Source organism: Medicago truncatula, chromosome 5 (genome assembly GCF_003473485.1).
Source record: "Medicago truncatula cultivar Jemalong A17 chromosome 5, MtrunA17r5.0-ANR, whole genome shotgun sequence".
In the NCBI taxonomy this organism is placed as follows: Eukaryota; Viridiplantae; Streptophyta; class Magnoliopsida; order Fabales; family Fabaceae; genus Medicago; species Medicago truncatula.
Genome location: NC_053046.1, coordinates 36,883,159 through 36,943,968, shown reverse-complemented (window position 1 = coordinate 36,943,968; position 60,810 = coordinate 36,883,159). Strand labels below are relative to the sequence as shown.

The 60,810-nt window shown below is 33.8% G+C and overlaps 3 protein-coding genes across 4 annotated transcripts; 1 reads left to right on the top strand and 2 right to left on the bottom strand.

Moving 5' to 3' along the window:
• Positions 1-1,531: 1,531 nt before the first annotated feature.
• On the bottom strand, positions 1,532-14,954 carry LOC11420719 (clathrin heavy chain 2). The gene is made up of 30 exons (XM_003616613.4): positions 14,707-14,954; positions 13,868-14,072; positions 12,476-12,564; positions 12,292-12,370; positions 12,022-12,149; positions 11,707-11,805; positions 11,472-11,580; positions 10,237-10,316; positions 9,922-10,149; positions 9,768-9,833; positions 8,916-9,032; positions 8,362-8,559; positions 8,088-8,204; positions 7,905-7,964; positions 7,620-7,706; positions 7,412-7,495; positions 7,181-7,315; positions 7,033-7,095; positions 6,838-6,942; positions 6,645-6,757; positions 6,284-6,536; positions 6,063-6,199; positions 5,701-5,979; positions 4,616-5,618; positions 3,874-4,359; positions 3,615-3,785; positions 3,349-3,534; positions 2,843-2,965; positions 2,234-2,344; positions 1,532-2,035 (listed from the first exon to the last, which is right to left on the bottom strand). Exons 1-30 carry the CDS (start codon positions 14,749-14,751, stop codon positions 1,871-1,873), a joined length of 5,121 nt encoding a protein of 1,706 aa, XP_003616661.1. The 5' UTR covers positions 14,752-14,954; the 3' UTR covers positions 1,532-1,870.
• A 7,135-nt stretch (positions 14,955-22,089) lies between these two features.
• On the top strand, positions 22,090-53,182 carry LOC11424985 (anaphase-promoting complex subunit 1). 2 transcript variants are annotated; one of them, XM_003616612.4, is made up of 37 exons: positions 22,090-22,422; positions 23,258-23,321; positions 25,373-25,457; positions 26,078-26,316; positions 26,468-26,573; positions 26,665-26,825; positions 27,727-27,914; positions 27,993-28,062; positions 28,876-29,046; positions 29,174-29,664; positions 30,944-31,403; positions 31,763-32,101; positions 33,127-33,210; positions 34,476-34,568; positions 34,680-34,739; positions 34,849-34,947; positions 35,839-35,979; positions 39,069-39,149; positions 42,090-42,161; positions 43,071-43,142; positions 45,506-45,599; positions 45,680-45,759; positions 45,952-46,005; positions 46,128-46,205; positions 46,608-46,729; positions 46,819-46,979; positions 47,204-47,280; positions 47,357-47,470; positions 47,564-47,665; positions 48,179-48,319; positions 48,421-48,594; positions 48,763-48,826; positions 48,936-49,075; positions 49,159-49,316; positions 51,065-51,143; positions 51,293-51,391; positions 52,522-53,182. In XM_003616612.4, exons 1-37 carry the CDS (start codon positions 22,196-22,198, stop codon positions 52,897-52,899), a joined length of 5,418 nt encoding a protein of 1,805 aa, XP_003616660.2. In that variant the 5' UTR covers positions 22,090-22,195; the 3' UTR covers positions 52,900-53,182. The 2 variants fall into 2 exon arrangements, with proteins under 2 accessions (XP_003616660.2, XP_039690182.1); XM_039834248.1 differs by lacking the exons at positions 22,090-22,422; positions 23,258-23,321; positions 25,373-25,457; positions 26,078-26,316 and having other exon boundaries at positions 26,665-26,820.
• Positions 53,183-54,366: 1,184 nt separating this feature from the next.
• On the bottom strand, positions 54,367-57,952 carry LOC11419934 (protein ESKIMO 1). Its single transcript, XM_003616611.3, has 5 exons — positions 56,994-57,952; positions 56,728-56,899; positions 55,959-56,167; positions 55,704-55,862; positions 54,367-55,036 (listed from the first exon to the last, which is right to left on the bottom strand). Exons 1-5 carry the CDS (start codon positions 57,650-57,652, stop codon positions 54,688-54,690), a joined length of 1,548 nt encoding a protein of 515 aa, XP_003616659.1. The 5' UTR covers positions 57,653-57,952; the 3' UTR covers positions 54,367-54,687.
• Positions 57,953-60,810: the final 2,858 nt, after the last annotated feature.

The following is a 60,810-nucleotide window of genomic DNA, read 5'->3' as shown; positions in this document are numbered from 1 at the left end:
AATCAGACAAATCGAGTAAACATATAATGCTGATCCTCAGATGTTAATTAATATTCAAAACAAAAAATGGACCGGGGAGATCCACCCATCTTACAACTTTGATCATATCACATCATACAAAAAGTTGGTAGCGGGATATAGTTGGAGACGAAAGTTAGAAAAAATTATATACAACTTTATTTTATATGACTGGATCAAGTACTTTTTTTTTCGGTACAAGACCAAATCAATTAGTTTAATGAATGGCTCCTTATATGATTTTGAATATTTTTTATCAACCAAAATGTGTATTTTTTTTATTTTTTTTTGAGGGAATCAACCAAAATGTGTTTATAGATTGGGAAATACGTTCTTTAATGTTCGTTCGAGAGTAAGCCTAAGCAAGTTCAAAGTGCTTATTGTCAACAACCATGGGCCATTCGGGTATTTGATTTTATACGAGTTAGATGTAGAAACAGGTGCAACAAACTCAACTGAACCTAACCAAAACTAAAAGGTAGTTAGTTAATTAGTTGGAATTGTGACAAACGACGTATGACCAAAATGTATTCCTTTGCTAGGATCGGGAGAAGTGAATCAAGATTAAGGGTCATATAGCTGTTGAATAATGATGATGTTAAGAATTGGTGCATGAAACAGAAAAGGAAGGTTGAGGCACGAAGGTTGTTAAAATATAGTGATGACAAATAAAGGAACAAATAGTAATTTCCTGTGCTGCCAACATTTCTATTAGTGGTTACTAACCGCCAACTTAATTAAAGATAGCAAGCTTTACTCCCAAATGAGACAAGACAGGTGAAGAACTTGGTAGCCTAAGCCAATTAAGAATGCAAGGAAACAAAAGGATTTCAACATTGTTAACTAATTTATAGAGTGGTTCACAAAGAATAACTCTTATCAGCTTCACAATTGTCGCAAAGGTAGCCTATGGTTTGTGTATAAGGAGAAGCATTCCCTTATCTTTGTAATTTAGCGAGGAATAAAAATGGGTTTTGTAAATGCATTTTGAATTTCCGGTGGGTTTAACAAAATTATGGTATCACCGCAATTTTGTTAAAACTCTATAGTATTATAATCCACGTTAAAATCACAATGACTTTCCCTATAGTATTATAATCCATGTTATAATCCATTTGAGTGGTTTGGATCGGATGATGTATCTATAAGTATGCTGATAATGAAAAATCTCAACTTATAAAACAATATTCGTTTGATGGACAATTAGAGTTTCAAATTTGATAAACTCATTAATCGCTCTTCAGATTTAGTTAACCACGTATATTAACTACATTAAACATTTAAAATTAGAAACTTTAAGTGTCGCAGATTGATATTGGAATAGCATTTTATGTGTACCAGTGTTTGCATAACTTAAATATCTCAACCTTTATATTTCGCGCAAATCATATTTAATTATCTTTTTAGAATCTTCTTTTTACAATATCACTTACAGAATCTTGATCATAAGTTTGGCATATCTTGATAATACTACCTTAATAACTGATAAATTTTGTTAAAAGTCACTAATAAATTTGTTAAGTTAAAGTCAGTAAACTTCGTATTATAATGGGACTATAATTTTAATACAAGAAAATGTTGGAATACAGAAATTTATCGACTAGCGCAAACCAGCAGCCCAAAAAATACCTCGGCTTAGCTACAAACCGAGAAAGGAAAAGGACTTGCTAGTTGCTGTACCATTATTACAACCTTCACAAGAACATGAAATTAACTAGAATCTCCACCTCTAACAGAAGCAAACAAAAGAATGCTGCATCCGATTCGCACAGAAAATCTACACAAAATTTTGAAAGCAGCAGCTATATTGCTCTCCATAAAATCTCAGATTCATGCTATACATGCATACTGGTTAGTAACTGCTACCCATGGGTGGCATCCCAAAAGGAGGCATTTGGGGCATCCCCATTCCACTCACTGGAGGGGGAGGCCCGTAGCTTCCTCCATAACCTGGTCCTCCCATTCCAGGCATTGGTGGGGCAGGCAAAGCAAGAGGTAACAATTGAGCATACATGTTCTGCAACAGAAAACACATTCATATCAGTACTACTCTAATGTCCAATCTCTTGAGAATGAAGACTATGATTAAAAAAACAGGGCTTATCAATGGCAAATTAATCTGAACAATGAAACTGCTGGATATTAATCAGATATATTCTGCAAAGTCACAACAAAAACTATTTTAATTTCAACAGGAAATAGGCAAGATAATGACCTGCTGTGCAACTACGTCCTTTTCTTCTTTCTCTTTAGACTTCACTTCATTTTGTGCTTCAATTCTGTCTTTCACTAGCTCATCAACTTTGCCAGTGTATTCACGGATAAACTACAACAGAAAAGAGAAGTGAATGAGAGAACTAGATAGAATGCCAATAAATATATCCATTCCGGTCCAAGGAAGAATAAAGAAATTCAATTGTCAAACTAGAATTCTTTAGACATCCCATGCAATACCACAATTACACAAGACCATCCACAACCTTAATTAGCTAAGCATAGTAGTAACTCATGTTAACCTTATTTTAGTTATCATTTTATCAATATGAATCTGAAACCCCAACATTCATCTAAAAGCAGTTCAAAGCATCTGTTTTAAAACTGCAACCCATAAACTACCAGACTTTGCAAAGACAAACAAATTCACTTTTAAAGAAAATTGGGGTTTAAGCAAGCTAGCATGATTCTCAGCAAAACAGTCGGGGATCGGAGAGGCGATTCCCAGGAATATATGTTTCTTAAGCCTGATAACAACAAAGTTGTTATAATAATAACATATATCAACTGAAATAGAGTGACAAATCAGCAACATAGACGAAACGCAAACCTGCAAGACGTATGGGAAGGCAAAGTCAATCATATTGTGCATCCAAGCTAGTTCAAGAACAACGTCTGCTCGTATTAAATCATAGCAAACAAATAGACATGAGGCAAAGCATTCCTTCTTTCCCTGCAAAATTATGTGGAAGGAAAAATTAGAAAACTATGTGCTAAAAAGGAAACAGCTTAGACCCTCAAGCAAGAACACTAAAAGGCTATCCTTCAATAAAATGTTAACTGTAAAGCCCTGAAGTGCGAGACCAAAGTTACTAGATTTATCCACACGCAAAAATGAATAGGTGTCAAATCATTTATCTACATGATTTAGAATTGCACAAGCCACAGACGGCACCACTGGTACGCATTGCATACTGAACATGTTAGACATGATGATTCATATGCTATTCGTAATTAACAAAACGTTTTAGTCAAGAATGATAGTAAGCCTAAGCAAATGGGATACTGCAAAAAAGATTAATTGTATATGCACTTTCAAACTGAACAATGTAGTACCTGATCAATGAAATAAACAAGCAACTCCTCGGCAAGTTCACGCTCGCCAGATTGTGAAGCTGTCTCCATGGCATCTTTGTAAAGGTTGTCCTTCTTTGATAAAGCAATGGACTGCTTCCACCTTCCTGCCTTCTTGTAAATATAAGCAGCAACACGCCTCATCTCAAGAAGCTCATGCTTTTCAATCTACATCAAACATAAATAATCCATCAGTTTTCCATAATTGAAACAGAAAAAAGTCACCATTAAGAGCAAATGTGTATCACCTTTTGTGCAAGGCCTATTTGATCGAAATTATCATGCAAATCAATTGACTCCCGCAATCTATCATAATCTTCCTCCTCAACATATATCTCATTCAGGGCTTCATTAACAGCAGAAACGTTGCTGCTCTGAACTGCAACCATGTATGGCTTCACAAGACGGAGGTGACCAGCCTATGTACATTACAGGGAAAATATACATAGGTGTTATAGCAGGCAAATCGCAAACTAATATCTAACAAAACTTTTGTTATGAACCTACCTTACGCATGATGTCAACAACACGTGTGTGGTCCACACGAAGTGCAAGGACATTCAGAATATCATTGATGAGGTCTGGATGTTCTTCCAGATAGAAGTGAACAGCCTTGTAATACAACTCAACATTAGCAACTTTGACGGCAACATCCTTGAACTGCATGTGATCCCACGCTTCAGGTGAATGGTTCATGATGGTAGTTGCGGCATTATCAAACTCATCATATTGGATATACAAAAAGGTCAATTCTTTCCAATGTTGTTGTTCATCACATGCTCTAATAAGTTTTGGGATATTGAGGCGGGTTGAGAATAGTTTGATATGCTCCATAAGCTTATCAGGGCGGTATCTAGCATAAAGAACTCCTAGCTCGGTGAAGATGCCCATATGTGCTCGTTCTAACCCTAAACCACTCTCCATGAGAGATATTAACTCATTGAAGTAACCTCTATTTTGGTAATATTCACTGACCTCTTCCAAGTCATCCACCTACATAAATAACAAACAATTTGACACAGTAAGCATTGGAAAGTAATAAGCTCACTACTAGTAATATAGTAGCAGACCAACAAAGGGCCCAGATAACATGTGCAAAAGCCCTCGAATGACTAAGCAATACACATTTACATATTTGCATACTCCAAGGGAGAAGGGTTCACATTACAATATGAAATCATGAAAAAGCTTCCTACTTTTTTCTTAAAAATATCTGTAGTTCCTTAGAAATTCTGAAATTAACAGATACCTGAATAATAATGTTGAGTCCACATATCTGGGCCAAACGAAACTCCTCTGCATCAACACACGCAAAACAAACTTCCTTCCATGTTTTTGAGCTGTTAGCTTTCCTAGCTGCATCAACTGCCCCTTGGAATTGTTGTAATTTGACCAGTGTAATAGCCAACTTGGCCCAGTTAGATATAAAGGCAAATATGATTTTTGCAGCCTCGTATAATGCTTCATCATACAACCGGTCCCCAACAGTTTGCAAATTAGCAACATTTGGCATCAGAATGAACTCTTCAATGTCACTAAGCCTGTCAATTTTTGCATATGCATAAATGAGCTCGCCGTCAACCTTTGGTTCTTTTGCCTTCTGTCTTACCATTAACAAGTATTTAACCAAGTCATGGTAAACATTGGCATCTTCAGCAGCACGGATAACATCCAAAAATTGTGTAGTATCATCTGCTCGTATAAATGACTCTATTGCATCACTTACAAGCCCTTCCCTGAGTTGAGCCTTTGCCGTCTGACTCCAAACAGCGTCTTCTTCAACTCTGAAAGCAAACTCAACAGCTCTATCAATGCTGCGAATATTATCAAGCAACACATTGACTGCTTGAACATTCAAGTTGAACTTCTTGTAAATTGCAAATGCTTCCTCATACAACTGTGCTTCTACAGCCATTTCCCCAACTGAAGGCCCGTCAAAATTATCCAGTCTATTGATATAATCCATAACTCTGGATGAATCAGCCTTTATCGCTGTCAAAATGAGAAGATTCTGCAAATTGTGGTTCCCACTGAATGCAGAATTCTGAAGGACAATCTTCTCGAGAAGTTCAATCAATTCATGAGGCAGATCAGCTGTCATGAAAGCCCTAACAGTTGCAGAAACTTGTTCAGGGCTTGAGCTTTCAGGCAAAGCAGTAGATACAACCTGATCAATAAGTTGCCTTCTATATTCATTATCAGGATTAAGAACTTTATCCCAAAGATCGCCGTCCATTCTCTCAACGACATACCTGTCACCACAAGTATAAGTATGTAAGCAATGGATACAAGCAAATTGACTTGGCCAAAAAGACGTACATATACACTACATACCTTGCTTGCAGTTTGAACAAAGAATTTTTACTGGTGACATTGATAAGTTCTTCATCACATTGTCCTCGCCGGTAAGCTACAACTGCCAAGGTTGGGTCGCGTTTCTCACAATACTTGCCCACAACTCGAGAATCATAGTAAGGGTTGGTTGTGAGAAAATTTTCTGGGTTGTTGTTGCTATCAATGATAATTTTACCCAGGGCGTTGTGAACATGTACATCCTGGCTTCCCTCACTCACGAGATGTTCCAAAAACTGTGTGAGCAAACGAAGGCGATTCCTGCATATTAAATAATCATGGGTTAAAAAATCATAAATGGGAACGCAAATCAACAATACATAAGATTGAAGGACAAACCCCACCTCTTCTCACACTCCTCCACAAGGGGCTCCACTGGCAGCAAGGAACGAACAGAAAGAATCAAACCTTTGATAAAATCTTCAGGGCACTCGTCATCTAGCAGCTGCCCAACAACTAAAGGAGCATTCCCTGGGTTCACCTATAAAGAAAGATATAAGTGCTGACGGGCAGAAAAAGAGGGGGTAGATATCACTCATGTGATAAGCAAAGGCTACTATGATACCTTCTGAACATAACCTTCAATGTAGCGAAGCATGTTGTTTGTGTATAGGTAGTGTGTCAGATCTGGAACAAACCCAAATCGATCACAAACATTGATTAAAGGTCGTGCATCTGGAAGCTTAGCCTCCATTAGGAAGTTCTTTGTTTTTTCGGCATCATAGAAATTGGATTCTCTTGTCACACGCTCAACCTCCTTGATTTGACCAGTCTTCGCTGCTGCCTCAATATACTTGAAATGAATGTCGGGGTCCTCGCTGTCCCATATTATTCAGAGAAGCATGTATGATATGTCAGCATAAAAACATCAGAATATATATCAGGTATAAACAGGGTCAATTACCAATAGGGAAAAAAATATAAACCTGGAGCTCAAATATGAGCCAAGAAAAAAGTACAGCCCTTCATATGACCTAAACTGCTCAAAAATTTTAATGCAACCTTCAACGCTCAATTGTTCAGAATATTCTTTGGCAACCTGAACAAACATAAGCAAGCTTAGTTATCAGTTATTTATTAGTAGGCTCCAAATCATAGAAGACAATGACTCTTATATACCTGCACAATAATCTGTAAATTGCCCCTAAGATTGGCCAGTAACAAGTCTTTCATGCACTCTAATGCCCATTCTCGTGAGAGAGTACCAAAAAATTCTACAAGTGACTGCAATAACAAAAGAATGAGCAAGTATTAGGCTTGTGTTATATATTGTAAACCCTTAAATTGATGAGAGCAAAACAAATCAAAAATAACCTGAGGCTCAATAGCATGTGTATTAACAATAACACGTTTTATATCTGGTAACTCTGTGTAATGCTGCACCAAGAGAGATAAAATCAGCAAAGGAACTTAAGCATTTTTAAGTAGGGAAAGTACAAGAAAACATTTCGTAAGGCATTACTTGCAAAGCTCGCACGTAAAGGCCAGCTTTTTCACAAAGCTGGGCAACACGAGGACGGTCATAATGGCTGAACATGCCATTAGCCAAAATAGCATCAGCAACATTAGGGAAAGTGACCAGATTTATCTCCAACACCTGAACAACAATCCACAAGAAAATTGCATCACTACAAAGAAAAAAATAGTAAAAGAGCAAAATAAGATGTATCAACTAGAAAACAAAGGCCCCAACCTTTGTTTGAAGGAATCCATGTTCAGGTAAATTTGGCTTTAAAACATCCAGGAGAAAAGCTGTTGCCTCACGGATCAGGTTTCTCTGAGCCGACCAAAGAAAACCATGACGAAAATGTCAATAATGTAGCGTAATAACTCAATGATGATGAAGCTAACATATTAAATTACTACTCGTCAATATTGCTTAATTACAGTAGATAATCAACCTGAAGAAACAGATCAGTTATGGTGTTGTAATCAATTGGGCTACCTCCCTCCATTTGAGACATCATTAATGCAAAATTAACAGCACCCTGGAGAGTGAAATAGAAATTAGAACTTGTAGAGTTTCTCCTTGGACAAAAACTACATGACATTATAAACTTAATGTATAAATACTGTTCAAAAAGCACAGGTACAATGCATCCAAAGAGGTGGGCACACGATGGGAAAATTACAGAAAATGTTCAAAAAAAATAATTAAACATAAATTGCAGAGCTTTCTCTCAAACCTGAGGATCTGTTCGGAGAATTGTTTGCAAGAGGAAAAGGTAGTCAGGTGTGTATCCAACCTATAGCAACAACAAATAAGAAATAAAAGTATTCAGGACCAAATGTTTCCAGTAAATTGGAACTGTAATAGCATTGAAGTAGCTTTGCTAAGTCAATATATTCTTTAATAAGTAAACAAGCACCTGCTTAGAGTAGACCAGAATCTTATCAAACTCCCTCCTCTCAGCAAAAGCAGCAACAACTTTCGGAGTAGCTCTGGCTTTGATGTATATTTTTAAAGCAAGATCATTGTCCACAGTCTACAACAGAGCATACCCATGAAAATTAATAGAAACTCGCCATTTCAAAAACGCAAATAAGATAAGCAGCAGTGCCTCATTGGGCAGCTAATTAGAAAGACGAACATACAAACATAAAAATAATTTGAATCCTTCAAAATGTTTAATCCGACTAAACCTTAACGAGATCTCCTAGCTCCTCACTGCATTCAAGCTTGTCCTCTGCCAACCAATTTTCCAACAGGTTTTTCTTGTTCTGGTTCACTACCAACCGAGACAATTCTAATGATTCGAAGGCATTCAGCTTTCCTCTCGTTAAAAGTGTTCCAAAATACTGCAGCAGCGGCGGCGTTTGACCAGCTTGCACGGGAACACTCTGAAATAGAACAGTTAATCACATTTTAAACACTACTATTACAAGTTGAGCAGAACCAAAAATGCAGGAAATTGATGGAAAAGGAGAGAAAATTTAGAGTAAAAGAGAATACTTTCAAAATCTGAAACTGAATTCATTCACTTGAGAGAAATTACAGTGATTAATCAATTTTTAGAGGTCTAGTTCAAATTAACTGATCTGTACTACCCAAGTGAAGCTGATGTCAGAATTCAGCTATGCAGTTTAACATCATTACACATGTGTCTGAAAGTTAAACGAGCTACTGTCTCTGTAACTAAAGTAACAGATAGAGCATTAAAAAATCCTGAATAGCTGCATCTTATAAAAAAAAAAACCTGAAATTTGGCAACTGTGTCAGGGGTCCGAAGGATTCCTTGTGGAGATTCAGCAGCAAGCTCTGCTGCTTCTTTATACTTTGTTTGGGAAAACAATTCATGAAAACGCTCCACAACCTGTAATTACAACAATTATTGCCATCATGCTATAAATAATAAAAGAACAAAAATACAACAGTCGCCATTTCTTAAGAAGCTAATGCATAACACAGCATAACCAAATTATCAATCTCAAATAATATGTGAAAGAAGAAAAAACAGATAAAGCATTTAGATTGAGTTGATCAAGACAATGACAAAAGAAGCAACAAAATTGCAGCATACATCACTAAGATTACTTGTGGTGCAAAACATGAAATAAAATATCTAGATAAAATGGTTGATGGTGCAAAACAAATTACAACAAATGCTGGTATGGTATGGTAAGGAAACGTATGTTAAACACTCATGAAATAAACTGCACTACAGATAGCTAAACAGAAACAATGGCAATTACTCCCTCTGTCCCTAAGCTTTGGTCCTTTAAGGTTTGGCCACACATATTCAGAAATTATAAATTTAGACAAATTTATAACTTTCTACCTTTAATTCATTTAGTAAAAGTAAAATGCATTTAATGCATGCTACTGGTTTTGTATGGGTATAAAACACAAAAAACATCATTAATTGTATATTGCATTTTTTATTGGAAGCATATAAGCAAACTTCATGCAAGTTAGTATTTAGCATTTATATGAAACCGAATAACATTTAAAAGACAATGCTTAAAAGCTCTTGGGATCTCCCTGACAACTCCCCCGGTGAAGAAACAGTAATATTACTAAAGCTGAGTTCTACACAAAATTGGCATACCAGCTTCTCAGCACCAGGAAGATTCCCTCTTTTCGCAAGACTAACAGCTAGCTCCAAATTGTTTAACTGCAACAGTAACCAGCATGCAATGTGTTAAATGCTGATACATTCCCTGCTTCGCATCATAAAAGTTATAAAAAGGTCAGAAACATACTTGACCGCTGACAAAATTCACAATTGTTTGTTCATTGACAGTGGCCAACAAAACTTGGCCTCTCCTATTAATGGCATAAAAGCCTCCTGCTGATGTGGCTTCTGATGTCAAAAATATAGGATCTGGACTAATCCTGTTCCTATATACAGCGGTAGCTGTCTCCAAATCATATACAAAAAGTAGCCCAAGTTTGGTGATCACATAAATCAAACTATATTTGTGGGATATCTGAAAGAAAAAAAAATTAAAGTAGAAATCAGATATCTACAGCTTTTTATAAAAATGAACAACACTGACTAGTGACAACTTCAGTACCTGCATTGCAACTGGAAAGTCATCAGCAAAATCTGGAGGGAAGAAGAGATCTGCTTGTTTCTTTGTAAATGATGGCTTCCCTGACAACAAATTTTAAAAGGTAAACTCCAGAAGTATGATCAATTTAATCACAGGCGATATAATGATACACACAGTTCAATTTCGCAATACATCTCTTACAATTTGGGCTTCGGGACTAGAGGTGAGGATTGTCCAAGGGGCTTTAGGCCTAGAGGTGAGGATTGTCCAAGCTTTATAAGGACACTTGAGACTGGACATTTGAAGCGTGGTAAAATGTGGGTGGAATAAAATAGATCATGGCTCAATAACAGAATTAGGATATGCTTTGATGCAATCTTAGAATTTAAGAGGGGTCTAACTCAACCCCAAAAGCTCGCAAAAGAAATGGGGACTACCCAAGCTTTTATTTTTACTACTATGGTCATATCACTAGTTAATGTGGGGATCTCAACAATATGAGTCCATCTTCAGATGCCTATTTTTGATACATACAGCTTCTTACATTTACGATAGTTACAAAATGCAACTCATATATAATACATGCAATAAATATTTACGGCTTCATCTACCAGCCACTTTCAGGACTACATATTGAAAACTCGACATGGAACCGTTATAAATGCAAAAGGAAAAAAAAAAACATCTGCCACATTTAAAACTTCCAATTAGTCGAACACAGGGTAACAGGCGGAGAAGCAACCCTTGAAGCATGGACTAACAAAAAAAATATTATGCATTTCATCAGGCAAAACAAATACATTGTAACAATTGGGAAAATAATCCTTGGGGCGTGGTCAAACGGAAAAAATAATATAATCATCTGAAATCATTAGCCATAATGAGTGGCTTCCTACACCCTCTTACATGGATCACTATATTTCATATTTCATCCATCCACATATGAAGTTTATGAAACTCTTATATTGAGTTAAATTATAGCAAGACAGAAGTGTCATTTTAGTATATTGAGATATTAAATAAGCAGGTCATTCTTGTTACTAATATGATCACTCCCTCTCTAGCTATAGATCAAGCATGATAAATACATATTGATGTAAATAACTAATTTAAATGTTAGATTTACCAGAAATATTAAATTTGGAAACTCTGGATAGGACACTAGGTTGGCATTACAATATAGATTTATGTTGAAGCCATATTGCCCATAAAATAAAGCATGAGAGATGGATCTGAATGAGGTAAAAATATCAGACCTGGCTGTGCGCCCAGTTCAATGACATGTAACTTCGATATAACTTGACCAGCATTAAATGTCTTTGAGGCAAAAGAAATCAAAACAGACGGATTTTCATTCCCAGGAACCTGTTCAAAAAACACAATAAAAATTTACCCAACACATAGTAGCATAGTTTAGTACAATTCCAATTATTTAGGTAATATTTATAAATAATTATATGAAGATGAGCACAGAATCATAAGAAAACATACTTTGAATTGGGCAAATGATGCAGCATGAGCTTCAAGAGCCTGACTACGCTGCTGATCCACGGAGAAAAGCTGCATGTTCCCTTTAACCAATTGTGCCCTCTAAAGCAAAAGAATATGAAGAAACAAACCAAATAGATTAGGCTAGCAAAAATCACAGTTGAAAGATCATAATTCTTATACATTATACACAATATATGCTGCAAAAACAGAAGTCAAGATAAACAGTTATGGTCTGAATGAAAAAAGCTAGTTATAGTTGAATTGAAATGTGTTTCACAATGATAGCCACAACTATGACAGGAAGCAGAGATATACCTCGGGGGAACCAGGAGCGATACCAATCAAGACCAACCATTTTTCTGTAGGGTCGCATCGATAATTGATTATCTGGTTGTTCGCCAAATTTGCTGTTCTCTCAAATACCTTAACAGGTTCAGAATCACCTACAGGTTACCAGACCAGGGACCATATATCACTCAAAAATTTGCAAACAAACTAGAAGCACGTGAAAAATGTGTAAACCCGGGAAATATAATAGCAACAAAAATGTTGAGTATAAGCAGATTATAATCATCATTATCTTACCTTCAATGGACCAGTGGTATACTGAGGTTTGTGTCACGAGGCCCAACATTTTGGGGCTAATCCACTTCCAAAAGACTACCTATACATGAAAAAATAAAAATAAGGGCACTCTACATGGATTAAAAATGTCATTCTTATGGACCTATTATGTTACTGCTTATGTATCCTAACACATTATAATTACCTGCTCAGGCATCTGATGCGATTTCATCTTTGTTTTCAATTCAATGTTAAATATTTGTAGGTGATCCTGTGTAGTCCCTTGGAGTTGGGCTTCAAGAGAATGATGTAGCTTGTAAGTAAAGATAATCCAAAAGCAAATAATATTTTAAATACAGCACCAACAAAAGCACATGGCACAGAAACTGGAAACCTGAAGATTGCTAATATTTGGGATTCGAGAGACTTCTGATTTATCTAAATACTGACTATTTTTTCTTTAAATCACTCCAATCCAAACCAGGTCAAACATTGACAACGTGAAAAATATGTCTAAATGCAACATCTAAAATGCCTAATGTGAAATTGGGGATGATTAATACGTTAGAAAATGTAATAAACATGGAGAAAATATATTTATCAGATACATTGAATTAAGAGCAATAACTTTCATATATCTCCAAGAAAACTGACTAATAAAATCATAGGTCAGCCCTAAATAAACTCCTCATCTAACAGACTCCCTTCTTGCATCCCTTACAAAAATAACACACCATTGTTACTACTAAGAACAAAGGTGTGTTATTTTTTTTTCCTAATTTTTTTTTATTATAGCACTTAAGACATGGTCTCTAACTTCTTCAGTATATAGAATATAGAATTTAAAAATAAGGAAGCCAGTTGACTTCAGTTTCTCAAATTAATCAAACATCTCAACATCACAGCTGTGTCCCTAACAATCAGGAATTGTGATTTTAAAAAGCTCGTGATTTGTTATGATGTGCGTACAATGTCTACCTTTGATTTGTTATTTAACGGTCGATATTAGTCACTTTACACTCTAAAGTGAGTTGTTCACTTTAAAGGAGTTGGATCCACTAATCAGGGTGCCTATAATAGTTGACTGAGCTAGACACAGTCAACTATTATACTCTAGCTCAAGGTATCAGAAATATGGGCCATAAAAAAAAAAAATCAGAGTTTATAGTCTAACTCAAGTCTACATATTGGGATGAAGTACATACTACAGACAATTAGATGCATTCATGTGCTTTGTTAATAGCAGATGGCAGAAAATAGCTGTTGTTTGACAACACTTTGTACTAAATAATGTGTCGCAGAAGAAGAACGGTTTGTTCAAATTCCGCTACGCAATGGTGTTGTAGCCGCTATTTGACAACACTTTCATATCAAGTCAAAATAAAGTAGTTTGTTTCTTTTCACCCAACAGTCGCATAAACAAAATGATACAGCTGTAGCAAGGGGGAAAAAACGAGAACTCAAGCATACTACTACAACAGAGCTTCAAATAAATTTTGATTTTTATAATGACTAGCAAACTTCTTATCAATATCAAAGTGCAAGTAGATGAAATAACATATAAAATACTCCACTCTACACAAAACACAAAATCTACCTTTCAAAGCAAGGATTCTAGAATTAGGATTCATAAGAGCGGAATCCGCAGTAATTGGCCTCCTCAAAGGTTGATTTGGCATGCTCATATCAACAATAACAACACTATTCTGTGGAGACGTTTCTCGAACACATATATACTTGTCTGATTCCATCGTCACATGCGTGAATGTGATGAATTGTGCATTGATTCCAACACTCGGTAACTGTAATCGCAAATCACATCACTCAATTCATCAAAACGATAAAGCTTCTCACTCTATAATTCATAATCATAAATTAGATCACGCAAATCACATCGCTCGAAACGATTAACCATCTCACTCAATAATTCATAATAATCATAAAAATATGAAGAAAAAATAATAATAATAATAATAATAATAATAATAATAATAATAATAATAATAATAAACTCAGATCTACGTGAATTTCACACATTAAGTATAAAAATACTAGTGGAGTAAAACTGAAGATTATTCGATTCAACTTGAAAGAAGACAAAATTGAGCAAAATATAAGAACGAATAATCAATAATTCAATTATAATTTTATTTTCCAGTGCGATTAAGCTTCTCACTCGATAGTTCGTAATAATCAAAAAATAGGAAAAAATTATACACTCAGATCTGCATGAATTTCACATTAAACAGTAATCAAGCTTTTTTTGAGCAAAAACAGTAATCAAGCTAGTAAAGTAAAACTGAAGAGTATTCAATTGCGAACTATAAGCATAAATAATCTATTATTCAAAAATATTGAGTGTTCGTGTTCTTCGGTGTTCTTCATTTCGTAGCTAGAAAACTGTGAAACGAAATCGAAAGAAGGAATAAGACTTACGGTTAGGACTTCTTTCATGGCGATCGGAGCGTTCGCGGCCGCCATGATTGCTGAGATCGAAGAACTGGAAATGGAAGAAGATGAGAGAGAATGCGAGATCTATGAGTAGAAGAGGTGAAGACTTGGACCCTCTAGAGAGAGAGAGTCGTTGAAAGTTGAATTGGGTTTTGACACGAAATGAAGGAAAGAAACGGGGTGAAGTGAAATTGCTCTTACGAGAAGAGATTAACCATATATCTCGCTCTACGATCACTCTTTTGGTTTTATACTTAAGTCGTTCTATGACTTTTTGTTTCAACGTTTCTACGTACCACCCCTAAAAAAAACGTTTATAGGGAACGTTTGGCCTTATTTTATTTTATTTTCCTTAAAATCATAAGTTAGGACAAACATTGCTCAAAAAAAAAAAGTTAGGACAAACATTGCTCAAAAAAAAAAAGTTAGGACAAAGATTATTTTTTTAAAAACTCTTATAAAAAAAGATTTTTTTTAAGTTAATAAATGTTTGTGAATTTTTTTATAGAAGTTGTAGAGATTTGAATAATTTATCAGACTCTTTCAGTATTGCGATTCTTTTTTTTTTTTTTCGGTCTTGCCATTCACGTGTCAATATTTTTTATTTTTCATTAAAATGAAAAGTTAAGCCAAACATTATATCTTTTTTTGACAAACACATTATATCTTTTAAAAACTCAAAAAATTTGTTTTAGCTAAAAAAATGCATATGATATAGTTTCTATGCAAGTTGTTGGGAGTTACTTTTGAATAACCTCTCAAGCTTTCTTTCAATCTTCGGTCTTGCGATTCTTGGGGTCAATATTTTTTATTAAACACTTTTCTTGTCTGATGTTCTTCCTATTGCCTTTTGAGACAGTTAGTTTGATAGTGGAAAAAGAGTGAGAATAGACAAAAAAAAGTTGAGAAAAAGAGATAAAGTAGATTTGCCAACACCCCTACTAATAAAGAAAGGATTTTTATAGCGGGTACTCTTAGGACACTCTTTAATAAATCATGAAATTATTCTTAAAAAAAGTTAAATATTTTAATTTTTAATACAATGACTACAAATATTTTCAAAAAAAAAAAGTAGCTCGTAACTTTGATATGTACAAAGCAGAGAAAAAAATAAGACCATTGATCAAAATATATCGATATATTGATTATAATTTAAAAAATGTATATATCATCTTTGATCAAAATATGAATTATAGAGTTTTGTCTAAATAAAATAAAAAATTGACAATCAAATCAAAATTTGTTTTGATCCCTATGCTCGGATAAAGAGTGTCATGAAAGTAACTTAAAACAAATTTGAATGATACACCCTGAGGTCACTATTATGAGTAAAAAAAAAATATTTTAGGTTAATTCTTTAAATGATGTAATAAATATCATATATATTATTAATTGAACGAATCTAAAATGTAAAATTTTGCTTATAATTGTGACCGAGGAATGTATGTGGTAGCCAACAGTTCAAAAACGTGTTAATAAACTACTATCTAATGCTAACGGTTTCATTATCTTCTCCTTTATTGTCGTCGTCCATAAAAGGCATAGTTTCCAAGTATAATTTATCAAGACTCGACTATGCTAATTTAGGAAGTACAACACCGTCATTAAGTGGATTACATACATCTCTATTGATGTCTCAAAATTTTGTTGCACCTTTATTTTGACCCTTCATCATTCCTATACATAATACAGACGTTAAAATGCACGTAAACCAATCCTAAGCTCTTTTTGGACCCATTTTATGTTCTTCAAACAATTTATAAAAGCATATGTACTTCAATTCCTTTCACAACAAGAGGAAGAAGATAGCTGCAAAAAAAATAAAAGAACTTTAAAGTGATTTTTTAGAGTACACGGGTAGAAGATGTTCTTGACAGAGTCATCATTTGATGTTTTAAAGATTGCAAACATATTAAATTTATCCAATCTTGTTTTCTTCTAACTTGTTTTGTGTTGAATGTTTCGGGAGAATGATTTGGCAGTATGAACAAAAGCATTCGGGTTTCACAAAGAAAATAAAGCATTTACATCAAAAGACAGATTAGCAAAAAGACGAAATTTGGCTTTACAATATTATTTAACTTTTGAATCATTAAAATCTAAATCAAGACATTCGTGTTGTCTCACTCACCCAAAGAAGACATTTTATTGTGAACATGAAGGATAACATGGCATGAACGAGACATTGACTCTTTGCAAAAGAAGGAAACTTTTATCTTGGGCCTTAATGACATTTTCAATCCTTTAAGAAAAATACAGCAAGTCCATCAAAGATAAATGTCTCATGAAAGTTTAAAAACACGTAAAAAATTAACACGACGTCATCAAAAGGACAGGAGGACGACATAAGCATGTCATAATTAGACAACAGTAAACAACTCACTACAGTTGGATGGCTTTCACGTGAATGCATAAAGTTGTTGGACATCCATAATGTTATGGGTGTGTAAAAGAACATCATGGACAAAATGCACTTTATTTTTAGAAGAAAGGAGAAATCAAAAGGAGCCTGTGACATCTAGTTTTTGTTGTCTAAACAACCCCACTACAATTGGTCAACGAGCCTCGCTAAATCTATAAATACAAGATGAATTGAAGGATCCACCACGAGTTTGAAAAGCAAATATATTATCACTTTAGTGAAATCTTCACTACGCATAAACTCTTCACATACGACAAACTCCAAGCTTTATCACGGATCACAATCATTCGAGTTTGTTTGTTTGTTAGAATCTCAAACATGAGTTAAGAAACATCTTTTGATCCAAAACCCATCAATCATACAAATTGTATTTTATTCTCAAGTCTATTTGTTACAATAATTTTCAAAAGAATTATATCAACCTTTCTTGTGCGAAAGCAAAGAACTGTAGAAGCATGTTTAGGTTAATAATAAAAAGTGTGACAAACTGATCTAGCGTGATCAATAACATACAATGATATTCATAAGTTTTTATAGCTGAATATTATAGTGGACAATCTCGCACAATGTGTTAGACTGGAAGTAGCCAGTTTTGGCTAACCAAGATAAATCTCTTGCGTTTTCTTTTTAATATTTGCTTTAACACTACTCACACATTTTCACAATATTAATCTTTATTGATAATCTATTCATGACATTTTGGTACTAGCTAAATATAATTACTTAAAATCTATATTCATCCAGAGTATCTTGGGTCTAAATCAATTATTAATATCGTCCCACATCTAAATTAATCATACAACTGCTATCCAGAACATTCTGATCTTGGATTTCCACACTTAACTTTTTTAATTATTCTATGCAAAGTGAAACTGCAAAAACCGTAAACCAAATCAATCCAAAGTGAAACTGCAAAAAACTGCATTTGGCGGGAGTATTTAGACCGTTTTCTTACTCAACCACATGATTTGGTTCAGTTTGCGGTTTTTGTTTTATCAACCAAATCAAACCGCAACATACGAAAAACACAAATTAAACATGTCACATATACCAATATTCATAGAAACTCAATGGTAACTTTTATAAAATGACATGTTTTTTTATTGTTAAGTTTTTTCTTAACTTTTTATTTCAAAAATATGTTTATATGTTACTTGAACTTTTAGAGAATGATAAAATTTTATTATTTACATTTCTTACATAAAAAGATTAATTTTGCACACGTTTTTAATTTAATTTATGTTGTTGAGAATATTGTTAATTAGACGAAAATGAAATTTTAATATTGGATGAAATTTAAAACACAGTTGGAAATATTGCTGAACATTTGTTGTGTGTTTAACTATTTAATTTGATTTTAATGTTGAAAACAAAAATTTGTATTGACTCGATAAAAACCGCACAAATCGGAAACCACATTGGTTTGGTTCAGATTGTATTTTAGAGGTCAACCAAACAAAACCAAACCGCGAACACCCCTACACTCTCGTGTCCGCATTTTTACTTTTTTTATTACGTTAACGCGTGTAAATATGATCGGTATTTTATATAAAATTATGATTTTGATTAAAATTACAAGTACAAATATCTATGACTTTCAAATTGTAACAAACCTAAAATATCATGTTTATTTTTTTTCAACAACAACAATAATTTAACAAATATAATATAAATCTCTGTCTTTTTTAATACCACCAACAATATAATATATACTAACAATATATAAAAATTGAAGTCCGTTTCGCAAAGTAGGGGAAGAGGAAACCAATTATGGATATAAATACTTAAAGTTGGTATTACAATGGCAAACCACCTATTGTTACTTAGAAGCTTGCAGAGACCGTGTGGTTGAGAATAAATTCTCAATCCAGGGCCTCTGGCTGGATATAAAACCTCCTCTACAACACTGCTAAATCAACGACTTAAGGGAAAGAATGATCAGAGGTATAAGAAAAGAGCTTGAAGAGAAATTGTCATCCTTAGAAAAGGATACCACAGATTTGCCTTTTTGCCAACACGAGTGGAACGCTCATGGAAAATATAGGGATTTTTCTCAACGCGAATAGTTTGAAATTGTTCGATGAAGTTAAATTATTTGAACATCTAGAGAAAGTACAATTGGGAAAACTCTTAAACTTCCTGAGATACAATGTATTGGTAGGAAGCAAAAACACTTGTTGGAGGTAGTGTTATGTGTGGAACTTCAAAAATTAACATTGATTATCTGTCAAAACGTACACCCTCGTCTCACATATTGTGTTAACGATGGTGAATATAAATTTCCCAAATGAGCATTCAACAACATCCTTCTCACTGATAGAGCGACACATAAACCCTTAGGCCTCTTAAAATTATACTAATCATCTTTAAAAACTCTCTTATTTTTTCACTCTCACTCAAAGACAATGCTATAAACACAAATAATCACGAACTCTACTACATATTTTTCTTAAATTGTTAGGAAGAATGAAACTTTACAATCGGCAAAGAGATCATGGGAGACAAATAGTACATATAATATGTATGTGATTTTTGGAAAGTTGTTGGCATCACTAAAATAGAAACAAAGGTAATTGAAGACACCATTAAATGATAGGTTGTCGTATAAGGGTGTTAATTTTCGGTTGTTCATACAACAACTCTTCAATTAAAAATAGGCCACCTTACTTAAAACAAACAAAATTACCGATTGGTTTGCTAAATACTAACCAATGACCATTTCATAAGAGCAATGCATCATCATTTCCTAATTCAATTTAATGTTTTTTTTGAATTTAACAACAACTTGCGTAATACTTGCTAGCAATAACATAATACTAACAATTCGTGACATCTCAAAAACAATTATATCATCACAAAGAGCACCATCATCACAGATAAAAAAATCCGTAACGCACATAAACCCATCACACAATATCCTTTTTTCTTGTGACTTTTATTGCTACTTCAGAAGATCCATGCATGACCTACCATTTTTTTAATATAATCTCGACCTATTTTCAACGAATCAAACAAAGCAAAATCACCGGCACATGAAGAGAAAGAAATCATATAACTTTGTATAATCTTTATTTCCTTCCTCAATATATGTAAAACATCCTTTCAGACACCTGATGTAGATGAAGAAATATCTATTTTGAGTCTTTGCTAGATCATTGTTCACTGTAATACTTAATACCAATAGATATATATTTTTTTTATTTTTTATATATTTTGCTGTTTAGAGACAAAACGGTCATTGATGTTAAAAATTTACCTTAGATTCAATGAACGAGTTATGTTGTGGAATTGAGTACAACTCTTGTTCCACTTGTAAGTGAGTTTTTGATGAACAACATTGTAGAAATTAAACACATCATCAGATTGTATTTGTTCGTGCCTGTATATGGCAGCATGTAAGTGTTAAATTGACGTTAATCTACACATGTAATTGATGGCACTTATTAACTTATTTTGCAAGAAATCATATGAAAAACCTTGAATTATTGTAATTGGTATAAAGCCAATATCACGTTAGTTTTCTTGTACTTTCACTTTGTTTTCTAACACATGTTGCAGTTAAAGAAACATAAAGATCTTAGCTCGACGAGCAAAACCATTTGCCTAACAAAGCAAGTCGGAGACATAAGCGTAAAATAGAGGAAAATCGCCCTGTAAAGCAAACACCCTGCCTGGCGAGCAACGACAATCTAAGCCCAATTTGCGGAGCTGACCGAAACCCATCGATGAAGAACGTTATGTTTACCCAGCGAACAATAAACTTACACAACAAAGACACTTTTCATTGATTTATAAATACATGATTGAAATCTCATTTACTCGAGGTGGGAACTTTTAAGGTTGTTGTAGATCAAGTCGTCTTATGTAACATCTTATCATCCTCCAGTATACATTGTAAGTTACTCATTACATGTAATTAAATTATCCTTGTGTTTGGATTAAGTATAATTGGTTAGGAATTTAATGTAAACACCTATGACTAATTATATATAAATCATATTTCGTTACATCGATGTCTTTATTTCTGCACTTGATGATCTTTTTGACGTGCAATCCAAAATTGATCTTTTAACTTAGAAGGTATCAAACATATACTTCCCTTGTATTGGATGTGGATATATTTAAAAGTTTGTTCATATTTTTTGTGTCCTTGAAGCTCGTGGACATCTTTTCAAATAGTATTGTAAAGTCATATGTTTTCATATGATTTTTTTTAAAGAAATATTTAAATAGAAAAAACATACAATTAACTCATTGATTATAAAGTTTAACATGGATACAACATTTAATGTTTGCACATTTGTTTTTCTCTTATCGATGGTTTATTGTGATAGGGTTCAAAGTGTGGTTTTTGATGGCACAAAATATGCACATTTCAGTTTTTTTATTGGTTTTTGTTTGTTATTTATTTTGCCAACCAACATATGAGTTTCTTTGTTTTTAGTTTGTGTTTACCTAATTTTCTTTCTTATTTTTTCCTAAATAAATGTTAATTATAAAAAGAGTTTTGCCATACGATGCAAATAACTTTTCAACGAAAGATGAACAATTGAACTGGTTCACCATACATAAAGAAAGGGCATCGCAACTAGCTATCTACGAGGACAAACTGATAATTATTGTTTAAAAATTGCAATGTGTTGTTTTCCGCCTTTCCTCATTCTCATACCATTTAGCCTTTTTCCCTATTAGGAAAAAATCACTTGAAATCAGTTACATAATAAAAATATGAAAACATCTCAGTCAACATGTCACATTATCAAATTTCAATGTCATAAGATCTAAACATTTTTTTAACATGAAATTAAATTGGGTTTAAAGGGAAGTGTACAAGAAAAAATAAGGGTGCAAAAAGCAAGCCAACTCCCACAAAAAAGCAACCTAGGGTTTAAGTACTATCCTAACCACTAAACCCAACCCACCGGTTCGGTGGCAAACTCAAAATTAACAAAAAATAAAGAGCGGGATTTGAACCCTCGTTTCACAACACACTCCATTTCATATCTTCATTTCACTCACTCATCTTCTTTCATTCGAACGAAGCTTTGAAAAATGTCCATAGGAGTGCGTCGCTTAACGCTTCTCGGAGAGTTCAAACCGTTCGGGCTCATTGCAGAATCTCTCGATGGTAAATCCATTGAAAATGTAACGGAAAACTATGAATACTTCCTTTTCGATCCAGAAATTGCTCGTGATAGAGATGCTGAAGATGATTGCAACGAAGTGGCTTCTGCATTGAATAATCGCGGTGATCACGAGCTTTTCGTGAGAGGAAATCGGTAATTTGTTTGTTCATTTCTTGCTGAAAATTGAAAATCACTCGTTTCGGTAGTTAGTTAGTTTTGTAAGAGAAGAAAAAGACGAAAATAAGTTGAATCTGAAGTTGCATTTTCGAATTCGTTTCTGAATTTGTTACTTGAGTTTTACGAACTCACTGATTTCGTGTACTGAAAATTGAAAATCACTTGTTTCACTACTTAGTTAGTTCTGTAAGAGAAGAAAAAGATGGAAAAAAGTTGAATCTGAAGTTGCGTTTTCGAATGCAGTTGTGAATTTGTTGCTTTGCATTTTATGAACTCAATGATTTCGTGTACTGAAAATTGAAAATTACTTGTTTCAATACTTGGTTAGTTCTGTAAGGGAAGAAAAAGACTGAAAAAGTTGAATTTGAAGATGCTTTTTCGTATGCGTTTGCTAATTTGTTACTTTGAGTTTTATGAACTCACTGATTTTGTGTACTGAAAATTTAAAATCACCTGAAATCAGTAAAAAAGATTTGATTCAGAAGTTGCGCGGTTGTGATTTTGTTACTTTGTGTTTTATGAACTCACTGATTTCTGGTATTGAAGACTGGAAATCACTCGAAATCAGTAAAAAAAAAAGTCGAATCTGAAGTTTAATTTTCGAGTGAAGTTGTGAATTTGTATGTAACTTTGCGTTTTATGAACTCACTGATTTCGTGTACTGGAAATTGGAAATCACTTGAAATCTGTAAAAAAAAATTGAAACTGAAGTTTTGAATTTAAATGCTGCTGTGATTTTGTTAATTTGCGTTTTATGAACTCAATGATTTTGATTACTGTTTTGTTTAATAAGTGTATTGATTTGTTACAGGATTATTTGGTCGATTGGTGCAAGGGTATTTAAGAGATTTACTTTGGAATCTCCTATATTTAAGGTGTGTTTTTTCATGTTTAGAAATAATCTTCATTGATCCGTTATATTATAGCTCTCGCGACTCTGAATCGTGTTTAGTGAAAATTAAGTTATTTTTCTTTTTACCGAGTGATAGCTATGAAGCATTGACACAGACATAGACACATGTCGTGACACGTCGACACTGGTAATTATTTATTTAAATATTGATAAAATTGAATGTCATCACACCTTTTAAAAGTTTGGGAAATTTCATTTGCAAATTTGATTTAAGTTAGAAGACAAAGTTTATGGTTTGAGTTCGTTGGGAAATTCTCTCTATTTTCTTTTATCTATAAGAAATTTATTTCCACGCCTTTGGTTTTGTTAGAATTCCGCCATTGTTGAACAATGAGAAAAGCTTGAAAGAAAGAGTGTGAAGAGAGGGAGAGAAGGATGTAACAGAATCTGTAACTAACTTTGTATTTCACATTATGATTTATTACAAAGGGGTTACAAGTATTTACAGACTTTAGACTTAGAGGGACAGCTGGTACACACAGAATTGCCAGCTGTACTTAGCTAAACATTACTTGACAAGCAAGCTACATGCTTGTAACTGACTAAGATATTTAACAGTTTAGACTATACTCTCTAATAGGTTTGATGGATACGGTAAATTTAAGTTAGGTTTAGGTTTAGTGCTGTGATACCGTTTCATTGTATTTACTTTTGTTTACTATTAGTATTTGGGTAAATCATCTCATAGTATGTTTCGTAACGTGGTCATAGCAATCAAGCGTGTGTCTATTGTGAAGCTTCTAGTTGTGGCTTTTGCTTGGACGCGGTTTTTGACTGTGGAATCTCATTCCTAAACATAATTAATTGTTTCCTCACTCAGACAAACTGAGTATGAGGTCATACTATTCACACATATAGTTTGAATGCTTATACAAAATGGATGAGATAGTGAGCATAGAAGAGAGAGAAGTTGGCGTTTTGGAACATGAATGATTGAATAATTTCCAGTTAAAATGATTGAATAGTTTTATGTGCAATTTTCAGTTAAAAAATGAATTTGTTTATGATAGATAAGAGGATGGTTACTTTAGCACTAAGGAAGATGCTTTCTGCTCTGATTCCGCATGAAATGTATCAAAAAGAAATAAACTAGTCTCACAACACTTCAAAGTTTAATCATTCAAAATTTCATTGACTGTATCAAACATGTAACCCTTAACTTTACCAACTCTGCAATGCATTGAGATTTGAATTTTATTAGAAGTGGGAATAGGCTTTGCAGATCTAGGCTCTGCAAGGGTCAAGCTGGACTTGGTAAAAAATTTAAGGCACGAGCTTGGCTTGTTAGATTTATTTTTATGCCTGAGTCTGACCTTTTTAAAAGTCCCTGTTAGCCTACTTAGAGGTCTATTTCATTCTGACAGTATCATTAAATAGACTAATGATATAATATACCAATGAGATTATGCTCAATTTCCTGTCCAGTTGTTTAGTGTAGTTTAGCAAGAGTGAGGAAGAAATAGCTTTGTGGCAGTGCCTGATTTATGTTGTCCTTTGGATCCTATCTTTTAGTCGGCACTTTAAACTTTAAGGAAATATCCGGCCTTAATTTTTTTTTCGTGGATAGAATTTTTTAACTTAGTGGGATAAGACTTGGTTGTTGTTGTTGGATAGGATTTTTTTTTAAATTTTTTTGTGATGTCTTTGATGTTCAGCATAAGGTTTCTTTTTGGGGACCTTATTCGGTAGGTATGTATCTGGATGCTGAGATGTTGTTGGCCTAATTCTATTTCCTTTTGGTTCTGTATTTAATGTGATTATTTATGCTGTTTTTTTCCTTATAAATTTCTCTCCTTCATCAAAAAAGTCTCGCATGACTTGTTTTGGGTATTCAAGGAGGTTGATATTTATCCAGTCAGCCAATGGCTGCTATAGTGTCTGTGCTACCTGTAAGTGCAGCAGCAGAGGACGAAAAGTCTAACATTAAAACATTTTCCCTAGTAGCAATCGATGCTGCTTTTTTGTTTCATTTACTGAACCGTTTTGCTTCAACTGTTTTTTGGGAATTGTTAGGTGTGCTGGTGTCATCTGGGTCATACAGCTGAAGCTCTTCTATGTATATTACAAGTTGATCGTTTGACGATCTACAATACATCTGGTGAGTATACTAAATGGAGTTCAACCATCATATGATGGAAAAAGAAGAAAAAATCTTATCTTAAGATATGGTTATTGTTGAGAAAGAGGGAAATGAAAAGGCATCTAAATGAGTCCATGTTCACACAGTGTAGCCCTACTGTACACATAATTTGTTTTTGACTATTTCATGTGTCACTATTTTAATTTTGACAATGACGCGATGGCAAAATATGTTTTTATCAACAAGGATTACCGTGTTTGAGTCACAGAAGACTCATTTCGTTGTTTATAGCAAAATTTTCTGTGTAAGTTCAAAATGCCATCCATATTGGATTCAAATCCAGAGCCTATCATTTGCAAAACAAATATTTGACTCTGCACCACTTAAAACATTTATATTATTTTGTGCAAAATGTGATATATAAACAAATGTATGGGGGAGCCACGACTCCCACAAGTCATAGTGGACTCCGCCAGGCAACAGACCAATGGGGGTCGTCCGGGGTTTGTTTTGTATCAGATGGTTCTATATTTGATTTACCATATTTGATTTCACGTTATTTTTAAATCTTCATATATCAATCTGAATTTCTTCATATTTCAATGTTTTATCAACTCAAATTTTCTTTGGTTTAATAGGTGAAATAGTTTCAGTTCGGCTTCCTCGTACTATCACATCCATATGGCCTCTTCCATTTGGTTTATTGCTCCAGCAGGAATTTGAAGCAAGCACATCATCGCGTGGTTCGTTTTCATCTACAAGCCCTTTGCCTAGTGTCCGTGATATGTTGCTTAGTGCATCTAATCATATCCAAAAGGGGGATGGAAGTTTAGTATCCTCTCATTTGATCTTGATGGATCCATTGGACGAACAGCAAGTATGTTACACTAGTCTATGGATTGTCTATGAGATTTAATTATTCTTGGTTTTCTCTTGTGAAGTTGTGACATATTCACCGTGATAGATTCTTATTCTGGTATTACCTGGTTTTGTGTTTTAACTCATACTTTTCTTTTTATGTAATGTAGCCAACTTTTATTGAAGAAAGAGGGAAACTAAACATTATGAAGGAGTATGACGAAAAAACAATTTGGACAAGTGATCAGGTCCCGCTTATGGCATCATATAATAAAGGTTTCTTTCATTAAAATTCTCGCACTTAGTTCCTGGTCTTTTAAACGATTTCCTGTCTTGGTAATTTCTGTAATGGTGGTTTGAGTTTCAGGAAAGATGCAGCACTCTTTGTGGGTTGCAGAAATCAGCAATTCTAACTTTGATGAAGCAGCCTCTGGTTTATTAAATGAAGATCCTATGGGTGTATTGCCAAAACACTTGTCCTTTCGTAGAATATGGCAAGGAAAAGGTGCTCAAACAGCTGCTTGTAAGGTTGAATAGGTTTCCAAACAACAACTATCTCACTATCTGGCTATTTTTGGGATTGTGCATTTAATCAGGAAAACTTTTTTTTTTGTTTTAAAAGGAAATGCAAGTCACCAGTTAACTACATACTTGATTCCTTTGTTCTTTTAAGTAATTAATTAACAATCTCAAATGTGGATGCTTACTGCTATATGGTCCAAATAAGTACCGTTTTTCTTGTATTTCCAGCATAGCAGATATGAATTCATAAGTTAAATTGTGCTGTGTAAATTTTTATTACATTTATGCACGCAGTTCATGGAATATTTTGTTTTAAATATATTTTGAATGTATAATTTGATTTTCTATTCCTGCTATAGTAGGTGGCTAAATGCGACCTTGTTGTGGTTCCCTACCTTTTATTGTATCTACACATTATGACAGTACTCCCCCTTTTTATTTTTTCCCACTTGGCCCTGTATCCCACTTTTTTATCTTGAATTTATGTCACTCTGCATTTCCCATTCTTACAACGACACTTTTTATTTTGCATATTTTTATTAAGCTCCTACATCATTCTGTAATTTGCTCAAATTTATTAGGGCATGTGTGGATTTGCCTAATTGTTAATGAGATTTTACCTTTTTTTTACCACCCCATAATTTTATTTTTTAAAAACATTTTGATTACAAGCCATTATGGCACAAAATAAACTAAATCCTAACAGACAAGGTGCTTTGTATAAATACATTGTCTAAAATGACTGGTTGTTTTAATTCAACTGGAATTTTGGATTTTTAGTTCAGTAAAGTGAAAGCCAAAGACCTTTAATTAATAGATGGATTCCATTCTTAACTCCTTATTACATTCTTTATTTGTTTACTATTTCTGCATAATTTATTGTTTTTCCCCTTCAAATGATTACCAGGTCTTTATGGCCACTGATGATGATGCAGCTCCTGCTGTGTGCTTTTTTCACCAAGAACAAAGAAAATTATTGTCTGTTAGTCTTCAAACTGTTGAAATAAATAATGAGATTGTGTTTGATGTTAAACCTGATAAGAGCTGGATCATAGCTGCAGTTGCAGCTTCACCTGTGATGGTGACTCGTCCAAGGTAAATATAAGATTTTTCCAATTTTTCTATATTGCTTATGTGATTTTGGACATAATTTTCTTCAAATGTGTTTTCCAGGGTCAAGATTGGATTACTTCCATATTCAGACATAATGGTTTTGACTCCAGAAAATGCTCTGCTTCTCTATGTAAGCTTTTAGCTTAGTTGGGCATATAGTGTCCTGCCATTTTTCTTTGTTGCACAAATAGAGTAGATTCCGTAGCTCTTATGAAATGATGGCTTGTATAATTTTTTTTTTGGTTGCTGTTAGGACTTATGGGATTTCACAATTTTCTTGCTCTCTTATTCTCTTAATTTAAATCATTTGCCTGTTTTTTAATGCTTTCTTTCAATTGTCTTCTCATCTTCTAAAGAACTGAAATTGATCAATCTTTTTTCTTATCAAAAAGTATTTCTAAATGGTTGAAGGGGAGCCTGGCGTAAGTTGGAGTTCTGCAGATCATGGGTTCTGAGTTGTGGAACCAGTCTCTTGCAAATGCAAGGTAACTCGTCCACAACCGATCCAACCCTTCCCTAGACCTTTCTATGGCAAGAGCTTTATAGCATTAGATTGCCCTTTTTTTATTTCTTAACGGCTTAAAAACTTTTTAACTATTTATCCTTCTAATATACACAATTTTTTTAATTTCTTACTGATTACATTTTTAGCTGCCCCTTTCCGTAGTGATATTTTAGTTTCAGGTTCATTAATCTGTATATGACTAATTTTGTAGAGAGGCTCTCCCCTCCATAAGTACCAAGTGCTACATCTGATAACTTGTTCTAATCTTCTGAAACTTTTCTTATATGTTCCATAAACCCTCTATTGACTGATCTTTACTGCCTAGATATGTTTTCTGAAATTTTCATTCTCCATCTCCTTTTTGTATGATTGTTCATAATTTATTTCAATAATCTCGCTTCATACTAAAGCTTGATATATCTTTTTGTAATATCGCAGTCTGGGAAGCAATGCCTATGTCAATATGTGCTACCTTCTTGCTTAAATAAAGACAAGATTTTGCATGATTTGGAGCTTCCAGAATCATCTTCTCTTTCCAATGCCTTAAAGATTACTGGCCTTGCCGATGCTGTTGAAGGGCGTGTCAATGTGATAGTCAATAATAAGCAGGTATTTAGGGATTATTTCTTTTCAATTTCACTTCGAAATTGACCATACGAGGTTCTTGGCAAACATAAAATGGTCTTTGTTTCATTAGAACTGTAACTTCTGATATTCCTGGATTTTTTTGTAACAGATGTTTAGATGTGCATTACGACAAAGTCCTTCTTCATCATTAGCTAATGATTGCATCACAGCACTTGCCGAGGGGCTTGGTTTTAGTTTCTACAGATATTTTCTTGGTCTTCTCTGGAAAGATGATTATCCCACTGATTTCTCAGTAGCTGAATCCAGTGTCGATTCAGAATGGGATTCTTTTGGTCGTGTAATTATGAAAATCTGCAGAAAATCTAACATTATATCTCAAAAGCATTCTGGTTTGGTGCCACATGGCGCTTGGAAGTTCCTTCTCAGCAGCCAATTTCACACTAACTTCTGCAAAGCAAACTCCTTGTTTGGAAAATCTTGCGCTGTGCCACTTGATCAGCTGCAATCAAATTCCTCTACTTCATCTATAGATGGTAAACACAGTTTTGAAGAGCCATTTTATACTGAACTGTTGGTAGAATGTCTGGAATCTCTTCATGCGCTCTATGAGAGCCTGAAATTGGATAATCTCCGCAAAAGGTATTTCTTTATATTCTCTCTGATATTTATTTTTAATTTCCTTCGGTTGCCTTTTCATTTTAGCCTGTAGCATCCTCGCTAAAGCTTCTTTAGCTCATCTTTTATAACTAACTACTATCCAGTTAGGCATTTTGTCCAGTGGTGCTACCCTGTTTGTTTAGGGAGCCGCAGATTGATTGGGTTTAGTGACCCTAGCCATTAATCTATATTACATTTTACTTTTTAGTTCAGTGTTCTCATGCCAGCTTGAGATGATCAGAATGTGGATAAGCTTAAGCCATGTAGCCACCTATTGCTTTTATTTCATTTCTCGATGATATCCCAACACTTTCCTGTCAGTGATATTTTCAAATGAATATAAATGGTCTAAAACAATATCCATTTTATACTCCCTTTGTTCCTAATTATAAGATCCCTTTGGAACATTTGTCTGTTCCTAAATATAAGCCCTTTTGCAAGTTTCTAGATGCACTTATTATTATTTTTCCAAATATATCCCTCATTAATACCTCAAATTTGTATCGAAATATGAAAAGTAAACATCGAATGTATCTATACACAAAAGGTAATTTAGTTGTAGTCATACACTAATTGTACGCATTAATTACACTATAAAATTTTCTCTATATATGTGATAAGTAGGGTCTTGTAAATAAGGACAGATGTAGTACTTGTTTAGTTTTCAGGTTTCTTTGACACATGAGGGGCTTTAGTCTTCTTTTTGTTACTATTTAAGCTCTATGTTATGGGGAAGCTAAAGGGGTTTAACACCATTAAGTATTTCATGTTTTAAAAAAATAAATTTATCAAGAATATTAAAAATATTTGGGGGGACCATTGCCCCCCTCACAACATAGCTGCTCCCTTCAATGTAATAATCTGGTCCTGGCTGTTGTTATTAAAAGTTTATAACTGCTAAAAGTAAAGATAATTGATCAGTTCATGGTCTGTCTTAGTCCTGTTTTATATTGCAAAATTTATTGCCAAGACTATCTGTCATATTCTACTTCATTGTGTTCTGCAAAATCTTTAGGTTTAGCTGTGAAGTAACGGGGTTAAACTTGCTTTACTATGCTTCCCGGCCGAAAAAATTGTGCGTTGTGCGCAAGTATTGACCACTATTTTGTTTAATATCTTTTGGTTTTTTCCTAAATTTTTCCGCTTTATGCATTTCATTGTGTACTTTAGGCTGTATTTTCCTTTGTAATTCATTTTTCCATTTTTCGTTTTCTGGTAAAATATATTTGCCTAGATTCTACATGATAGTTGTTGGCTGCAGGGACTTGGAGCATCTAGCAGCTCTCTTATGCAACATTGCCAATTTTCTCGGTGAGGACAACTACTTGGACCATTACATCCGTGATTTTCCCATCTTCTGTAAAAAGTTTTTGAAGTCTGGAACAACCATTTCCCCTAAAATTCCTCCAAGTTTATTCAGATGGCTTGAGAACTGCTTGCAGCACGGATTTACTTATGCTAATATTAGTGATCTTCCGTCTCTAGTCCGCAAAGATGGTTACCACGTGGTTAGTTTGGCGCGAAAAATAGTTTGCTTTTACAGTATACTATCTGGTGCTAATTTGGTAGGAAAGAAGCTTTCTTCTGGTGTTTACTGTAACATTACCACGGGATCACATTCTTCAAAGGAAGAGCTTACTGTTTTAGCAATGGTTGGTGAAAGGTTTGGACTTCAACAGCTCGACTCCCTGCCTTCCGGTGTATCTCTTCCACTTCGTCATGTAAGATTGACTCAAGTTGTGTGAAATATTTGTTACTTATCATTACCTTTTTGGCAATTAATGTAAATGATTTTACAATATTTTTCACAGAGTATGTATTGTGGTAGCCTGTCTTTTTGTCCTATGTTTTAAATTGCCTATTGATTTACTTCTGTTCACATGATACTAATGTTCATCATGATGACTCTGACTAATCAGGCATTGCCTAGTGTTTCTTTGATTCTTTTCCATGTCTCGCTCCTATTTTCTGCATGTAATTGCATTGCGACCACAGTACTTCTGCTTTTTAAATATTATCCTTGACAAGATATTACCAGTACTTCCTGTATTTTTAAACCTTATAGCTGTTATGCTTTTAGGCATTAGACAAATGTCGAGATTCTTCTCCAAATGACTGGCCGGCTGCTGCTTATGTCCTTCTTGGTCGGCAAGATTTGGCGATGTCAACTTTGGCACGTGAATGCAAGTATAAGGAAATTGAAACACCGACCAATGTGAATGTAATCTCCATGTCTACACCTTATATGCTTAATCTGCACCCGGTGACAATATCTTCTACTATTTCTGATGCAATTGGATTGGAAGGAACTAAGCTTGAAGACACAGATTCAGTTGATGGGTCTATGTTAGATGGTATGGAGCATATTTTCAACTCTAGCACACAGTTGCGTTATGGTCGTGATCTGAGGTTGAATGAGGTCAGTTTTGATAAGAATTTTGGAAAATGATTTGATTATTTTCACTTGTCATATCTTCACATCCTAGCATGGCTTGTCTATTGACTGCAATGTTGTCAATTGCGGCTAGTGGAAAATAGCTGATTGCTACAATCCTGCTATGCAATAGTGTTACTGCACCACTATAACAACCATTTGACAACATTTTGTACTAAATAGCGTATCACGGGACAATAGCATATTGTGGAACAATAGCGGTTTGTCTGAATTCCGCTACGCTATAGAGGTACAGTGCCACTATAGCTTCTATTTAACAACACTGGTAGATTGTAGAAGTGGGTGCAGATTTTGAACATCAATTTAAGAGCAATTATTTTAGGCAAAGAAGTACTACTGCTTTATTGTCATTCGTACTAATGAGTCCAGAGGATTTTATTTTTTATTTGTCATGTTTATTGAAAATCTAGAGTTAGAAATTTTTTCAGAATTTGTGCATTTTTGATTGAGAAAATCAAAAAGAGGTACATGGTAAACTTGTTGAGAGTATGTTTTGAAAGCGAAAGATGCAGGGCTACTTTTATGTTGGGTGGCACAGTGGAGGGTTCTAGGTAGCAGCAGATGAGCAAAAATGAGAAAAAACCAAGAAAAAAACATTATTGGTCTTAACACCGGGCCCAGTCTGCAAAGGTTTAGCCAGCAGTCTCCTTGCCTAGCATCAGTTAGCTTAGCTTTAGTCAGACGAGTGTTGAGGTATGGGAGCACCCGGCTGTTGTTTCATGAAGGCTGCTGTTATGATCTTTCAAACCATAATCACAATTCAAAGTTTGTATTATTTCTCTTCCTTACTTATCTAAAATCATACAACTTCAACAGTTAATATGATTCAATATATAGTTATGAGAGACCAATGGTTACTTAAAGTTGGTTTGTTATCACGCTCTACTGTCTGTCAGTGGAACTGTTGTCAATTGAAGTGTTGTTCTAGTGCAAACGTAAAAAAAATAGTTGTTTCTTTACTAAGTCATCGCTCTTGCCACCTTTACTAGGTTAGACGCCTTTTGTGTTCTTCAAGACCTGTAGCAATTCAAACATCTGTTAACCACAGTGCCTCTGATCAAGACCTCCAGCAGGTACGCCTTTCTATGATATTTGTCTCATTTGATGTTGTCTACTCCTTTTTTCGTAATGTAATTATACAAACTGATTTACTTGATACTCCCTCCGTATTTTATTATAAGTCGTTTTGACATTTTCACATATATCAAGAAATGTAGTTAATTTTGTATTGGAAATAGAAATTATGAATGATTTGACAAAATTATCCCTTATTAATGACATGGGAAAAAGAGATTAGAAGAATAGAAATAAGAGATAGTAATAAATAATAAAGGGTATGATAGGAAAAAAATTCATTAATGATGTATTGGTATTGTAAAGTGACCTATAATAAAACTAATTTTTTTTTTCTTTCTGAAATGACTTATAATAAAATACGAAGGGAGTAATATTCTTAGCAAGTCAGCCCTTTTCCGTCAAAATTCTTATATTCCCAGTGTAATGATCCCAAACATCAGACTGTGAAATGTAGCATAGAAGTTCAATCTGCAGTTCTATACTGTCACGTTGATATTTTTGCTATCAAACATATGCTTGGATTATTCAATCTTTTTTGTTCCCTTACTTTATTCCTTAATTTTCTTGTCTTAAAGTTGCAAGATTTCTGAGCTCAGATTTAATTTTGTTATTATCATCAAATTGAGTTTAAGTTATGGTTTTTCAAGGGCTTACAAATCACTAGGTTCTGAAATTTGATGCTATTAAGGTAAACGAAATAATGTACTTAAATTGGTATTAAGATTGGAGCATTTTTTTAAAGGGAAGATAGAATTATTTTGATTTAACGATTACGGTGTCATGGGTATGTATATGAAAAGTAAAATATGGTTATTTTTACCTGTACTTCTTCTCCCTTTTGACATTTTTCTATTTAAAAAGCTTAACTTGGTTATTGTTAATAATGATTGTTAATTTTTCTATTAGGTTTTTTTTCTTTCTATTGGGCCTAAATCATTAATCCTGATATGAAAGTAACCTTAGAAATTTATAACTGGCATCCTGTACATTGCTCTTGGTTGTTTTGTTGCTCTTATACAGGAAAACAGCTCAGTTAGTAATTTCTCCCAGCTGCAGTCTAAGTTTTTATTCCACAATCTGTAATTGTTCTGTCAAAATTTTCTGAAAAAAATGAAACTGAGTTTGTAATCAGTTCTTCTGTTACATGCATTACTTTCTGTTGGTGTGAATCTGTGATATGCTCTTTACTCTTGCTGACTGGGTATTTTGTTCTTATAAAAGACTCTGTTCCTTTGACACTTTCTTTTTACTATTTGTGAAGACTCAATTGTGGAACCTTGCCCAAAGAACCACTTCACTCCCTCTTGGACGTGGGGCATTTACCCTCGCAACCATACATACTCTCTTAACTGAGGTGCTTTTGTATTTAATTTTTTTTATCCTATTTTGTTTTCATTGAGAGTTTTTACATTTTTTGTTATCGAAATTAGTGTTTCTGATAATTTTTTTTCTTCAAATCATTTAGACTTTCAGTGTACCAAAGCTTGTACTGGCAGGTCGGTTGCCGGCCCAACAGAATGCAACTGTAAGTTGAGAGCTTGTGATTGACTATACTCATAATACATGTTTTTGCTTGTCAAACTATTTAGCAGTTTTTGCATTGTTTTAACTCGAATGATTTTGTATACTCACAGGTTAACCTCGATCCCAACATTAGGAACATACAAGAACTCAAGTCTTGGCCCGAGTTTCATAATGCTGTTGCTGCTGGGCTTAGACTAGCCCCTCTCCAGGTTTGATATCGATTCTTGAGGTTATGTATTTGATATTTATTTATTTTGCTAGGATATTATTTTGTTCTTTGATGTTCACACACACACACACACACGTGCGCGCGGACACACATTCACACAAAATAGAAGTATAATTTTAAAAGTAAACAAAACCCTATGTTTAGGGGTCAATTTAATTGTCCTCTTAGGAAACTTCAAAAAAGGGCAACCCGGTGCACTAGAGCTCCCGCATATGCATGTTCCGGGAAGGGGTCCCACCATTTGGTGTATTGAACGCAGCCTTACCCTATTTTACACAAGAGGCTGTTTCCAGGACTTGAACCCGTGACCTTTCAGTTACATGACAACAACTTTACCAGTTGCGCCAAGGTTACCCCTCCCTCTTAGGAAACTTCAAAAGCTAATATTAAAGAAAGGACAGTACAGGATTCGAATACAATCAACATACACTACTTGTGCTGACTATAAATTATGCTTCATGTTAATCACTCCCAAATACCCCTGTTTTCATTTTAGTCAACTTCTGATCATTTTAATTAACCATTATTCAATTGAATGAACCACTTTTGATTCGAGTTAACTACCTGTCATTAGTAATATAAAAACAATCTGCGTACCTGCTTAAACTTATATGTAATGTGACTAAGTTAAAGTGGCATTGATATCTCTTGAAGACTGTAATGTTAAAAATTTGTTAAAGACACAACAAAACCTTGAGAAGTCTCTTACTGTTTTCTAACATGTTCCAGCCGGAAGACAATATCAGTGATACAAAGCTCTGGGTCTGAGACTTGATTATTTGTTTCCATTAACTTGGTTACACTACTCTTGGCTGGATTTTTTTTGGTGAATAGCTTATTTAAAAAAAAAATGCATACAACCTCTTTGCAGGGTAAAATGTCGAGAACATGGATAGCATATAATAAACCTGAGGAACCAAGTTCTGTTCATGCCGGGCTACTCCTTGCTCTAGGGCTGCATGGATTTCTGCGTGTATTAAGTGTTACTGACATTTACCAGTACATTTCTCAGGTATATCTGGTGTTCAATGGTCTTTATCAATTTTTAGCACCCTTAATACTTATTCTGATGATGATGATTTATGCGAGCATTGATGAAATAATTAGCTTTAAATTTCTATTGAAACAATTATTTTCATGGCATGAATTTGTCGCTGCTGCTGCTCTAAGTCCATTTGATTCTCTCCTTTTCTTTTTCTGTACATATTGTTGTTAGAGTGTGTAATTATCAGGACACATTTTATTCTTTTTTTCTTCATCATTTATTAGGATTCAAGTTTAATATTTTAGAGAAAATAATTTGTAGTTCATCAATCTATAAATTTCCAATTATTCAAACCTTTTAGGTTGGTATTAGAGCCGCTGATCTGGGAGAATCTGCTTCTGTATCAAAATCCTAGCTGCCTTTACCGCGGCCAATTTGGGCTGCTTTCATTGCTTTCACTACACCTTCATTGTGCCTACTTTTCAGTGCTGCTGCAGTATGAAAGGTTGACTTTCCTGAGACCACCACTACCTGTGCCATCAACATCTAACCTTTGTTGATTTTGCATTCACATCCTGCCTTTCTGGTACTATATGTTGTCACACCAATACCAATGTGCTTGTTGGTCTCCTCTACTTAGATTTCAAGTAAACACCCTTTTTTGGCCATTGTTCTCTAAGGCTTTGTTTGTGAGTTTGGAGGGGAAGGGAGGGGAGGGTTTGGAAAAAAAAGGAAGGAGTAAGTGGAAGAAATTGAGGACATTGGAAGGAGGGGCTTTGGGGGGTTAGTTTTTCTTCAAAGTATAAAATCCTCCTCATTTGAGGGAACTAAAAAATTGTACTGGAGGAGGGTTTTGGGAAGGTTTATATGAATTCTTCAAATTTAATATATGTTGTTATATTATTTTTAAAATGAAAAATATATTAATCATAGCATTAATTTATCACTCTCTAAATTTTTTTCCCCCTATATTTCTCTCTCCCCAAAGCCTTTCCTTCCCCTCCCCTTCAAACTCCCAAACAAAGCCTAAGGCTACTTTGAAATTCTACCTTTTTTTTTTTTTTCCTTCTAAGCTTGCTTTCAGCAAACCTCTATCGTCACCTCCACTCTTCTATACAATTGACATTAGCTGTACAACCTTCATCTACGAATCCAATACCAGCCTTTCTGTTCAGAGTTTTGACCTGTATAAATTGTAATGATCTTCCAGTCATTCATCTAACCTATCACCTTAATGGAAAAAAAGTATTTACATTGGACTATTCACACAACTCTCACGGGTTAGACTATGATTATACTTGCAAGGAAAATCTCATCTTACAAGTTGGTTTTGTTGGGTTGAGTTAGACCCGACCCAAATTCTAATAATTTCCTTGGGATATAGACAAAGTCAGGGTGATCATACACTGTTCTTTGAATATTCACACTAAGGTAGTAAACTAATCATTTTCCCTGTATTTGTTTCAAATATCATAGTAGGAGATTATTTAGTTGAGAAGCAACTTAGAGGAGAAATGGGCCATTGAATTTGAGGTGAAGTATATATGGAAACTAAGGTACCTTCATGACATTGAAGTAGCATACTCTATGCTAGGTATTTTCATCTCTTAATGAAAATATGTACTAGACTGCCTTAAGGAGACCAGCATACTTAGAGATGTTAGCCTACATGTGTTCTCATTGAGTAGAATCGTTGGATGCGTAATAAAGATGAAAATCCCAAGGTTGATAAAGCTTAGTAGTAGAGGAATTGATATGCTTGGCAGTTGGCACATGCCAAACAACAGCACATGCTATTAGCGTTGCAAGCCAGTTCATGGATGAAGATTGTACTAGATGATTTGAAAGTGAAGTATAAGATCCTATTAAATTGTTGTGACAAAAAATAAGGTTACAAACATAGGTTATAATCTTGTTCAACATGATCAGACAAAGATATTTAGATAGATACACACTTCATCGAGGTTAAGTTGGATAGTTGTTTACTAAAAATTGTGAAAAATAGAGACAATTTTTCTGAATGTGCTTGAATTGCATAGCACTCAACAACATGCTTGCTTAATTTCTATACATGGTAACTACAATGAGAGTAAATGAGCACTACTACTTGCATAATGAGTTTTTTGTTTCCAACAAATTGCCTATGTTCCTTTTGAGCTCTAGCTATACTAAGGGTTTGCCAACAGAGTGTTTTTTACAACTTGCAAGTTGATTGATAACACATCCCCAACTTCATGTGGAGTGTTAACACTATTGAAAGATAGAATGATCCATTTGTTCCTATTTTTCTTTTGTACATATCACTATATCAGTGTGTTGTAATAAAGAGAGATTTTATGTCTCCTATTGATTATTATATTTATCAGTATTTATAGTCTCACATTGGATGAGATAATGGTTTGAAAGAGTTTTTATAAGCGGGAGATATCCATCACCTTACTAATCAACCTAATATGGTATTAAAGCCTATTCTAGACCGTTGGGCCACTTATTATCAAGCTACTTAGTTCACACTTCAGATGTTCAATCCTAGACGTGAAGGGGTGTGTTGAGAGTCCCACATTGGATGAGACATGATTTGAAAAAGTGTTCAAAAGTGAGAAAAATCCCTCACCTTACAAAGTCCAATCCAAATTCTAAGAATTAGGATTCAGGTTTAATAGTCTATGATTAAAGCCTGTAATTTGTAACTCATACATCTATAAAGTTCAAAATTTTCAGACCTTTGAAGTGAAAATTAGGATGGATATTTGTCTCTTCTCTCTAGAATGAATAATTAAACCAGTTAAAAAAGTTTAGGAGGTAAAGTGCAACTAGATAATTAAACCACTTATTCATTTTAGAATTTTAGAGTTATTTTTTCAACAGAAGTCTTTTTGTGAGAACAACTGGAGTCAGTGAACTTAAACTTAAGGAAACTTGAATCATTGAGTAGGGGAATCTGCACTGTTTGGTTTTAACTGCCTCATTGTAACTACCTAGACAGTTGATGCTGGATCACTCACTTAATTTCAATGAACTTGTTGGGGACAAATCTTCCATCTTCTCTTACTTTTTATTTGTCTTTGAACTTTTCTATTGTATAACGTCATGTTATTGTCACCGCATATTTTCAGGAGCATGAAAGCACTAGTGTAGGATTAATGCTCGGCCTAGCATCTTCTTATAGAGGCACTATGCAACCGGCAGTATCGAAGGTACAAGACATAAATTTTTATGATGAAATCGTTGCACTTCTTGGCACTAAGATAGCAGATTATAGCTTGAATGAAATATAAAATTATTTTCATAGCTTTGCGCGATAGCGGGATAGTGTGGCGGAGGAAGTTTCTGCCACATCACCATTTGCCTGCTACGCGCATTCAACAATGGCAGTGGAATTGTAGCTCAATTGTGGGTTCACAACTGCTTCTAGGGTTCCTGCCGTTTTCCGGCCATAATCTGTAGTTTTCTGGCCATAATCTTCCGTTTCCCGACAGCCACCCTCACATGTTGAGAAGAAACTAGAAAGAATAAAGAATACATGAAGGGGCGGCGGTGACTGATATATTGTGGCCTGGGACGGATTTAAGTGTGATGTATTGGGGGAAGCTGCCGCCACAAACTAATTTGTTTTTGCCTCCACTATGTTGGCAAGTTTAAAAAATATTGGTGAAAAACTTGCAAATATTCAACGATATACTTAATAGTAGCACTTTTGAAGTTTACAATTTTTCTCATGAAGATTGAAATGTGAAAATGTTTACGCGAGATACATTGAATGATTAATTGGTCATACACAGAGATTTTTTTTTTGATAGTGTTAAAAATTGAGAAAAAATAAAAAAAAAATTTTAAAATGAGAAGGCATGTAGAACAATTATTATTTGGATACATTTAAGTTTCTTCAATTTTTTTGAGTATTTACTGATATAGCTCTTGTAATCTTCAAATTTAGTTGAAAGACGTTTTTTATGAATAGATGTTTATAAACTAGCGAGTTATGTTTGTTTTCAGGGGTTGAGTCATGAATATTCTAGTTAGAATTCATTCACTGTCATTCAGCTCATCATCTGAGTCGTCTGCTTGTATCACATAATGATAATGATGATAATTATGGCATGTATATTGTATTTTTGTACATACATTTATATTATGTAATCTCGCCTCCACTACTCAAAATTCCTGGATCCGTCCCAAAATGTGAGAGTGGTGCTTTTGGAGATGGTGTTTTATATTTAGGGTTTTGAGAATGGTCATCTCAGCTTTAGGGTTTGTCTCACATAATGGGCCTATTATAAACCAAACAATGAGCCAAGCATCTTAGTAATGTCTTAGGCTTTGTCTGCTAGTTTGGAGGGGAAGGGCTTTGGAAATAAGGAAAGAGCAAGTGGAAAAAAAAGAGGACTCTGAGAGAAGAGGGTTTTGGGGGGTCATTTATCTTCATAGTACAAAATCCTCCTAATTTACTGGAACTCAAAAATTGCATTGCAGGAGGATTTATATGAATTCTTCAAATTCAATCTATGTTGTTGTTATTATTATTATTTTTTTTTTGTTGAAGAAGCTAAATTAGCCCACCCAAATTGACACCGGGGAGAATCGAACCTGAGACCTTGATAATCTATGTTGTTATAATATTCTTAAAATTAAAAATATATTAATCATAAGCATTAATTTATGATTTTCTAAAAGAATACTCATTCAAAAAATGAGGAAGATCTCTCCATTTTCCCCGCCTTCAAAGCCCTCCCCCACTCTCTCCATCAAACTCCCAAACAAAGCCTAACTTTGTTTTGAAGTTTTGAGGGGAGGGGAAGGGAGAGTTTTGGGGGGTTGGAAATATAGGAAAAAATAGAGAAATCTTTCACATTTTTTGAAAATGTATTTTTTTAGAGAATGATAAATTAGTGCTTATGATTAATGTATTTTTAACTTTCAAAATATTATAACAACATAGATAAGAAAAACGAACTTCCGAAAGCCCTCCTCTCCCAATGTCCTCTATTTCTTCCACTTGTTCCTTCCTTTTTCCCAAAACCCTCCCCTCCCTTCCTCTCCAAACTTGCAAACAAAGCCCAAGTGTCTAACAAACGGGCCATGTATATTCCTAATGTATAACAAATGTTTACAGTGGTTGGAGTTTTTTGACTAAAAAAACTGAAACAAAAATCCTCATGTCTAATAAAAATAAATAACTGAAACTATAAAATAAATTATTGATTACTTATATTTAGTATGACATAAATTATTGATTAAATTGCATATTTTAAAGGGGAAATGTCAAATTTGAACATAATTATTATGTATGGCAATCTCTTTAATTTTGTTTATTTTTCTATTGCTGGGTATTTATGTTTAAATTTTACACATATTTAGTTTTTGCAATAGCAGCTATACTGCTGTTATAGCATTTTAGGGGGTCGGCGCTAAGCGACACTATCTGGGATTAACAACTTAGCCTTTTTTCTATTATATTCACAATTTCATTACCTTTAATTGTGAATGAACATCACTTATCATTTTGTCGTGAAACATAAAATTCAATCTAATGAAACTGAAGCAGAGGCATCTCAAACTGGACTCGAATAGAAAAAACTAATTCTTTTCAAAGCATCGTAAATTAAAGCTTTCTCAATTGTATATCCTTGTTCCAAACTAATTTATTGAACATCTATTTAGCAAAATAAGCTCAATTCAGTGATATGATTCTGCTTGTGGGATGACTTTTAGAAATGAGGGGTGTAAATTGTGCTTGGATGGCTTGTTTTCTATAAATTCTAGGAAATTATTTCTGATTGAATTCCATGCCCCTATCTCCCCCCTTCCACTCTTTTGTTAAGAAATATCATTGTACCGTGTTTTTGTAATCACTTACTCAGCCAGAATGAATTTATTATCATTTAATAGGAGTAAAAAGAATACGCTTAGACAAATAGTTTTTGTTTTACACGTGTGCTTATTTATGTACATTAACCTGCAAATTTTTAGAAGATTGTATGCTTTATTTTTTTTCTGTTAGTGAATGAAATCTGGCTTTTTTATTGCACGAAGTGTTTGGTAATACCCAGTCTTATTCTCGTCCCCTGCTTATGTTTCTTATATGTTTGATTTATCAAACTTATTTAAAGAAAACTGATTGTAGTACCTTGTGGCAGTTACTTTATGTTCATATTCCTGTACGGCATCCATCTTCCTATCCAGAGTTAGAGGTTCCAACCTTGCTCCAGGTATCTTTCTTTCATAATATATATATGTTCACTTCAGAATGGACTTTTTTACCGCACGCCCAGTCGGGTGGGGGGTGGGGTCATATATGGTTGGGTGGGTGTAGGAGAGAAAACTGATGCTTGTTAATCCAACACCAGAAAGAGTTTAAGTTCCCAAAGTTGTGGCTTCAAAATACCATGTTTTATCTGTTGAAGAAGTTGATTCTTATATTAATAGCTTTTAGAGTATGGATTCTCTCTATAAACTGACATGTAACTTGTTTTATAATTCTCATGTGTAAGAATTGAAAAGATAGTGTTAGTTGTGACCGCTGGCACGGCTACCTTAGCATAACTGAATCAATTGTTCTAGTTAACTAACTTAAGGTTATCCTAGAATACACTATTAGTTTCCTAATCTGTATGTATCTTAGATCACTAGTAAAATCAGAAGTTAAGCTTACAGCTTACGTTTTCAGTTTGTCTCCTTCTACTGATTCCATTAGCAGCATTCAATTTGTTGTGTGAGCATTCTAGTTGGGAACACTGCTATAAATAATAGCAGCTTTTATTAGTGTTTTTTGGCCTTTTGTCAGTTTGTTAGTTAGTGCCACATAAAGTTAGAACATCAGCTCAGGCAGCTATAAATAACTGCCTAAGAGCTTGATAGCTGGCAGTACAAGTTTGCGTGCCCTGGGTGCATGTTAAGCTCCTGCAAAGTGTAGGATGAGTTTCCTATGTAATCTGTAATGTGAAGTGAATCTTCAGTTAAAAAAAAGATTCAAACGAATATATGGAATTCCAAGTTTACTTTCTGTGTTTCCTTTAACATGTCTGGTAGTATTGCTATTACGATTTGTGTGCAGTAGTATTACTTTCACCACCCTATGATTATTTTCAAGTTTCATTTTTATTATGATTTTCTTTCAGTCAGCGGCTTTAATGTCATTGGGGATTCTTTATGAAAGTTCTGCTCATCCACAAACAATGCAGGTTTTATTGGTAAGTATATTTCTTTTCTTTATCTCCTATTAATTCTATACTTGAACTTCTGCCTGAGATATTCAACTATGTAAGAATGTAATATGTGTCATGTGAATGGTTTGAAGTATGACCACATACAGTTCTTATTTATAGTCACAAAATAGAATCAGTAAATAATTACAAATGATCAATCAAATCCTTAATTAGTGTAGCTAAATCGCTAATTCCAAGGAGATCCTTTCAGGTATCATTAAACCTCTAAAATGAGCTTAAATAATCAGTTAGCCGGTATCTTCATCAAACCTCTATGGGGACCTTAGATTGGTTATATATTTAAAAAGCTGAATGCATAGTATGTATGCTCCATCTTGAGGGGGATCTTTGATTATTCTCTACTTTCTTGTTCGATATAGTTTTCTTAATTTTCAATTTTTCCTTTCTCGAGATACTCTCTTGCAAGGTTTTACAACTCGAGAGTTTACCTCAACTCGTTTTACTTAGGTAAACTCAACTCGTAAACTTGTACGAGTTTACCTAAAATTAAAATTATAAAAAAATTATTATATACATGACATATATAAGCTAATATAATACTGTAAATAGGTTAATAATGCAAAATATGACCTAATTAAAAAGGCAAAGTATACCCAATCACCAAAATAATGCGTTATGCTCAACTTAGCATTTAAATACAAAATTAACTCACAAAATCATAAGTTTCTAAACCACAAAATCCTCGGCATTGCGAATAATCTTTAAGGCGTTGCGATCCTCGGCGTTGGAATCCTTTGTTCAGACACTTAGACTTTGTTTGGGAGTTTGGAGGGGACGGGAGGGGAGGGCTTCGAGGGGTTGGAAATATATAGAAAAATGGACAAAAAATTCACATTTTTTGAAAGAACAGTTTTTTAGAGAATGATAAACTAATACTTATGATTAATATACTTTAAATTTTAAGAATATTATAACAACATAGATTGAGGGTGCGTTTGATTTGCTAAAAAATGAAGGACAAGATAGAACAACTCTAGTTGTCCAGTGTTTGATTTGTAAAACTGTTTCTGGTACAGGACAAACTGGAGGCAAGGGACAGGACAAAAACTCATATTTTTGTCCCTCACCAAACCACAACATAACTTTTTGTTCCACGTACAAGTTGTCTAAAATACCAAAATAGCATTTTGTCCCTCAAAAATCGTATAAAACAAAAAATTACTCATTGCCATAAAAAATTTGTCCTGTGTTATTCTGCCTTGTGTTGTACTGTTCTATCTTGTACTGTTCTGTCCAGTACTTGCTGTTTTGCAAACCAAACACACCCTGAATTTGAAAAATTCATATAAACCCTCCATAACCCCCCAAAACCCTCCCCCAATACAATTTTTGAGTTCCCCCAAATGAGGGGGATTTTTTATTATGAGTAAAAAATTAACCTCCAAAGCCCTCTCCTCCCAATGTCTTCTATTTCTTTCACTTGCTCCTTCCTTTTTTCCAAAACCCTCCCCTCCCCTCCCCTCCAAACTCCCAAACAAAGCCTTAAGGTCGGGGTTTCAGATGAATGTCTTTCCGACTCTGTAATTCACGTTTCAGAAAGATTGTCTCTCTATCTCTCTGAGTTAACGTTTCTAATGTTAGGGAACCAGAAAGGGAAGTGTGGGCTACTGGGCTTGAAAAAAATTGGCCCAAAAATAATGGGCCAAAACAAAAGTGTTTTTTTAATGGTAAACTTGTGATTTTTAGTAATCTCAGCATGTGATTTTACCGAGTTTGCGATGTGTTGGTCTGTATTCCGATTTTAACAAACTTTTTTACCTCCGAGTTAACACAAATTTGACCCTGAAAAACGTAAACTCGGACTTAGCACTCGATTTGTGGAACATTGCTCTCTTGTATATGAAAATTTGCACAACCTCATTGTGAAACTGAAATACAAGTTTCTAAATTAATGTTTTGCCAACCGTTACGATTTTTATTTTCGTCGCCTCTTTCCCGTTGTACAATTAATGTTCAGCTTTGACATGTTTGTATTTCATTATCGTTTGTGGGATCATGTTTTCAAATTGGTTATTGAAGTTGTGGTTTGCTTGCAGTGTCATTTGTATGGTATGTACAGATCCCATTTTTTATTATCATTATCAGTTTTTGTATGTATGGTTCATTTTCTTTCTGAGTAATTGTACTTTGTTTTCTCTGGCGGAGATAGAGCTTGTGGAGTTTCAGTATCTGCTTTAATTTGTCACTTATGTTTCTTATATAATTTCTTTTGTTTATCATCTGGTACAAGATATTGTGGCATTGTTTATTACATTGCCAACCCCACCAAGTGGGGAAACACTTTAGTAGGTCATTTTAATCATTATATCTATATGCATCTTTTCTAGGGTGAAATTGGGCGCCGTAGCGGGGGTGATAATGTTCTTGAGCGAGAGGGTCATGCTGTTTCTGCAGGATTTGCATTGGGTCTTGTTGCACTGGGTATGAATGTATACATAAATGTCAGCTTTTGGATTGCAGTTTTTTTAATTCCTTATCTAATCGAGATATTTTTCCTGAAGGGCGGGGAGAAGATGCACTTGGGTTTATAGACTCATTTGTGAATAGACTGTTTCTCTACATTGGTGGCAAAGTTCACAATGTACGTTATGGAATTAATAACCATCTCCTCTTTTTCCTCCCTTGTTGAGAACCTTATCCTCTCATTTTTATACCAGTTTATAAGTCTAGATTCAAAATCCTGTAAGAAATTTCCATTTTGATCCTCTGTTGCCTGGCAATTTGGACTACTTTATAATGTTTTTTATTTAACACTCAAGTACTTCTGCATCAGGAGAGATCACATTTTTCGACAATCTCAATGGATGAAAATCGTGGTTCTTCCCAGGTTCAGTGAATTCATTTCACCACTTTTCTCCATCATAAATTAAAAATAAAGTTGTATATGAGATATTTGTGGATGGGATTGTCTCTTGCATAACTAATTCATACATTTTCATTTTATTATAGATGATGGATGGGACAACAATCAATATAGATGTCACAGCACCTGGAGCGACAATTGCCCTAGCTTTAATGTTTTTGAAAGTACTTACTATGAACTCACTCTACAATAAGTGATAAATATGTCAACAAGAAGTCTTTTATCTACTTCTGCAATTTTAGTTTCTACATTTAGAGATTGGTTTGAACTAGTTTAGTATTATCATTGCCTACATATTTTTAGCTTCGTTAACCATTATAATTGATATATTAGTATGCAATTTTGAGTTCAGTCAGAGGTTAACGAAGCTAAAAATATATCAATTATAATGGTTAACGAAGCTAAAAATATGTAGGCAATGATAATACTAAACTAGTTCAAACCAATCTCTAAATGTAGAAACTAAAATTGCAGAAGTAGATAAAAGACTTCTCGTTGACATAAAGGTACCCCTTTCCTTTGCTTTCTAGGAGTCCTGGTAACATTGGACTGTATTCTTGTTACAGACAGAGGCTGAGGCTGTGGCGTCTAGGCTCTCAATTCCCAATACACGCTTTGATTTACAATATGTACGGCCGGACTTCATCATGCTTCGTGTCATTGCTCGAAATTTAATAATGTGGAGCAGGTTTGTTCTGGTACCTTTATGTTAATGCCACAATTTATTCAGATCTGTGCCACTATTATTTTGATATATTCCTATTCATTCTTTTGTAGTGTTCATCCCTCAAAAGATTGGGTTTGGTCCCAAATTCCTGAAATTGTCAGATGCGGTGTGGAAGGCCTCGGTGGTGATGACAATGATATTGATGATATGGATGGCGATGCTTATATGCAGGCCTATGTTAATATTGTGGCTGGAGCTTGCATATCTCTTGGTAAAATGTTCATTGGTCTTTACATTCCTTTTATGATGAATATAACTTAAATTATTTTTACTACAAAGGTAATTATCCAACTGAAAGCATTTATTTAAATCCTCGTTGCTACTATTTTCCCGGATGATAGCACAGATTGTATTAACTTCCTTGCTAGCACCAACTTAGTGGTTGTGATAATATCATATCTTTATCATTAAACTTGTTGCTTATTACCATGTCAGGACTGGTTTTTGCTGGCACAAGAAATGGAAACGCACAGGAATTACTTTATGAGTTTGCTATTTACTTTCTTAATGAGGTTGGTCAATAGAATTATGCTGCCTAACTCCTGAATGGATGTTAATTGGTTTGTTCTAATTTTTTGAGTCTCACAGATCAAGCCTGTTTCCCCTACAAGTGGAAAGTTTTTTCCGAAGGGACTATCTCGTTATATTGACCGGGGCACATTGGAAACATGCCTCCACCTTATTGTTCTTTCCCTATCTGTGGTATCTGCTACCCCTTTCCTTTCATTGTAAGCTGATTAAGGATTAACATCATAGATAAAATTCGATGATTAAACTTATGCATGACATTTACAGGTAATGGCAGGGTCTGGACATTTACAGACCTTTCGGTTGTTGAGATTCCTAAGGAGCAGAAATTGCGCAGACGGGCAGTCAAGTTATGGTATTCAGATGGCCGTAAGTTCTAGTTGTCTTTTTATATAATTTTTCCTATTATAATTTAAAATATAAAATCTGGCTATATAAAATTTGGTTGGTAAGATGATTAAAAAGATAAAATATCACATCCTGTATTTATGAGGAATACTTTGTGGGCTCTTGAACTTGAATTCTTGTACAAAAAGACTGCTTTCGTATTCATATGTGCAAATGTTTCTCGTCTCATGCATGCTTAGAAATATAAAACGTGGAAGGGATTTTTTTGGAGATATGCACTACTTCCTTTATGGTTATATCAGAGAATCAGTTTGAAGTTCACTTTGTAAAACAACCCTTATTCAAATTTATAGAGATATACTCGTGTAGAAACTAGAAAGGACAGTTTACTCTTGTACATCTGAACATGATCTATATTCAGACCAAATTATGCATATCCTTAAATATTACCTTTTTTTTCTTTCTAATATGGTTGTTAATTAGTTTTCTTCATTCTCTATTCTAAATTTTCGTTGTACAAATATGCCGCTGTAGGTGAGCTTAGCTACTGGTTTCTTATTTCTCGGTGGTGGAATGAGAACATTTTCAACAAACAGCAGTTCCATTGCTGCTCTACTCATTACTCTATATCCACGTTTGCCCATGGGTCCAAATGATAACAGATGCCACCTTCAGGTTTGTACGAGGATTGCTGGATTACTGTCCCTTGTTATAAATCTTGGATGTTCTACGGCTTATTCTTTAAGATCATGATTTATGAAATTTGTTTTTTGCAGGCATTTCGCCATCTTTATGTCCTTGCTACAGAGGCGCGATGGATTCAGACTGTTGATGTTGACACAGGTCTTCCTGTTTATGCTCCCATCGAGGTCACAGTCAGAGAAACTGAGCATTATGCAGAGTCAAGCTTTTGCGAGGTCACTCCTTGCCTTCTGCCCGAACGAGCTATTGTAAGTCTAATTGTCTGAATGTCACTTCAAATTGTCTTGATTAGTTAGTCTTTTTTCCCGCACAATTCTTCTGTATGACTTAACTTTTATTTTAGAATATTATACTTATTATTGTTGGGTTAAAGAAAATCACGTGTAGATCTAATATTTTGGCATTGATGGTTACAGTTGAAAACTATACGTGTTTGTGGACCTCGCTACTGGCCTCAAGTGATAGACTTTATCCCTGAAGGTAAGCACAAATTATTATTCTGTTTATGTAATCATTTACCGATTTAAGATTTTTTGGAATTATTATATACTTTTTAAATGAGAACTCCAATTTCTTCACTTAATAACAGATAAACCTTGGTGGAATTTTGGCGACAAGAATAATCCGTTTAATTCTGGTATTCTATTTATCAAAAGAAAAGTCGGAGCTTGTTCATATGTTGATGATCCCATTGGATGTCAGTCACTGCTATCACGGGCAATGCACAAGGTTGAAATTGCATAGTGTTTGATATTGGTATACGGGTTTACACAGTATTATACTCCAACTTTATAGTTTTTTGCTTCATCTAGGTGTTTGGCCTTACAAGTTTAAAAGCATCTGATACAATCACCGATGTCCACAGTGGATCTGGTTCTATCACTGTTGATCAGTTGGTCAGTACCTTCTCATCTGATCCTAGTTTGATTGCTTTTGCACAATTTTGCTGTGATCCCGCGTGGTATAATAGGTAAGTTCATATTTATAGATTATCTTTTTATCCCATGTTCTGCTTGGTTATATTTGTAGTATTTAACTCTATTTTATCTTCTGATTTGTGAAAATGTTTCTTAGTTTTTTTGATAAATAATAACTGGTCAGTGACTCCCTTAAATAAATTAATAATGAAATGATTGTCAAGCAAACAAATCCAAGGGAACCTATCATAGGGATATTTGGAGCCCCCAGACTGCAGAAAATAAACGGAAAATGTTAGGATGGAATCAATCCGATTCCACATATGGAGTATCTAATTCAAGAAATTGTATTTGTTCTTTATGAAAGTTAACTTATTTTCAACAAGTACAAAATAAAAAGAGCAAATACAAACGAGTGGAAATCCTAAAAATTAGTCAGTATAGGAGAGCTGTCCAACAAATTCAGAGGTGAGGAAACACCTTTGAAGTGGAGGGCATTATTTTTTAACCAGAAAAAACTGGAATCACAATAAATTCAATGCTCACCAGAAATGTCAAAAACTTCATTCCAAATGTATCACAAAGCTTTGCAGTGGAGTATTAAAATTCCGAAACTTACAGAATCCAGAGAGAGATTTCAGAAGGGAAAATTTGATTCTGGGACTGTTCTGTATTTTCAATCAACTAACAGAGCTGAAGATATATTTCTAGAGAATGACAAAGTTCATCATAATCTTGTTAAAGTAGAACATTTCTATTATATTTAAACCTTTCCTCAACAACCCAGCTATTCTGACTCCTAAAGTAAAAGAGAGTTGAGAAATAATACCTAACTCAGAAAATTAAAATGAACAATATTTTCTGTTATTCTTTGTTTTCTCTGTTATCATTCCATAGGCGTTCAGACGGGCACTTCGTCCGCTTTATTGCGCTAATGCATATATAAATTTTGATTTTGATTAAAATTCTAGGTATATTTTTCACTTTCATAGTGTAAAAAACTATACTTATCTTTTTCAATGACACCAACAATATACCACATATAATATAAATTTATATCTTTTTGAATGGCACCAGCAATATAGCATTCTTATATGCAAATTTGTTTAAGGGTATAATTGGAAGTGAAAAAGCCAGCCCAAAACCATATATTTCCTTTATATATAGTATAGAATAGACATCTCTTAACAACCTTAAAACCTGCAGTCATATCATTTTAAACTTAAAACCTTCTAAAAAGCTGAAAGGATAGAGATCATAATTTTGCTGGTTAGATCAGATAATCTTAGGCTTGTATTATGATTAAATGGGCTCTATAGCTCATTTCTTACCTAAAAACCTTTTAGTACAATTAAAATATGCTGCATATTGAAAATACTCCGAAGGGTGAGAAGTTCACTTTCATCTATCGTATGCATCATAATTAGCTAGACACGCCTAATTGAGTGCTCTACTTCAAAACTCGTTTCTTGTAGGTTCCTAAAATGTTCATTTATTCCCTAGATTGATGTGAAGATCATAGATGATAGACAAATATGCTATAACTAATTAGACTTATTGCATATGCAATTACATTCCTTCGTATGCATCATAATTAGCTAGACATGCCTAATTGAGTGCTCTCCTTCAAAACTCGTTTCTTGTAGGTTCCTAAAATGTTCTGGTATTCCCTAGATTGATGTGAGGATCATAGATGATTGACAAATATGCTATAACTAATTATAGACTTACTGCATATGCAATTACATTCCTTTATTTTAAAGGTGAAGTATCTAAATAAACTAATGAAAAATGCTAGCAGATCCGATGTTGATTTCAAGGAGTTTTGCTTGCAAGTGTTATTTGAGTGCGTGAGCAAGGATAGACCAGCTCTTTTACAGGTAATGTACTTAGAGCGAGAAGCCTAATTTTTATTTTCTAAATTCAATATACAATATAGATTACCCACACACAGTTGCGCACACACACACAAGTGTCAGTGAATTTTAATTTCTTTATATATTGGTTTGTGCTTGGGTTTATTATGCAGGTATATTTGTCATTGTACACAACAGTTGAATCCATGGTGAATCAAATTACTACTGGTGCCGATGTTTCTGGCGACTCACTCTCCATATCTGGTTTTAAGGTGATGTTTGCATTTCATCTTTATAATTGCTCTTTCCTTTTGATTAATAATCTGTCTCTGAACTGTTTTTTACCTTCTGCTCGTTTATTTACCATTATGGTCTGCTGAGTAAGCTTTTCTATGGTTAAGACTCAAGTGATGGTTTAGGCTGTGGCTAAAGAGCCAAGCCATCAATCATATTTGATCACAGATTGTTTTCTGGAAACACTCCATGGATACCATAATTTAGATATCAATTAAACATCGGTTATGGTAAGAGGGTGAGCTCGCATATTTTGTAGATCTATTTTTGATATATTCTTCAAATCAAATCATTCCTACTCACTCTTTTAAGCACCTGCCAGAGGGTGAGCATTGACGCTATGGTAAGGTTTGTTTAGCCTGTGGTCATGATGTGGTTGACATATAAAACATGGGTATGATGCTGACATGTATACGATATGATACTTCAGACAATACAACCAAATCTTAAATATGTTAGCAACGGCGGAGCTGTTTCTTTTATTGTGGGTGCAATGACACCAGGAACCATTTTGTTGCACAAGCAATTTATTAGCGCAGTGGTTATTTTAGCATTAGTTTTACCCTATGTGTGAGGGTTCAAGTCCTGACTAAACCATTTTGGGGAAAGAAAATACAGTTAAAAGATACAAAAAATGCAAGGCTGGGGCTCAAACACGTAACCTGGGACTTGTAAGACCTCGTCTTGCCATTGCGCCGGTTTATATATATTTGAAATTATGCGATATATATATATATATATATATATATATATATATATATATATATATATATAAACACATACAATTTTAACTGTTTTATTTGTATACATATCTTTGAACAAGAAGATTTTAGGATGGCCATGGCCACCTCCTGTTCTGAAGAAGATTCGCCACTGAATGTTAGGATACAATATGACTTAAACATGACATATACAATTAATTAATAAAAGAAATACAAATCTTAGATCAGAAAAGAGTTTTTAAATTTGGCATAACCTTCTAAAAATATAAATTAAAGTTGAAAATATATAATTAGCATAAAATGCCTCCTCTAAGCGGATAAGTCTGCAAACATTTGACCCTTTATTACAATGGCTCTGACCTAATGATATTTGTATTTTCTTGCAGCTTGCGCTAACTTATATCGAGGCATTGATGACTGGAAAACTATCTACTCCAAAAGAAGGAATCGTACAATCAACATTTGTTGGTTCTCTTAGGAAGCAGGTGGAAGAACTTCTAAATAGTTCTCAGGAATTGAAGGATGATTTTCATAAATATTTGAAATTGGGAAAATGGCCTGATGGTGAATCGCAGGATAAACGTTCCATTCTTCTTTCTTGGTTTCTTCAGTGGTATAATGTACCTGCTTCATCTGTAATCAGGACAGCTATTGATAGAGTTAAACCTAAGCGCATGTCATCTTCTTCAATTCCTTTGTTGCGCCTGTCTTTACCAAGAACTCATATCAATGTTATTAGTGAGATAGATAGGTGTTTTACTTGATTGTAGTTCAGCTAAAAATTGTTGATTTTACGAATATTTATTTATGTACAGTGTAGTCTTCTCATCACTGACTGGCACACCATTTCTCAACGAAATTGACATTAAGATTTGAGAGGATGTCCCTGGAGAGTGGAGAGGGTGTAATTCTGTTTATATACAGATGTAATCTAATGTTGACAATGGTACTGAAGATGATACTTGAATAGGAGTCCATAAGTATATTCATGTTTAGTATGATTTTTTGAGATGAGTTTGCAAGTTTGTGGGTTTGAGTATTACTGTATTTATTATATGGTTTCATATTGTGTATTTCTATTTATAATCATGATTAGGATTTGAAATGTTTGTAGTTTATTTTGTATGATATAGGTCATTTAAATGTAAAAGCATATACTTTCACTAAATAGCAAGCAACATATATAGTCATCTATCAAGTTGTGTAATATTATTGAAGTCTGTTGCCCCTCTATTCCTTTTTAAGTGTAGTTTTATAATATTTTATTTGTACGAAGACAACTAATGAATATTGTTACTTTTGATATCATTATTTATATTTTACCTATATTACCCTTATTATTTTTTTCCAGTAATATTGACAAATTAGTAGTTAATGTTGAATTGATCTTTGAAAATGTCAGTTAAATAAGAATGCAATTTTCCTTCAAATATGACATAAAAAGGAACCGAGGAAGAATTTACAATTACATAGAAATGAATTGAGTTTTATCTCCTATAAATGCGCTGTATAAAATATTGAGTCAAAAAATAGGCAGGTGTTATAGAAAAGTACTAAACCAATTTCTAGGCAAGTTTCTTTTTTTGTTTGAACAAGTTCTAGACAAGTTTCTTATCTACAAGTTTTGGGCAAATTGCATTTTAAATTTTTAAATTTTGTAATTAAACTTATTCAACAGTTATCAACAGCCAGTAATATTAACCAACAGGTACTCGCCAACCTCTTATAATATTTTGTAGCATTCTCTTTGTTTAATATAATAATTTTCAGTTACATTGAATTTGATCATATGCAGGTTCTGATTTGGTCTAAGAGCAACTCCAACGGAGTTATTTCAAGGATGTCCGCCAGCATGGAGTTGTAAAAAGTTGGTTATTTTGCAAGTATGACCATTGGAGTCCGCCAGCATGGAATAATCGTTCCCTTCTGAAGCAACAATGCACATGAGTTATTTTGATTAAAAAACTAATATTAATGCTACAGTATTATTTTGTTTTCTTTTTTGCCTTGAACTTACTTAATAATATATGCTACAGTATTAAAAACCTAATTTTGATTGAAAGATTTTGGCTCGGTCATCTATGATGGAAGCAAAATTAGAGGTATCTTCTATAATGCGAAACATATATTGTATATTATTATTTAAACGGATTACTTTTCATTTGTGCATATGAAGTATCATTTGTCATTGCATGCAATCAATTTATACTGGGAACAATAAAACTACAAAATTGAACTAAACAAAGTGCTTTATTTCTTTTTTCTTCATTCAAGGAACAAGGATTCATTGTACAATTTATGTTCTTGCTATGCTAAATTGGCTTAACAAATAAACATGATGAAGTAAAAGGGTAACAAAAAGAATTGGCCAGCTCCTAAAAAAACTAATAAAAAGTGGCTCAAAAATTACAAAAACTGATGGAGACAACAAAAGTTGAGGTCAGAAAGTTAAAACAAGGGACAAACTTTCTTCTTAAGTAAAAGGAGAAATAATAACAATTAAGTGAAAAAGAAAAGGTATCGTGTATGAAGATATATATGTACGTTATTTGTCAAGATTGAGAGATGATTTGCGTATAAAGGAACTCGTTCCAAATGTCTGGTAAGCCTGGTAAACACCAATGAATACAATCTGCATAAGTAGTTGGATCAGCTTGTTGTTCAGGTGTTAGCATCTTCCCTTGACGTATGGTATAAACAGAGGTATGCGCATCTTTTCGATACTCTGATAAGGTTGTGATGTTAAGGAAATACACTGGCACCTTCATTGATTTTGTTACATTGTTGGCAATGACGAAAAGGCGACGATCTGTGCCCACATTCAAAGGGGTCGACATGTTGAGAACTGGAGTTGTTTCTTTAGCACATTTTATACCATCTGGGTTGTTCCAGTCCTCACTCCTATAAAATCAAATGATTAATCAGTTAATTGTAAATGTTGAATTCAAAGACCAATTGTGTTAAAGATTAAAGGTCAAGTACAAACAATAAAATATCACTAACTCCCCAAATGTGTTAAAGTTTAAAGGTCAAGTACAAACAATAAAATGTTACCAACTCCCAAGGGAATGGGTCACCAACTATACCAAGAATTTGATTCCTTGATATTCTAAATTAGGAGTGGTTATTTGGTGGAGTAAAATTATGATAATATATATTTATGCAACAGTCATGATTCTCATAAAAGAAAGTTTAATACATCATCATCGATATCATGTGTTAAAAAAAAAGTATCATAGATATTTTATTTTCCAATCACATGATGTGTGCTTTTTGTATTAAAAAACAACTGGACAGTAATGGAGATATGAAAAAAAATGGAGAACAGGGTCAAATGTATCTGGTACCGTACATACGTCTTCTCCTATATCATTCATATAAAACTAAAATATTCAAAATACGTAACCAAATTAAATTTCATTTGTTCACAAAGAAAAATTCATTTTGTCCTTTTATATAATATTCTTCGTGTTTGAATCACTGTTATATTGACAAATCAATGTTTATTGATCCCAAAATTAGTTTTGAAAGAATAAAAAGCATAAAAACTGAGATATATGGTTATTACTTGATGTGAAGAGGGGACGTGCCAGTGAAGAAAACTTTGGTTTTATTTGGGTCAATATTGTCATCCACCCATTTTGACCATGTCTTCATTACTCTCTCATATGCTACTGGCCTAGAGACTTCATCATATTCCGTGGCCCCTTCATCAAATGAACCTCGTCTATTGCATCACACACAAATCAATATATAAGTTTCATTAACTTGCTTCAAAATTACGTAATATTAAATAAGAAAAGAAATGTGATCTAGTGCTTACAAGACTTTCATGTTAAAAGTGTTCATCCACCATATGTAGGTGTTAAAGATAAGGTAGTCAGCTTCCTTCCAATTCACTCCATGCTTTTCAATTGATTCAGGCATGATTATACGGTTCAATATGCTATGCATATTTGGATCATCTGAGTTTGATTCTACAAGGAATGGGGCCCAGTAAAATTCCACTGTAGTAATTATGTGTCCTGGCTCCTACACAAACAACAAGAGTGTATCCTAAGCAACATTGAATAAGACCATGTTATCCCTGACACAAAATGTCCTTTCTTTACTACTTGTCTCAATCTAGTGAAGCCAGATCCTACTAACTAGGCTAAAATAGAGAGGTGACTTGGTATTTAAACAATTCCATTTTGGTCATCAATTTCAGTGGACCACACTATGCACAAAATAATTATCATTACATGTTTGTTATAGTCCATTATGATAAATGGTACTTTACCATTCAAAGTAGTATTATGTTATGATTGTGGTTAATAATTTAGCAAATTATTATTTTTGGTTTCTCACAGTTTTCCTCCATGCAAAGTAATATGCTAATAGACATAAGTCGGACACTAAATAAATAAGGATACCTTTTTCAATCGAGATTCTAATGCAAATTATTATGATAAGATGGTTAGCATCAAGATTATAAAAAGCAGTTTGATCCCAATTTTTGATATTGTGAAGGATTTCAGTTAAATACCAATTAATGTGGCTATAATTAATTCCCTAACTTGAACACTCAAAGAAAAAGAATAAGGACAAACCGTAATTTTCAAGATGGCAAAAGAACCAGTCTTGTACCAAGTCTTCTTATCCGAAGGAACTACAGATTGAACCATACAAACCATTGATTCCCACTGGTTTCTATTCAAAGAGTCTCCAACAAACATTAACCTCTTCCCTCTAATCTTCTTAAACAACAATCTTGGCTTGAACCTTAAATTAAGTACACAAAAATGCAATCATTAAGAATAAAAATATTCATCAACAAAATTGGATAATTCAAAGAGATGAAAAAAATATTGCATACTTTGGCATAGAACAGTCTTTTGGCTGCCATTTCCAATTCTGATACAAAGAATCACGTCTTCCATTCCTCATACATGTAACTTGAGAAGTGAGAAACTCACATTCATCTTCTTTATACAAAGGATGTGTCACGTTATCTAAAACCCATTTACCATTGAACAAGTCACAATCTTTTGGTGGCAACTCAACCTCTTCTTCATCTTCTTCCTCTTCTTCTAAATATTCAATCTTCTCCTCTTTCTCTGTCATAACAATTTTTTTCACCTTAACACGTTCTTGTGGCTCATCAGAATCTTCATCATCATCAACACTCTTCTCAGGTTTAGTTCTTGAATTCTTAGAAGCTTTCACAGTGACAGTTTCTTCCACAACATCTTTTTTGGTATCATCAACATCAACAGTGTCTTCTTCTACAACCACTTTCTTTGTATCTTTTTGTAATGACTCGATCTTATTCGGTTTTTCTTGATGGGTTTCTTGTACTTTAGGCCTTGAAAATGGAAACTCAGCTATTGATTTAACGTCTTCATTGTATATGAAGACAGCAAAGAGACAAATGGAAAAAACCACTACAAAAATGGAAAGGTTATTGTTCTTGCGACCCTTCATTGTCCCTGCTTCTGAGTTGAAAAGAGGTGTCTTACGACGAAAAGACTGCATGGCAGAGAAGAAAGAAGAAAAAGAGAAAAATAGAATAATCAGAATAAAAAGTGAGCAAAGAAGATAAGAAAAGAGGTAGAAATATAGAGGAAGAAATGAGAGACATTTGAGAAAGAAATAGACGTGAATTCAATTAGGTTGTGTTTGTTTAATTGGGGTTTGGTGAAATGATCTTTTCAAAGTATATAGAAGAAGGTTATTTGGTGGATGGATGGATGGTTGTCTTTCTCAATTTTCAAAGTCATTTTACTGTTAAAATATGAAGACTGAGGAGTTATGTATGAGATCCCACCATTAAACTTATTAATTCATACAATTTAAAAGACACTAGTGTATAAGTAAAGTTTAGTTTTAAGATCTCTAATTTCTAACATAATTCACTGATGTAGAATTTTTTTGTCTAGCATGATGAATTTCATTTTAGGGTTAATAATGATTTATCAATGTAATATAGGTCATTTTCGGTTTACCATCCTATAATTGAATTTCATCCTTGTAATTTGAAGATTTTTGATTTTGGACTTTCATAAATTTTGACGGTACAAAATCGATGATATGACGGAGGTAAATCGAAATTTGCTCAAATTTACAGGGGCGGAAGTACTATAAATTTTGTAATTTGATGCTATGAAGGTCCAAAATGTAATCAAAAAATCTTCAAATTACAAGGATGAAATTTAAAAAATGAAATTTACAGAGAGTAACCCAAAAATAGTCTATATTATAGGGGGTAAAACACTATTAACCCTTCATTTTATTATAAACTAAGTATTCTCGTGTATAACTAAAAAGATTAATATATCGAGATAATCTAAGAGGATGAATTGATCTCTTTCACCATATATTTTTCAATACACATTTGTCGAAGGATCGACCTATTGATTGACTAAATAGTTAAAAGGCTCAAACATCTATCATTCGTGTCAAAATATATTAATATTGACTTTAAATTTAGACACAAAAAATCAAATTTATTTCTTGTTCAATAGTTTTTGTATATATCAATATTTCTTGTAAACTATTGTTAATTTCTTGAGTCAAGTGAATTACATATTTAGTTTGCTCTAATTTATATTTTACAACAAAAATTAAGCTTAAAAAATGTTATTTTTTATAATCCATTTATCCATTTGTTAGTCCTACAAATTACAAAAAATTGCATATTTTAGTCTATGTCTTTAGTCTCTAAAAAATCACTACAAACGTGCAATTTTGTAATTTATAGAGACTAAAAAGTGAATCAATTGATACCAAAAAAATATATATACTATAAAAAAATATTTATGTATTAAAAAAAAACCATTTATTATATTATTTTATTAGTAGTCATTCCCCTTGATCCGTTGGCAATGCAACCACTTTCAATGAATACGTGAGGGGGAGGGATACAAAGGAGTGATCTCAAAGCTTTCAAAGTTGGTAGTAGTCTTAGTCAGGTGCAAGGGTCTGGTGGTTTAATTTGAGACTCTTTGGTGGACACAACGTTGCTGTCTTACACTTTCAGTTTCGGATTGTAAAGAAGCAATTCTTTGATGGTAATAGTAAAGTGTTTTTTAGAGAGAAGCACACTCTAACAGCAAAGTCTATATATTAATATAAGTCAACAAATTATGAAAAAGTAATTAAACAAATGTTTGAGATTAGTTATATTTAGGGAACTTTATGAGGGGTATGAATCCTGTCTTCTAAGTTTCTTCTATGAGTTGTGACGTGACATTCAATTTTACATTTTTTTTTTTTGAAGGATAATGAAAAAGTTACATGATAATTTAACATTTTAAAAAAATAATAAAATTTGAGTAATTCGCATGGATTGACGGTACAAAATCAAATTTTAGCGTTTATTTTTTAAATAATTAATGCACAAATATTAAAATCGTTAAAATATCTTATTTTAGAATAATAGCAATAATAAAGTCTTATCTCACTAAAAGAAATTGACTAAGTAGATCAAATTATGGCATAATGTTTTGTCATAAATTATATTTGCATCCATCTCATTAATCTTCAATCATTTTCTAATAGTTGTAACAAAAAAAATCATTTTCTAATAGTTTTTCTAAGTTTTCCTCTGCATTTGAGTGACTTGGCTATACTTCATATGATCTACTCCCATTACAACAAAATTTATATGTCTTCTCTCTATATCCCAAACCACCTAAACTTATTTTCCACTATCTTTTTCACAATAGGTGCTATCCAGACTCTCTCTAATATTCATTTCAAATTCTATCTAATAGCTAGTTTTACTACACATCCAACACAACATCCTCTATCTAATAGCTAGTTTTACTACACAACATCCTCGTATCTACTATATTGATTTTATTCTTGTGTTGGTTCTTCAACACCTAACACTTTATTCCATACAATATTGCTTCTATTTCTCTTTCATTTTGTACTATAAATCCAATATATTTAAACTATGTTACTTGTGATATGATATGCTCTTCAACTTTGACTTCTAAGCTAGGTAGAAATACTACGTCTTTTGCTAAAATTACATTACATATACTTTGTCTTGCTTCTGCTCAAACAGAACCATATGATTATAAGCTTGTCCTTAAGTCTCCAACCACCCATTCAATTCCTCCTCCGACTCTTCAAGTAGGACTATATCAACTAAAAAAACATACATCTTGGTGCTACCTCTTGAATGTGTTCCATAAATACTCCAAAACTAAAGCAAAAAGATAAGAGTTTAAGGTTGATCATTAGTGCAATCATGTTTTTATGAGAAAATTGTTTGTGCCTCCATCCTACGTCCTCAAACTAGTGGAAGCCCTCACATACATGTCCTTGATAGCTTGAACATGCAATCATAACTCCTTTCTTCACTAGGGTTGTCCACAAAACTCTCTATGAACTCTATCACAAGTCTTCTCCAAATCAATGAAAATTAAGCGTAAGTCTTTTTTATCCATTTGATGAGTAAGTAGATCGCTTTCAAGGTCGACCTCTAAGACATGAAACCAAATTGGTTACCAGTAACTTGAGACATTTTTCTTAATCTTCGTTCATTCAATCTTTCTCGTAACTCTATGATATACCCATAACTTTAATTCTCCTATAATTTGCATAATTTTGAAAACCCCCTTGTTCTTATAGATCAAAACATTTTTTCTTCACTCATCTGACATTCGCTTTGACTTCATAAG

Coding starts and splice junctions, on each gene's coding strand:
- LOC11419934 (XM_003616611.3), bottom strand. CDS start 57,652: ATGCAGTCTTTTCGTCGTAAGACACCTCTTTTCAACTCAGAAGCAGGG. Junction 56,168..56,727: donor TTGCCATCTTGAAAATTACG/GTTTGTCCTTAT, acceptor TTGTTTGTGTAG/GAGCCAGGACACATAATTAC. Junction 55,037..55,703: donor ACGTCCCCTCTTCACATCAA/GTAATAACCATA, acceptor TTGATTTTATAG/GAGTGAGGACTGGAACAACC.
- LOC11424985 (XM_003616612.4), top strand. CDS start 22,196: ATGTCCATAGGAGTGCGTCGCTTAACGCTTCTCGGAGAGTTCAAACCG. Junction 29,665..30,943: donor TTGGATAATCTCCGCAAAAG/GTATTTCTTTAT, acceptor TGTTGGCTGCAG/GGACTTGGAGCATCTAGCAG. Junction 46,980..47,203: donor TGGAGCTTGCATATCTCTTG/GTAAAATGTTCA, acceptor TTACCATGTCAG/GACTGGTTTTTGCTGGCACA.
- LOC11420719 (XM_003616613.4), bottom strand. CDS start 14,751: ATGGCGGCCGCGAACGCTCCGATCGCCATGAAAGAAGTCCTAACC. Junction 11,806..12,021: donor TCGCTCCTGGTTCCCCCGAG/GTATATCTCTGC, acceptor CTTTTGCTTTAG/AGGGCACAATTGGTTAAAGG. Junction 8,205..8,361: donor AGCTAGGAGATCTCGTTAAG/GTTTAGTCGGAT, acceptor GCTCTGTTGTAG/ACTGTGGACAATGATCTTGC.